The sequence below is a fragment of the Daucus carota genome, chromosome 7, assembly GCF_001625215.2.
Source record: "Daucus carota subsp. sativus chromosome 7, DH1 v3.0, whole genome shotgun sequence".
NCBI lineage: Eukaryota > Viridiplantae > Streptophyta > Magnoliopsida > Apiales > Apiaceae > Daucus > Daucus carota.
This window is the reverse complement of record NC_030387.2, coordinates 24,812,223-24,881,624: the sequence shown is the minus strand read 5'-3', so window position 1 is coordinate 24,881,624 and position 69,402 is coordinate 24,812,223. Positions and strand designations below refer to the sequence as shown.

Below are 69,402 nucleotides of genomic sequence, written 5' to 3'. Positions count from 1 at the left end.
CGCGCGGATTCTCAACTAGTTAAGTATAAAAAGGCAAAACGACTCTTATTATAAAACATAAAGATAAAGAGTAGTAAGTATAAAATAAAGTGATTCTCGGTTATTAATGGTAGGGAGTCGAGACACTGTTTCTCAATTATCGAAACTAGGATTAAAAACTATATTCTTTTTTATTTATCAAAAAAAAAACTATATTCTTTTTTATTTCAAAAAAACCTATATTCTTCAATAACCTTTTCTATGCGAATTAAAAAGTAAAATTTTAAACACAATTGATAACTTTACCGTCGAATGGTGGTAAAATACGGAGTAGTTAATCGTGCAAGCACTATTGACCGTCAAAAAATATGGACCATGAACATATAAATAAAAGGGGATGGGATGAATATTTAGGGTTGACTTCGAAGTGCATAAAAATATTGGAATATTAATGTATAGAATTGAATAAAATATAATTTATTTATTTAAATTTAACTTTTTTTTTGTTTTATGATATTTATCAACATTCGACAAACTGCAAATTATGTTCTATTATACAAACATTGTAATTAAAGTGTCAAACAATTACTTATAAATCAGAAGACACTATTATCTGCAATATAACTAATTTGTGGAATAACAATTTTAATACTTGTTAAAATTAAAAAATGTTATTGATGAAGTGATATTTACGCTTAAAGTTGAAAGATATTTTATTATGTATTATGGAGATAATTTCTTATCAATACAGATATTCCACATGTTGATCATAATTATCTAATCCGGTTATATACACACGTAAATATTTTACGAACTAAAAGTTCGGGATTAATTTCTCGACCAATTTGACAATTTCTGGTTATTGATTGTTGAATAACTAAATTGATTAAATTTATGATTATCTGATTAATTATTTAATTAATTGTTTTGTTGATTCTAAATTAATGTCTTTATCAATTATGTGTGGATTACATTTTTTACAACTTAGCTAAATCTTACATATAATGTAATAAAATAAATTTTAACTGGTTTTCTTGGTAAAGATAAATAATTAATTACTCATTCGTCTCATGGCGTAGTATATATACGGAGTGGGCATCCAAATTCAGAAAAAAAAATGTTATTAAATAGAAAAATAGGTAAAGTGATAGAAACAACTAATATGTGATGTTTGAAGTGAACATAACTAAAAATAATAATGAAATTTATATTATAAAATTTTACTATTTTTGTGATTGAATGAGTCGTTTCAAAAATAAATTATACTTAGAAATGAATATGACATAGACAATACAGTTTAATGCCATGCAAGCGTCATTTAATTAAATTATCCCGTTGAGGATGCATATTACACTCGAGCACTTATTTGCCAAAAGAAATGTAAGGTCGGGACTCTATCCAATCCAGATCAGTCAAGGAGTGGCGGTAGATTTTGATAGGAAAATAAAATTAAAATAACCGCCGTTTGAAGTAAAAAAGAGATAAGGACAAAGAAAAAGGATTAGTGGGTGTAGAGTAGTCTCTACAAAAGGACAGGGATGGCGAGTAAATCGTAAAAGCGTGCGGCGTTTGCAGTCACTTGTGATGCTGTCTGCTACAACAGAGATTCAGATTCTGTACACCATCTTCTCCTTACCTCTCTTTACTACCCGGTTGGTTAATTCATCACTTCCGCACAAAGTCACACCCCTGAATTATACTGCCATATTACCTCTTTCTGTCCCATTTATTTGTATATAATTTTTTTTACGTCACATCAGTTGTATACATATCAAAAATAGTAAATTTTTATAATATAAAATAACATTATACCAACTATTTTATTCCACTATCTCCATTCTATAATAATATCAACATTATTACACTCATTATTTTCCTCAACTATTTCAAATCTATTATTAAATATAATGGGTCCCATCACTATGCTCATTTTTCACCTAACTTTACTAATTTTTTACAATTTTCTTGATTTCTGTGTCACAGCCATTTGTATACAAATGACCGGGACGGAGGGAGTATATGTTGAAAGGCGACGTGACGCGTTTAAAGGTATAATTTTACAATTTACTCATAAGATTTTTTTGAAAAATATATTTAATATCAAAAAAATTGATTTATATATTTTATAATAATATTAATTGTGTCCCAAATAGTGAGGAAAAATTATGTGAAAACTTAAGTCGACAAAAGATATCAACTTCATCGCATGTAGATAAAAAAACAAACCAAATGAGACAAATGATTCCTCAACGAGGGAGTTTATTGAAAAAAAATAAAAAGATAAAATAAACAAAAGAGTTTAGGGCTCCCTACAGGTGAAAATCGATAAAAACCCCTCAATCAAGAAGATAGCTACTTCAAAAATAGAGAGAGAGGAAGAAGGGTAACACGAATATTAAAATGTTAGTTGAATACGTTGAATTAAGTGAAACAACTTAAGCATAATGTTAAAAGGGTTAATTATCAAACTCATTACTCATGTCGACAAATGATATCAAATTCATCACTGATTTTCACGGGATCTCACTTGGCTCACCGAACTAATTTGATAGTGTCAAAAACATCATTGTCGTTAACTTAACTAACAATATCATATACGGAGTGACAGCAGAATAGATGCCAAAAAATGATTGCCAGAGCGACGGAATAGATGGCAAATAGCCAATTATTTGTTATTTTTTATGGGATGTTTGTAAGTACTAAACAAGGACATGGACAAATATTTGTATCTTTTCCCCAAAACCAGTATATTTATCTTAATTATATATTAGGAAATAAATGAAAGGAGCGCAACAAAATTTTTCAATACCTAAACAAGAGACTAAAATTATTTTGGATAAATTATTTTCTGGATAATTTGCTTAGCTTAACTATGTAGTTAAAATATTCCTCTTGTTCAATATTTATCCAAAATAAATCATCCAAAACAAATTTTGGTGGATAATTACTTAACTACTCCTGGATAATTTATTTTGTGGATAATTTACATGGCTTAACTATATAGTTAAGATAATTTATTTCTCGTATTAATTATGTTTGAACTTTATCGGATGTGAAATTTTAATCTCTTGTTCAAGTATTGAAATATTTTGTTGTATCTTTCTCATTAATTTTCAAATACATATTAAGATAAATATATTTGTTTTGGGAAAAAAATACAAATATTTTTCCATGTTCGCTCCGTTAGTCATTTTTTGTCATTTATACTGCTCAGCCGAGACTCCGTCTATGATTTCGTTAGTTAACGGCAACGATGTTTTTATACCGTCAAATCAATTTAGTGAATCAAGTGATCCCGCGAAGGTCGGTGATAAAATTAATGCTCTCTCCGTTCCATTTTAGTTGTCACATTGGGTTTGTGCCGGTCAAATTGACTAAAATTTGATTGAAATATAATAATATTTTATCAATTGACAAAATAAAAAAAATATGTTATCGAAAATAACTTTTAATCTACTTTAAGATGTAATTATCAGTTTTTTTAAAATAATGAGCAAGTGACTTATAATCTTTGATCAAAATATAGTCAATTTGACCAACAAAAATGGAAAAATGACAACTAATATGAGAGGAAAGAGTATTTTTTGTCAATTTTGATTGAATTTGACAATTAACCCGACGATAAAAATCAAATCAAGGCAGTTGAACATTATCCACTCTTGTGAGAAATTTTCTTCCTCTGCTCCGTGGGACCCGCAAAACGCAGTATGGGGAGGACTTTATTAAACCATCATCACCCAGTAGCAAACAGACAGTCACTCCATCTTCTTCTCCTCCCATTACACACTCTCTCTCCAATTTTTCAAATCTCCCCCTTCTCCCTGTCTTGTTTTTCAAACAAAAGCTATAAAAAAATGGAGAAAAATAGTTATCACCAAGCAGGATATCCGCTACTACCTTCGGAGTTGCTCACCGACCACAACCACAACCAGAGTCTGCAAGCTTCAGACAATCACCAGCTCCCAACTGAGTTTCCCTACGACTTTGCCTCCTTTACTTGCCCTCCACACGACAACCAGGAGGACGATTTCTTCACCGGCTTAACTCGCCAGTTCGCCCTCTCCACTCTCCTTGACTCTAACAAACTCCAGTATCCCGCTGTTACTGCTTCTCAGGTATCTCTCTCTCTCTCTCCCCCTCCCTCTCTCTCTCTCCCATTTAGTTCTTATTTTGACGGGGTGTTGGATATGTTTCAGGCCGGGAAGAAGTGGAGGTTGTCTAGCTCACCACAGTCAGTACTAGGTCCGGTTTTTAGCAATGGCAGCCCAACTGGGCCTCTCCACGGCCCCTCTTCCCCAACTGGTCCGTTCTCTTCAACTGATTACTCCTGGGATCTTATCCATGAAGCCGCAGGCCAAGTCAACACACATAGCCAGTTAAAGAACCAACAGGCCCTCAGAACACAAAGCGCCCTTCTCCGCACCGCGAATAGCTTCCCTCCCCATCGCTCTTCAAGTTCCCACCAATGTTACTTCGTTGACAACCATGTAAGCATATCAAGTGCACATACGAATATCTCTATGTTTAGTCCCATCTATGCTATTCACGGCCTTGCTTTTCTGTTGTTTTACAGCTTAAGAGCCACTGTGATTCCATTTGGGAATGGACAGAAGCCTGTCAAAAGGGCGGTGATGGGAATGTTGGTTGTCGTAGGCCAAATGCTAGGTCTGTGAACCCACATGGCCTGTTTAACGTAAATGGCGTTGGGGTTGACAGCAGTTTGTTTTTTCCCGGTCGCCGGAAAAACAGTCTCGGCAACGAGTGCGGCGCTTTTAAGAGGAAATGTGCTGGGACCGGCGTGTTTCTTCCTCGCAGAGGTCCTGACCCGGTTCAATCTCGGCCTAAATTTGGTAAGTCTTTTACCAGTAGTTTTAATTTAAAATTCAAATTAAAATCACAAAAGTATTTTCTTTGAAGCAAAAAAGCTTAATAAGTGGGACCCTGGTAATCTCTGTTTCTCGGGGGATGTTTGGAGTTCACAGTTGTCATCCATTATCTTGGTTACCCCAACAGGGTTCTTAAGTGCTTTATTGACTGTTGTGCCCCCCCCTACATACTTGTCTCTCTTTTACACTTTGCTCTGTTTTCTAAGCCTGTCTAGATTTTCTTGACTATTGGGAACTGTGTAATTTCGAATATCCAGCTATTTTTCTTATTTTGTTATTTCCTGTAAATTTATTTAGGGAGTTCGGCAGCTGAAGCGATGAATATTAAATACGGCGCACGCTTCGCAGAGGATGTTTTGGCTGCAGATGTCATCGCAATGCGGAGAAATGCGGTATTGGCGCAGCAGTGGCGTAACGAGGTTAAAATGATGATGGCGGCTGCAAGCTGCAAGGGAAAATGGGACACACTTCCCGAATGAGTGGTCTTACTGATGTAATGAATCATGTAGATGTAGTTGCACAAGGCAAATATATATGTAAAATAATTAATGATAATAATAATTGTAGCGTGTATGGATGGGATAAATTGAATCGGTGAAGCGTAATAAGGGGGGATCCGAGTGGTGGAATGGAATGTTTTTTTGTGGGATTGGAGTTTTGGTGTGTTTGAGCAGGCAGGGGAAATGAATGAAGGGGGGGATGGAGTGAAGTAAAAGATATGGTGATGATGATAGGTTAGGAGGTTGCTTTAGGGGGTGGAATAGTAAAAGAGAATGATGGAATGAAAGCAAATCAGGAGTAGTAATGTAGTATCTTTGGACTAGGCATAATCAGATGGTCTAGAAGCCTAGTAGCAGCAGTAGGCTGTGTTTTTTTCTAGGTGATGGCGAAGATGTAAGCTATAAAGCCATATTATAATACTACTATACTCTTTCTATCTTAGAAACAACTCTCTCTTTTTCCTGAGGTTTCTTCGTAAAATATGATTTTATTTATTTATAATGTGCACTATAGTTTCTTCAACATTGAGCTAAATAAATTGTATCCTGGAGAAGCCGTGAAACGAATTTATTTAATTTTATGTGAAGATAAATGTTATTAGAAAAAACTATATCTGAAATTTTTAAATAAAGTTTAAAGAAAGATTAGTTACATTAATTATTTTTTTAAAAGTAATTCAATAATTAAAATTAAACGGATTACGGAATTAAGCATGTAATTAGATTTTAACAATATGGAATTATGCCAATGCTCTGGGCTGGGCTGTTGGCCTTCATAATTTCATTGCTTGGTTGCAAAGTCAAAGTTATTCTTTTTCATGCTTCCAATTCTCCCGCCCACTCTGTTTCATTTCACAAAGATTTCATTCTTTTTGACAGCTGAGACCCTGAAATTGGGTGGGTGCCCGCTGTATGAGCGGTTCAATTTTCATCCAAATCCACAAGCCAGACGTCATTTTCTTAGAAAAAATGTTTGGGACTCAAATTGGTCCTCAATTTTTATTTTTTGTCATGGTTTAATTAAGGCAACTTGACCAAAAAAAAGGGAAAAAGAGAGACAAATTTCATATTTCAATGTGATATAATACTCATAATAAGAGTCGTTTCGATTTTTTACACGTAATTTGATGTGTAAAAAATACACTATCATTACATATTCTTTTTTAATTTTTTTTCTTGAATAAAAGTTTAACATCTATATTTTTATTCAGAAAAAGAAAATTTAAAAATAATATGCGTGTGATTATTATACGCCTCAAATTTTGTGTAAAGAGTCAAAACGACTCTTATTATGGAACATAAGGATTACTCTGGTAACAAGTGAGACAAACCTTTAATTAACTTACTTCTTAAATGTAAGTATCAGACAAAACAAGTATTTGTAATTTTGTTCTGATTGCTATTATCAACATCTGATCATGTGACACTATAGACAACTCAAAACTTTGTTCTGATTGCTATTATCAACATCTGATCATGTGACACTATAGACAACTCAACCATTTTATATGCACTTCCTAATACCAAGAATTCAAATGTGTTCAACCTGAATGCTTATGAATTCAATCAACTGAAATCTGAAAAAGAAAATATCAGGAGCAACAAAACTAATAAGCTGAATAGAAAGAGCAATGGAAGCACAAACACAAAGTAAAAGGATTCTATTCTTTCCATTGCCTTTACAAGGCCACATTAATCCCATGCTACAACTTGCTAATATACTTCACTCCAGGGGCTTCAATGTCACCATCATTCACACCACCTTTAACTCTCCTGATCCTTCTCATTTTCCTCATTTCAATTTTGAGTCCATTTCTGATGGTCTGTCTGCAGCTGAAGCGTCCACAAAAGATGTCATTGCTCTTTTGTCACTCCTCAATGTCAAATGTGCTGCACCGTTTCAAGAATGTTTAGCGCGATTGTTGTCTGGTGAGGAGCCTGTTGCTTGCTTGATTTCAGATGCTGTTCTGCACTTCACTTCTGAAGTTGCTAGAAGTTTTGAGCTTCCGAGGCTCGTGTTAAGGACTGGTGGAGTCTCTTCTTTCCTGGCTTTTGCTGCTTTCCCGGTTTTGCAGCAAAAGGGTTATCTACTCAATCAAGGTTATTAATTTGCTTGAAATCTTTGTATGATAAGCTGATACCTTATTGATGCTTAATTAATCTTGTCTTCATTTATTTAGATTTGCGGTTAGAAGAACTTGTTCCAGAGCTGCCACCACTACGCGTTAAAGATCTTCCTGTGATTAAGACGAGCAACCCTCAGACACTCTATCAACTAGTAGAAGGAATGGTAAAAGAAACAAAGGCTTCATCAGGGCTCATCTGGAACTCTTTTGAAGAACTTGAAAAGCCTGCATTGGCCACGCTTATGCAGGACTTTCCAATTCCAATCTTTCCAGTAGGTCCATTTCATAAATACTTCCCAGCTTCTTCAAGTAGTTTGATCCCACATGATCAGACCTGCATTTCTTGGTTAGACAAGCAAGAATCCAACTCTGTGATCTACGTCAGCTTTGGAAGCATTGCAGCAATTAGTGACATTGAGTTTCTGGAAATAGCTTGGGGTCTAGCTGATAGCAAGCACCCTTTTCTGTGGGTGATTAGGCCTGGATTGATTCGTGGATCTGATTGGATAGAATCATTGCCAGATGGTTACCTAGAGATGTTGGATGGCCGGGGTCATATTGTAAAATGGGCTCCCCAACAGGAAGTACTAGCTCATCCTGCTGTTGGAGCATTTTGGACACACAATGGATGGAACTCGACACTAGAGAGTATCTGTGAAGGGGTTCCCATGATCTGTATGCCTTGTTTTACTGATCAAATGGTGAATGCTAGGTATGTAACACATGTCTGGAAAATTGGGTTGCAGTTGGAAAATGGACTGGAAAGAACGCGTATAAAAATTGACATCAAAAGAGTTATGGTGGAGAAAGAAGGGAAAGAGATGAAAGAGAGAGCTGAACATCTGAAAGAAAAGGTCAATAAGTGTTTGCAGCAAGGTGGATCGTCGAACAAGTCTCTTGAGAGCTTGGTATGTTACATCTTATCATGTTAGATCCCAGATCTTTCACTCCTAGCTTTTAATATCTTAGGGTATTGGTTAAGACTTTTCAGTCTGCATTTCTTTCAAATATGTTTTTCTTTTTAAATCAATATCCTGATCAAAGGCGCTACCCTTAAGTTGCTTGCTGGCGTCCGACCAGAGGAGGTTTAGGCGCCTGATCTTGATTTTTACTGCACTTGTTCAATGTATGCCCTCAACTAAGTTAAGATATAGCAGATTCAGTTTTCTCAGGGTTTAGCTGCCAGGTAAATTTGAAACTTAACAATTAACATTTAGTTGTAGCTCACTTGAATCTCCACAGCCATCTTTTATTATGAAAAAAAAGTGCATAAAAATCACATAACTCTGAGGAATAAACACGAAGATAGTGATTTTACCAGTAAAATTAATAAGGCTAGACAGCAAGCTCCGGTGTCTGCAATACTTAACTTGTGCCAAAGAACCAAACATAAATATATCTGAATTTAGGCATGATGTGCATTTACATTCATCATCTTGATGTCCTTTATCAACTTGTTCAAATTATGGTGGCAGTCTCCACCTTCATTCACAGCTTTCCTGGCCAATGTAGCCATTTCCTTGGCAGATTTTGCAAACTCTTCCTTCCTCGCCCCCATAAGATTTCTAACAGCTTTTTCTATGGTAAATTTATCACAAGTATCTTTTATGTCCAATCCGAGCTTCCAAACCTCCCCAACAAATCTGCTATTGATCTGTTGATCAGTAGCATATGGCCAACAAATCATTGGTACACCTTCATATATACTTTCCAAAGTCGAGTTCCATCCACTGTGAGTCAAGAATCCACCTACTGCAGGGTGAGCTAGAACCTCTTCTTGTGGAGCCCAATTCACCGTATAACCTCTTGCCTTCATCCCCTCCTCCAGCTCTGCAGGAAACTCTTGTTCACCATCATTATCAGCCACGGAGTCTAGCCTAATCACCCACAAGAATCTGTGCCCACTATTGACCAGACCAAACCAAAATTCCATGAGCTGCTCTGTGGTTACTGTGGCAAGACTTCCAAAACTTACATATATGACCGACTTCAATGGCTGCTCATCAAGCCACTTGATGCAGTGTAACATCTGGGATTATCCGTGTAATTATTTGAATGATTAATGAATATTATATGAATATTATATAAATTTCTGTGAATTAATTGGTTCCTGTTCTATTTATTTAGTTATACATTTCTGATTAAATTTGAGGAATATCAATTTTTATATGTTCAGTACGAAATATAGTTTATTTAGATATTTTCATATCGATTTATGCATTGTCGTATGATTTTATATTTGATTTATGGATTTAATTACGTATATTACATTTAATTATTAATTATTTTGATTTTACGAAAACCGTCAACTTGTAACGGTACCGAGATTTTATTTCCCGAAAATTTCAACAAAACTCACCTTTAGCTTAATTTGAATATTCCGGACACTTTTCATGTTTTGACTTTTTCGATCCGGAGTACGGTTTGTTCCGGAGCCGGTCCGGCGGAATTTTTCGGTATTTGATAATTATCTGTTTGTCTCGATAAACGTGAAACTAGATATTTATGTTCATCCTTATCTTGTAATAATGACAGTGGGACCCGCATATTAATGACGGATTAAAAAGCCCCGTTTTGATAATTATCTCGAAAATCGGTACCGATTGGACTCGCTTTATTAATATAAAGCTATTAAACATTGTATTTTCATGTCATATATGATCCAAAGGGGTACTAATTATTTATAATTATAAATAGTCTTAACCGTATTTTATTTCATTACGAAAATCATAAAACCAGTTAAAACCGAGAAATTCCCGAGAGTGTTCTTCGTGTTCTTGAGATTCAAACGAAGATTTAGAAGCGTTATCGGACTCGGATTTTGGCGTTCAAGTACTCAAATCGAAGGTTTTGACGAGTAGAATCCAAATCTAGCATCAGTTTTAGTGCAGAAACATCAGGTAGGTTCGGATTTGAGGATTTAAATTCGAATTAAATAAGCTCAAATTAGGGCTTTTTGATTTTGAAGTGGTTTATGTGTTTTGATGATTGTATGTTGTAGATAATGTTCTCCTGATCATTTTGGTATATCATATGTGTGATTTGGAGTTCAATAACATAGTTGATTTTAAGTTTAATTATCGAGTGTTGAAATTAGGGTTTATATGAATGTTTGAATGTTCTTAATTAAATTTTGGGACTTTCTTATCTGTTGATTCTGGGGAAGATTGGTTGATACCATTGTGAAGAGCGTGTCAAGAGGAGTATGTACGTGTGTTTAAAATGACTGAATGAGCTGTGTACAGCTTGCCGGAGTCTGGAAATGGAACTCGCCGCCGGCGAGCTTCGCTTCCATTTTCCGGCCTTTTTAGGCAACGAATGGTGATTTGGTTGAAGCCTTTAAGTTCCTGGTTGCAAGATTAATAAATCTGGAGAGTTTGGTAGTTGTCTGAGGTCGGGGAGGCCGTTTCCGGCGGGTGGTCGCGGTGGCCGGCGGCAAACTATCGACCGGTCACCCATCTTTTGAAGATGGGTCACTGAAGTTTTCAATTTTGCAGTTTAGTCACCCCCTGAAGTTTCCCAACTTTACAGTTTAAACCTTGAGGTTGTGAAATCTTTTAAAAGTTTTATTTATTTAATTTTTATTTCGAAAATCAATTATCTTAATTTCAAAAATAGTTTTTAATTATTTATAAATTCAAAAATAAATCTGATTTAATTTATTAATTAATTTTAATTAGTAATTAATTATTATAATTAGTCAATTAATTTAATTATTAATTGATTAATTGTTTTAATTAATTATTAATTGATTTTAATTGATTTATTAATTAGATTTAATTATTTTAAATAATTTTAAATGATTTTAAAATTCCGAAAAATAGTTCGAGCTTTAAAATATTATTCTAAAATCTGTTTGAAGCTCGTTAATTGATTTCAAATGATTTCAGACTTGATTTCGAGTATCCAAGAATGGATTATTTATTTATAAAATGATTCTTTGACCCGTTTTAATTCCGAAAAATGTTTAAAAATTCTTAATAAATACCAGAAAAGTCCGTTTGACTTCAAACCTCTTTTGAAAAATATATGTTATTAAATATTTTATGTGATATGTGCTATGTGCTATCTGATTGATATGTTATGTGTTTACGTGATTGATATAAAATTGTTTTTGACATATCTTTTGATCCGTAAATCGGATTTGGGTGAAACGAAGGGTAGATAGAAGCTCGTTTCGAATGTAAGATGATGAGAATAGTATGAGATCATATATTGATAGATGATTGTTGTGATTAGCAGAAAAGCGAGACGTAGAAAGGAAAAGCAAGTGGTGATAGAGTAGTATAGCGAGCAAGCGCAATTGAAACTTGAGATCAGCTATATAAGGCAAGTTCCCTCAGACTTTCCTTCAATTATATGTTGTATCTGTTGTGATTATTTAATGAACTCTCTGATGAAGTCCTGTGACCAATTGAATTATTGCATGGATTATTTATCCTATTGATCCTTGAACCTTCAACCAGACTTCTTGAATTATATTATGGATTACTTACTTTATCGATTCTTGAACCTATGACCAGATTCTTTGATACCCGCTACGGAACCTATTTCAATTGTAAACCTTCACATTTTAAAACTTCTAAATGATTACCATACGAACCTAATTTCATTTCAAGAACATACCCTCGATACCTTAACCAGTTATCAATTACACCTCCTTCAGACCTTAACCACTTGATCAACACCAAATAACGTTTGTTATGATATATATCTTACAGTTGCTTGATTCTTTCCATAAACTCCAGTTTCTTGACCTTAAAAGTATTCAATTATATTTGGATCCTGTTTGTGAACCTAGAACCCTCCTTCATATAAACACTAAACTTTGATATACTTTGTCATCCAATCATGCGCTATCTGATTCTTTGATAAACCCTGAAGTTGTCCTCATTTCTCTTTTGAAATACATCTGAGACACTTTGAATAGTAGTATGCTTCTGCTTCAAAATTTATTTATGATATCGATGTTTCTATTTTATTGATTAATATTGTTGATCATCTTGATTGTGATAGAATTGGATAGTTTTCTAAACTTGGACCAAATGAATGGTCAGACCAGATGAGTGGTCGCTTTAGGCCAATGTGTGCCTTGGATCCAGTAAACGAGCATGGTGGGACCTGCTCGGGGTTAGTGTCTGACTGATCAGCAGCCTAACCTTTGATTTTTAAAAATAAATTTAATATCCAATTCTAATCAATGCTCTAAAAACAAATTTTGGTATTGAGATTGATTCCTTGAGACACTGGTTTCCTTCAGCTTATGATTAATGTTTAAAATTGATATTGTTATACTTGCTGAGCTGGTTAGCTCACTCTTGCGGTATTTCATGTTCTTTCCAGTGAAGGCAGAGAAAGTTGGTAACGATGACCCTCAGGTTAGTGGTAAGGCCAGGATTCCAGGCTAGGAGAGGAAGAAAGCTATCAGCAGCAACTGGCTTTTATATATATGTACTAGCTTGAATAACAAGACACAAATGATGTGTAAGCTTGTAAGAATTAAGTTTATATTTTGGGATTGGGTTTGTAATAATTAAAGTTATGCTGTGGCTTGTTTTATACTTTAACCTGTTGCGATCCATGGACAGCTAAGGGTCACTGCATATTTTATATTAATTACAGGTTTATGTTATGTTGTGGACCCCAAACTTCTGACCCGGGTTTGGAGGGCGCCACAGGTTGGTATCAGAGCGACAGGTTTAAGTCAATGAAACAAGCCTAGATCGTTAGGTTGGGTAGAAGATTAGGACTAGAAATGAGTGATAGGTAGATAGAACGTTGAGAGGTTGAGGATAATTCGTAATAGATTTAGGGTTGATTTTGGTAGGGGATACAGATTCTTATGCGTGTTTGTTATGTTGATTCACAGACTATCGGGCATGTCAGGCCCCAGTACTCCGGTTCATTCTGATCATTCAGAGTCGACAGTTGAGGGACTTCCATTCCGTCCTGGAGTTGTACCGGTATCTCCACCCAGGGCACTTACACCCCCACCTGTAGCTGGACCTTCACGTCCACCTGGATACCCTCATAGTGGACAGACCCCTATTGCACCTATACCACTTAGGGCTATACCCCCGCCCGCTCCTGTGATGTCCCCACCTGCTCCCCTTATACGACCTCCTATCCGTGGACCTCCACCAGAACATGAGTCTTCTGGATTCTCAGGTGTCGGACCCTCTTATCCGTGTTCCCCTCTTTCGGTACCCTATCACTACTATCAGGCACTCTTGATGGAGAGGGAGGAGTTGTTGGGCCAGATTGGAGAGTTGACACAGGCGATGCAGAATTTAGATCCTAACAGGGGAGAGCGACAGTTGAGAGAGAATATCTTTGTCTTCCGGAGGATTGCAGCAGCGAGACTACATGGAGCCACTTCGGAGTTTGGTACCCCTGGGGATATTATAGATTGGGCTCGTTGGGTCTTGGAGCAGCTGGAGGTTATCGGAGGGCCAGACTTTCCATAGGTCTGGAGTATATCATGTGTTGGAGATGGTCAGTATGGTAGTGAGTAGTGTGTATGATGCAGTGTGTAGTGAGTAGTATGTATTAGGTCAGCAGATTTTGTCATGTATATATAGACTAGCGGAGCTGACTAGATGATATGTATGTTGTTGTGGTTGTCAGCAGATTTTGACATGTATATATAGACTAGCCGAGCTGACTAGATGATAGCCTTGTTGTTGCTGTTGTTGTATATTACTTTTGACGAAGCGCTTGACGCTTGTATCTCCAGCACTGACTTATATATATCAGCATCTTTACTTTTCAGTCTTGTCCTTTACTTTATCGCACTTGCTTTACTTTACTTTACTTTCAGTACCGATCATAAACTCTTGTGATAATACTGCACCCTTTCTTTTATTGTTTTACATTCTGTAAAGAAGCATGCAATTTATTTAGTTAAACAATCTCAAAAATGTTTTCAAAAATGTATAATTCTGTTTTCTTAAAAACCTTTTATAAAAAGGAGAATTGATTTAAAACGACTAAGTGAATTGTGTCTTCTTTACAGAATGCCTCCAACAAGACATACTCGTGCCAACAGTGATCCTGAAGGCACCAACAGCATCAATGATAACAATGATAACCAGAATGTCAACATAGGCCCAGTAGATCCTGCTGTGGCCCAATTAATTCAAATTTTGGCACAACAAACTGCTCATCTTACCCGACAACAGCAACATCAAGAGAATCCTAGGGTAACTTTTAAAACTTTTCAGGCAGTTAATCCTCCAGAATTTAAGGGCTCAGCAGATCCTGTTGCAGCCCAAACATGGTTAAAAGAAATGGAGAAGTGTTTTGAGTTAGTTCTAGTAGGTGATGAACAGAAAGCGAAGTTTGCTAGTCATTACTTGAAGAATGAAGCAACGTATTGGTGGGAATCAGTTAAGAATATGGAAGGTACAGTTGAAATTACTTGGGAAAGGTTTAGAGAATTGTTTTTGGAGAAATATTTTCCTAGGTTTCTTCAGGATCAAATGGAGTTAAACTTTTTAGAGTTGAAACAAGGTAATATGTCTGTGGTTGAATATGAAAATAAGTTTGCAGAATTGGCCAGGTTTGTGCCAACCTATGTAGAGACAGATAGGCAGAAGGCAAAGAGATTTCAACAAGGCCTGAAGCCTTGGATTAGGAGCAAGTTAGCTATTTTGCAGTTGGATACATATGCAGCAGTGGTGGAAAAAGCAATGATTGCGGAGACTGAGAATGAGTTGTTTCAGAAGTCCAAAGAGGACAAGAAGAGAAAGCCAGAAAATAGAGGAGGATCATCTCATCAAGGGAGGTTCCAGAAGAAAGGGAAGTTTCAAGTAGGAGGAAATCCCAATTTTAAGAGAATAGGCAGTGGTGGACAAGGAGGACGTTTTCTTACGGGAAGTCAGGCCAATCAGCAAAGGCCTTCAATGCCAGAATGTCAAACGTGTGGCAAGAGACATGGAGGAGTATGTAACAAACTGAATGTGGTATGTTTTAAATGCAACCAGAAAGGACACTACTCTAGAGAATGTCAGAACCAGCCGGCGATAAAGGATCAGACCAATAGAGGCTCAACAAGTAAGACTCCAGCCATAGGATATACATGTTTTAAATGTGGAAAGCCAGGACACATGGCTAAAGACTGCAAGACACCAGCCTCTGTTAGCAATGCACTTAGAATCATGGGAACTGTTCCAGAAGTGAATGAGCCTCCTAGGGCAAGAGTTTTTGATATGTCAGTGAAGGATGCTATTCAGGATGCCGACGTGGTGACAGGTACGCTTAATGTAAACTCTATAAATGCCAAGGTGTTAATTGATTCCGGAGCCACTAGATCATTTATTTCTCAGGCTTTTGTTGATAAGTTGAATTGTCCGGTTGAATTGTTGAATGAGGTTATGAACGTAGAACTAGCCAATCAGGATCGTATCTCCGTTAATCAAGTTTGTCCTAATTGTGAAGTTGAGATTTTAGGAAGTAAATTTTGCGCCGACTTGATACCTTTCAAGTTGGGGGAGTTTGACGTAATCCTAGGGATGGATTGGTTGTCTAAACATAGTGCGCAGATAGATTGTAAAAATAAGAAAGTAATATTAATGACACCAGACGACAAGGTAATAACGTTTAGAGGACAAAAGCAAGCAAAGAAGTTCTTAACCATGATGCACGCAAAAAGGATGTTACGTCAAGGATGCGAAGCTTATATTGCCTATGTAATTAATAAAAGTCAAGAAGCAGTAAAACTTGAAAATATTCCTGTAGTGAATGAATTTCCAGACGTGTTTCCGGATGAGTTACCAGGACTTCCTCCAGATAGAGAGATAGAATTTGCAATTGACTTAGCACCTGGAACGGAGCCGATATCCAAAGCCCCGTATAGGATGGCACCCGTAGAGATGAAAGAATTGGCAAAACAATTACAAGAGTTATTGGAAAAAAGAGTGATTAGACCGAGTGTATCCCCATGGGGAGCACCAGTGTTGTTTGTAAAGAAGAAAGATGGAAGTATGAGGTTATGCATAGATTACAGAGAGCTTAATAAGCTTACTATCAAAAATAGATATCCTTTACCCCGTATTGATGACTTGTTTGACCAGTTGAAAGGAGCAGAATATTTTTCTAAGATTGACCTTAGGTCGGGATACCACCAGCTCAAAATCAAATCTGAGGATATACCTAAGACCGCTTTTAGAACAAGATACGGTCATTATGAATTTTTAGTGATGGCTTTTGGATTAACAAATGCACCAGCAGCTTTTATGGATTTAATGAATAGAGTCTTTAAGAAGTATTTGGACAAGTTTGTGATTGTGTTTATAGATGATATTTTGATATATTCTAAGACAGCTGAGGAGCATGCAGAACATTTGAGAACAGCCTTAGAAATACTAAGAAAGGAGAAGTTGTATGCAAAGTTTTCTAAATGTGAATTTTGGCTACAAGAAGTTCAATTTCTAGGATACATAGTGAGTCGGGAAGGAATCAAGGTAGATCCAGCAAAGATTGAAGCTATAATGAATTGGGAAAGACCAAAGACCCCCACAGAGATCAGGAGTTTCTTGGGGTTAGCAGGTTATTATAGAAGGTTTGTACAGGATTTCTCAAGAATTGCAACCCCATTGACTAAGTTAACTAGAAAGTATGAAAAGTTCATATGGAATGAGAAGTGTGAGGAAAGTTTTCAGGAGTTGAAGAAGAGATTAGTGTCAGCACCAGTATTGTCCCTTCCAGATGATCAAGGGAATTTTGTGATTTATAGTGATGCCTCTTATAAGGGATTAGGATGCGTATTGATGCAACATGATAAAGTTATTGCGTATGCGTCTAGACAACTGAAACCTCATGAACAGAAATACCCTACTCATGACTTGGAGTTAGCAGCTATTGTATTTGCATTGAAAATATGGAGACACTATCTGTACGGAGAAAAATGTGAGATTTATACAGATCATAAAAGTTTGAAGTACATCTTTACCCAGAAGGAGCTTAACATGAGACAAAGGAGATGGCTAGAGTTGATTAAGGATTATGATTGTACGATTAAGTATCATCCAGGAAAAGCCAACGTTGTAGCGGATGCTTTAAGTAGAAAGGAGAGGTTAAACGTATTGACTGTGCCAGAGGAATTGTATAAAGAGTTCCAAAAGTTGGAAATCGAGGTAAGAATTCATGAACCATCAAAGATAGCAGTATATACCATGACCTTCCAACCAGAGCTATTAGAAAAGATTAAGAAGTGCCAGGAAGAGGTAATGGATCAGGATGTAAACAAGTTAGTGGGAGAAGAGTTATGTACACAGAAAGATGATCAAGGGATTCTTAGATTTTCTTCCAGGATATGGATTCCACCGGTGACAGAGTTAAAGAATGACATAGTGCAGGAAGCACACCACTCCAAATATTCAATTCATCCAGGCAGCACTAAGATGTATAGAGATTTAAAGGAGAACTATTGGTGGCCAGACATGAAAAGAGAAATTGCAGAATGGGTGAGTAAATGTTATACGTGTCAAAGAGTGAAAGCAGAACACCAAAGACCAAGTGGATTATTGCAACCTTTAGAGATTCCAGAATGGAAGTGGGAACATATTGCTATGGATTTTATTGTAGGATTACCAAGGACTAAAGCAAACCATGATGCCATTTGGGTTATAGTGGACAGATTAACCAAGTCAGCTCGTTTTCTTCCAATCAACGAGAGATTCTCTTTGGATAAATTAGTCCATATGTACTTGAAAGAAATTGTAGTTCGTCATGGAGTCCCCGTATCCATTGTATCAGATAGAGATCCACGATTTAATTCGAGATTTTGGAAAAGTTTTCAAGAATGCTTGGGCACTAAATTAAATATGAGTACGGCATATCATCCACAAACAGACGGCCAAAGTGAGAGAACTATTCAGACGATTGAGGACATGTTACGTGTTTGTGCAATCGATTTCAAAGGCAATTGGGACGAACATCTACCCTTAGTGGAATTTGCATACAATAATAGTTATCACGCAAGTATTGGGATGCCTCCTTATGAAGCTCTTTACGGACGCAAATGTCGATCGCCAGTATATTGGGATGAAGTCGGAGAACGCAAGATACTTGGACCGGAATTAGTACAACAAACAAAGGAAGTCGTTGAAATTATTCAGAAACGACTAATTGCAGCACAGAGTCGTCAACGAAATTATGCAGATCAATTCCGGAAGAACGTAGAATTTGAAGACGGAGAAGCAGTGTTACTGAAGGTGTCACCATGGAAAGGACTGTCTAGATTCGGAAAGAAAGGTAAGCTAAGTCCCCGATACGTGGGGCCATTTGAAATCTTGAGGCGTGTAGGCAAAGTAGCATACGAATTGGCGTTACCCCCGCAAATGGAGCACATTCATAACGTCTTTCATGTATCGATGCTTAAGAAGTATAGTCCAGATTCGAAACATGTGATAGAGTATGAGCCGGTAGAACTTGAGGCAGATTTATCGTATGTAGAAAGGCCAGTGGAAATCCTAGATAGAAAAGAGAAGGTGTTAAGAAACAAGGTAGTTAATTTAGTAAGAGTATTGTGGAGAAACCCAAAGGTTGAAGAGTCAACTTGGGAATCAGAAAGTGATATGCGTGAAAAATACCCTCATTTGTTCACCTAAGCGATTCTGAGGACAAAATCCTTTTAAGGGGGGGAGGATGTAACATCTGGGATTATCCGTGTAATTATTTGAATGATTAATGAATATTATATGAATATTATATAAATTTCTGTGAATTAATTGGTTCCTGTTCTATTTATTTAGTTATACATTTCTGATTAAATTTGAGGAATATCAATTTTTATATGTTCAGTACGAAATATAGTTTATTTAGATATTTTCATATCGATTTATGCATTGTCGTATGATTTTATATTTGATTTATGGATTTAATTACGTATATTACATTTAATTATTAATTATTTTGATTTTACGAAAACCGTCAACTTGTAACGGTACCGAGATTTTATTTCCCGAAAATTTCAACAAAACTCACCTTTAGCTTAATTTGAATATTCCGGACACTTTTCATGTTTTGACTTTTTCGATCCGGAGTACGGTTTGTTCCGGAGCCGGTCCGGCGGAATTTTTCGGTATTTGATAATTATCTGTTTGTCTCGATAAACGTGAAACTAGATATTTATGTTCATCCTTATCTTGTAATAATGACAGTGGGACCCGCATATTAATGACGGATTAAAAAGCCCCGTTTTGATAATTATCTCGAAAATCGGTACCGATTGGACTCGCTTTATTAATATAAAGCTATTAAACATTGTATTTTCATGTCATATATGATCCAAAGGGGTACTAATTATTCATAATTATAAATAGTCTTAACCGTATTTTATTTCATTACGAAAATCATAAAACCAGTTAAAACCGAGAAATTCCCGAGAGTGTTCTTCGTGTTCTTGAGATTCAAACGAAGATTTAGAAGCGTTATCGGACTCGGATTTTGGCGTTCAAGTACTCAAATCGAAGGTTTTGACGAGTAGAATCCAAATCTAGCATCAGTTTTAGTGCAGAAACATCAGGTAGGTTCGGATTTGAGGATTTAAATTCGAATTAAATAAGCTCAAATTAGGGCTTTTTGATTTTGAAGTGGTTTATGTGTTTTGATGATTGTATGTTGTAGATAATGTTCTCCTGATCATTTTGGTATATCATATGTGTGATTTGGAGTTCAATAACATAGTTGATTTTAAGTTTAATTATCGAGTGTTGAAATTAGGGTTTATATGAATGTTTGAATGTTCTTAATTAAATTTTGGGACTTTCTTATCTGTTGATTCTGGGGAAGATTGGTTGATACCATTGTGAAGAGCGTGTCAAGAGGAGTATGTACGTGTGTTTAAAATGACTGAATGAGCTGTGTACAGCTTGCCGGAGTCTGGAAATGGAACTCGCCGCCGGCGAGCTTCGCTTCCATTTTCCGGCCTTTTTAGGCAACGAATGGTGATTTGGTTGAAGCCTTTAAGTTCCTGGTTGCAAGATTAATAAATCTGGAGAGTTTGGTAGTTGTCTGAGGTCGGGGAGGCCGTTTCCGGCGGGTGGTCGCGGTGGCCGGCGGCAAACTATCGACCGGTCACCCATCTTTTGAAGATGGGTCACTGAAGTTTTCAATTTTGCAGTTTAGTCACCCCCTGAAGTTTCCCAACTTTACAGTTTAAACCTTGAGGTTGTGAAATCTTTTAAAAGTTTTATTTATTTAATTTTTATTTCGAAAATCAATTATCTTAATTTCAAAAATAGTTTTTAATTATTTATAAATTCAAAAATAAATCTGATTTAATTTATTAATTAATTTTAATTAGTAATTAATTATTATAATTAGTCAATTAATTTAATTATTAATTGATTAATTGTTTTAATTAATTATTAATTGATTTTAATTGATTTATTAATTAGATTTAATTATTTTAAATAATTTTAAATGATTTTAAAATTCCGAAAAATAGTTCGAGCTTTAAAATATTATTCTAAAATCTGTTTTGAAGCTCGTTAATTGATTTCAAATGATTTCAGACTTGATTTCGAGTATCCAAGAATGGATTATTTATTTATAAAATGATTCTTTGACCCGTTTTAATTCCGAAAAATGTTTAAAAATTCTTAATAAATACCAGAAAAGTCCGTTTGACTTCAAACCTCTTTTGAAAAATATATGTTATTAAATATTTTATGTGATATGTGCTATGTGCTATCTGATTGATATGTTATGTGTTTACGTGATTGATATAAAATTGTTTTTGACATATCTTTTGATCCGTAAATCGGATTTGGGTGAAACGAAGGGTAGATAGAAGCTCGTTTCGAATGTAAGATGATGAGAATAGTATGAGATCATATATTGATAGATGATTGTTGTGATTAGCAGAAAAGCGAGACGTAGAAAGGAAAAGCAAGTGGTGATAGAGTAGTATAGCGAGCAAGCGCAATTGAAACTTGAGATCAGCTATATAAGGCAAGTTCCCTCAGACTTTCCTTCAATTATATGTTGTATCTGTTGTGATTATTTAATGAACTCTCTGATGAAGTCCTGTGACCAATTGAATTATTGCATGGATTATTTATCCTATTGATCCTTGAACCTTCAACTAGACTTCTTGAATTATATTATGGATTACTTACTTTATCGATTCTTGAACCTATGACCAGATTCTTTGATACCCGCTACGGAACCTATTTCAATTGTAAACCTTCAAATTTTAAAACTTCTAAATGATTACCATACGAACCTAATTTCATTTCAAGAACATACCCTCGATACCTTAACCAGTTATCAATTACACCTCCTTCAGACCTTAACCACTTGATCAACACCAAATAACGTTTGTTATGATATATATCTTACAGTTGCTTGATTCTTTCCATAAACTCCAGTTTCTTGACCTTAAAAGTATTCAATTATATTTGGATCCTGTTTGTGAACCTAGAACCCTCCTTCATATAAACACTAAACTTTGATATACTTTGTCATCCAATCATGCGCTATCTGATTCTTTGATAAACCCTGAAGTTGTCCTCATTTCTCTTTTGAAATACATCTGAGACACTTTGAATAGTAGTATGCTTCTGCTTCAAAATTTATTTATGATATCGATGTTTCTATTTTATTGATTAATATTGTTGATCATCTTGATTGTGATAGAATTGGATAGTTTTCTAAACTTGGACCAAATGAATGGTCAGACCAGATGAGTGGTCGCTTTAGGCCAATGTGTGCCTTGGATCCAGTAAACGAGCATGGTGGGACCTGCTCGGGGTTAGTGTCTGACTGATCAGCAGCCTAACCTTTGATTTTTAAAAATAAATTTAATATCCAATTCTAATCAATGCTCTAAAAACAAATTTTGGTATTGAGATTGATTCCTTGAGACACTGGTTTCCTTCAGCTTATGATTAATGTTTAAAATTGATATTGTTATACTTGCTGAGCTGGTTAGCTCACTCTTGCGGTATTTTATGTTCTTTCCAGTGAAGGCAGAGAAAGTTGGTAACGATGACCCTCAGGTTAGTGGTAAGGCCAGGATTCCAGGCTAGGAGAGGAAGAAAGCTATCAGCAGCAACTGGCTTTTATATATATGTACTAGCTTGAATAACAAGACACAAATGATGTGTAAGCTTGTAAGAATTAAGTTTATATTTTGGGATTGGGTTTGTAATAATTAAAGTTATGCTGTGACTTGTTTTATACTTTAACCTGTTGCGATCCATGGACAGCTAAGGGTCACTGCATATTTTATATTAATTACAGGTTTATGTTATGTTGTGGACCCCAAACTTCTGACCCGGGTTTGGAGGGCGCCACATGCAGCTCCTGTTCACTTCCCATAAACTGCTTGAAGAGCCCGTCATTGAGGAAGTTGTTTCCACATCCATCCGGGCCTTGAGGTGCGCATGAAGTGGTCCAAACGTGTAGATATCTGGGATCTGAGTGCTTAGCTGAGAAATGATTGGTTTTTCAAGATCTTGAAATGTATTGAGTATAAGGGCTCGAGCACGCACAGTTTGCTGAGTTTCAACAGACATTATCTTGTAAAAACTACTTGTGTCGTTTATGTCAGGAACACGAAATGGACTTGGCAGATCACGTTGCCTGAGAAAACCTTCCATGCCTGGCACGCTCCTGACTGGAAAGTCCATGTCGTCTCCTACAAATAAAAAATAAAAAGAAAACGTATATTAAAATTCATACGCTAAACTCATAAGTTCTAATACATCTAGTTTTCTGATATCAGTTTGTTGCTAACCTTCAAAAGGGCATTCACCACCTTCAACAATTTTGTCAGAGCAAAAGTAAGCCCAAAAAGAAGCTGCACTAGCAGTACGAAAGTAAACAACAGGAACGCGAGTCTCCTCCCCAACATCAAGTGTAAATTTCATGAGTCCATCCGTGATCAGGCACGTCACAGGCCTTGCTTGCCCTCGGCCAACCAGCACATCTCTAAGAAATGGTTGTACTGTTTTCAAAGATTCATACAACTGGAGGAATATCTTTATGGGCTGCGCGTTTCCATGGGAGACGTTTTCAGGCAGCATCTGAAAACGAAACCCCGGATACTTAGCATACCTAGAAACAATGTCTGTGTTCTGCAGGAGACGAGAGTGGTTCTGGACAGTGATGAGGTATGTAACATGGATGCCTGCAAGACATAGGAGCTCACTTAGCTTAAACATGGGGTTCATGTGGCCTTGCAGCGGGAAGGGGAAGATGAGCACATGAGTTGGGATACAGGGTGCTTCTGCCATTTTCAATTTCTTTGTATACAGAATTAGATACTGCAATGCCAGAGAATTACTTGAGCTTGTGTTGTTTGACCAGAACAACTTACAAATGAATATCTCGGGACAAGTCAAAGTCGAATCGGGGTGTCCCGGGACCACAAAGATAAATCCACCACTTGGACTATCCAATCATGCTCAGCGCCCCACGGCCCTCCTCTTAAATGGATGGCGGCGAGGCTTAGAGTAATATAGTCACACAAGTATGCTAAATTTTACACCGCTTGATACAGTTTACAAAATTGGCAATAGAATCACATGGGAGACAATAGTATTTAATTTTAGCCCAAATGTGGTATTCATTCAATAATTGTACAGAACTACAGATCACTAAAAATAGTACTTTGATAATGACTCGTGAATAATTTTAGGACTCGTGAGAGTAATCAATCTCAATGCTAAATATCTATTTCCGTGGGAATTTGTGGACAGAAAATCAGCAACTATAAAAAGACAAACCAAGCTATATGGGTTTAAAATTTTAGATCAATCCCAGGCTCATAGACGTATTAGGAAACTTATGAACGAGATTAGGAAACTTGATATAGATAAATCAGTACTTCGCTGGTGGTAGCAAATTTCTTTCTTTAATTTGCTAGTGCTAGATATATAGAAAAATATTCAATTTTTTTTAGTAAAGTGCGCATATTTGCATAATTTTGTTCCACTAAAGAACTTTCTAACCTATTTAATAGAGTTTACAGTATTTAATGTGAGTGTTAACAACAGAAAAATTATGGTATATCAAAAGAGCAGTAACATTTGGGGATTGTCTGCTCTGATAAATAGGCTTGAGAGTCGTTAGATGAACAAAAAGATACAAATACACTCAAAATAGTTAACTAAGATAGACGGAATTGTACATTTTATAATGAATTTTAGAGTTTGATATTTCAATTGATTATTTTTTAACTCTAATATTTAAAGTGGTGTCACGACCAAACTATAGATGCACAAAACACACTTTATTCCATTTTTTTTAAACTTATCAGACGTAAATGCTACCCATTTATTAGCTAAAACAAAATGCTGGGCATTGAGAAGGAAGTACCAACATATTAGTTAACACACAACTTTATCTGGGGAGGAATATTTGTGATGAGGCAGCTAGACAACAATTCCACTATGACAATATTATGGTTTTCAGAAAACACTAGATGAGAGTGATTACTTGATCAACTTAATGTCCGACTTTAGGCATGTCGCGCAGCCACGTTCATCAACTGAATGTCCTCAATCAACTTGTTCAAATTACAACGCGAAGCTCCGCCGTCATTCACAGCCTTCCTAGCTAATGCAGCCATTTCCTTAGCTGATATGGCAAACTCTTCCTTCCTCCCCTCCATGAGATCTCTAACAGCTTTTTCAATAATGACTCTATTACAAGTATCTTTTATGTCCAGCCCAAGCTTCCAGATTTCCTCAACGAATCTGCTATTGATTTGTTGATCAGCAGACTGTGGCCAACAAATCATTGGCACCCCTTCGTGTATACTTTCCAAAGTTGAGTTCCATCCGCTATGAGTCAGGAATCCACCGATTGCAGGGTGAGCTAGAACCTCTTCTTGTGGAGCCCATTTCACCATATAACCTCTTGCCTTCGTTCCTTCCTCCAGCTCTACAGAAAACTCTCTTCCACCCTCCATATCAGTTACTGAGTCCGGCCTGATCACCCACAAGAATCTGTATCCACTATTGACCAGACCATGCCAAAACTCCATGAGCTGCTCTTTCGTTACAATGGCAAGACTTCCAAAACTGACATATACCACCGACTTCAATGGCTGGTCCTCTAGCCACTTGATGCAGCTCCTGTCCTCTTTCCATAAGCTGTTTGAAGAAGCCAATACGGAGGAAGTTGTTTCCAATTGGGCTTGGACCCTGAGGTGTGCATGTAGTGGTCCAATTGTGTAGATCGTTGGAATCTGAGTGCGTATCTGTGACAGAGTTGATCCCTCAAGATCCTCAAAGGTGTTCAGGATTAGGGCATGGGCTCGAACAGTTTGGTGAGTTTCAGTAACCACCATCTTGAAAGCGCTATAATTTAAGTCATGAGCACGAAACATACTTGGCAGATCACGTTGCCTGAGAAAACCTTCCATGCCTGGTATGCTTCTGATGGGAAGGTCCATATCATCTATAATGAATAAAAATTAGAAACCAAAAGCCCGGGTAACTCGAGGTAAATTAAAACTTGACATAATTTATTTTCAAGGAAGATCACAATGTAAGGGGTAGGGGTCCTCTACTCCTTAATAACAAAATTGCTTGGTGCTTGACTTTGAAAATAAATAAAGAGGGGAATAGTATTTGCTAACCTTTGAAAGGACATTCCCCGGCTTCAATAACCCTGTCTGCGCAAAAGTAAGCCCAAAATGAACAGGCACTAGCAGTTCGGAAGTAGATGACCGGAACACCAGTCTCCTCACCAACATCAAGTGTGAATTTCATGAGTCCATCCGTAATAAGACAAGTCACCGTCTTTGTTTTTCCTTCCCTAATCAACAGGTCTCTAAGAAATGTTTTTGCAGTTTTCAATGACTCGTAATAGTTCAATATCATATCAATGGACAGCGCATTTCCAGCAGAAACGCTCTCAGGCAGCATTTGGAAACAGAACCCCGGATACTTTGTATACTTGGAAACAACGTCTGTGTTCTGCAGGAGACGAGTATGGTTTTGGACGGTGACGAGGTAAGTGACATGGATACCAGAAAGGCATAAAAGCTCGGTTAGTTTGAACATGGAATTCATGTGGCCTTGAACCGGGAAAGGGAAGATGAGAACGTGAGCTGGGCTACTTGTTAGATCTGCCATTTTTTTCCTCCTTGTTTACAAACTCAGATACTGAAAACACTGAAGAACTAGCTCAACCATGTTGTTCTTAAAGGCAACATCAGCCTGATTAAACATGGGCCCTCCAATTTAAAGTGAATTGCAGCTATGACACTTACACCGCACCAGGACCGCAAATTCTTAACGACCTGGATGTTAATCACATGCCAACAAATATGATATCCAGAATTGTACAAGCATGTAGCATCATCACAATTTGTACAGATTCATACCAGACATACAAAACATGTGTATTATTGTCAGTGTACTTGGTAGTTGGTCCTGAAGTGATTCGTGTGATGATCTCAGCGCAACATGTTTAAATTTCTGGATACAAACAAATTAGCATGAAAACCTGTAAAAATTTATATACAAATCACCAGTCACAGTGCTGTAAATCACCATTATCAGTAAAACTGTGCAAGTCAGAATACAATTCACAATACAAATTACTAGTCCATTAGAATTTCCACAATAAAGGATTGTGATCTGTGAAATTCAATATTCATCTGAATGCAAGATCATATATCAAAAATTAATTAGTAAACATTTGTGAATATATTTAAGTTAAATAAGCAACAAAGACCACAGCTATTTCAAATGTTGCATTCGAATACATTCATCCTCATCAAATCTTGAATCAGACAACATACCTTCTAAATTACAATAAGAAGACACACCTTCACTCAAACACTTTTTTGCCAGCGTAGCCATCCGATCAGCTGGCTCCAAATATGCTAAGATATCAGTTTTTATAACCATACGTGGGAAAAAAAAAGCAACCAAAACCAAAGCTAATCGACAACAAGCAGCATTCAGATTAATCTCCTCGTCCTTGTCACATCGATTTGATATCATGAATTAGACGTTCCAGATTACAATAAGAAGAGCCTCCTTCACCCAAACATTTTTTCCCCAGCATAGCCATCTGATCAGCTGACTTTGAGAACTCATCTTTCCTATCCACCATCAAATCTTTAACCATCTTCTCAACAATAACTCTATCACACGTATCCTTCATATCAAGCCCAAGCTTCCATGCCTCACTCACAAACCTACTGTTCACTTGTTGATCCATAAAATAAGGCCAGCATATCATGGGCACTCCTTCAATGACACTTTCTAAAGTCGAGTTCCACCCACTATGTGTCAAGAACCCGCCTACTGATTTGTGAGCCAGTACCTCCTCCTGTGGTGCCCATTCCACAATGTACCCTCTTTCTTTCGTTCCTTCTTTTAAATCTGCTGGAACTTCGTTTTCTCCTGCAACTGCGTCTGGCCTAATGACCCACAAGAATCTACATTTACTATTCACTAATCCATACCAAAACTCCAATAACTGATCTTTTGTCATCAAAGCAAGACTCCCGAAACTAACATAAATCACGGATTTCTCAGGTTGTGAATCAAGCCATGCAATGCAACTCATATCCTCTTTCCATAAACTGTTTGATGATATTGCTGGCGCCGAAGACGCCATATCTCCCGCGAGTTTCATTTTCAGATGGGTATGGAGCGGTCCAATTGTGTACAAATTAGGACAAAATTTACGCAACTGAGCTAGAATTGGCCCTTCAAGATCATCAAATGTGTTGAGAATCAAACCATACGCCCGCGGATTCTCCTCACATTCAGATTTATACAGCTGAATATTTGGGTGTGACAAATCCCCAGACCGACAAAAACTCGGCAAATCTCTCCGCCTAAGAAAATCCTCCGTTCCAGCCACACTCTTAATCGGTGTATCCAAATCATCTCCTACAATTTCACAACATAACATAATCAAATATCAAAAACAACAAATTGCAATACACCAAGATCAAAAGATTGTTAATTAGCACATAAACATACCATCAAAAGGAAGCTCTCCGGATTGAATAAGCTTAGGAAGACAAAAGAAGAGCCAAAGACAACAAGCACTAATAGTCCTGACATAAATAAAAGGCACACCAATCTCAAGAGCAACATCACCTGTAAACCCCATGATTCCATCAGCTATTACACAACTAATCTTCCGACCATCAGACATCAACAACTTCTTAAACAAAGGCTTTGTGTTGACCTTCAAAGAATCGAAAAGCTCCATGAACTTGTCGCCGCGTGGATGATCCTCCGGCAACCCATCGGAGATGGTCTCGAGACGGAAGCCGGGGTAGCGTTTGAACCTGGATTCGACGTCGGTGAAGCGTACGAGGCGAGAGTGGATGTGTTGAGTGACGAGGAAAGTGACGTGGATGTTGGAGAGACAGAGGAGTTCGGCGAGTTTGAACATGGAGTTCACTGGGCCCTGGAGGGGTAAGGGGAAGATGAGGACATGGGGTTGGGCTGGGGCTGTCTCCATTGGTTTTGGATTGTGATTTTTCCGGCCGCGTAGTTTGGAAAATCCGATAATAATTGACTATGGTTGCTAAACGATAGTGCTGAATGTGAATATTTTATCTTTGTTGTTCTTTACTTTTGGTGTCATGGATCAGTTGGGGCTTGGTGCTGTTTTTTTATCTTTTTCGAATCATTTTTTTATAGTGTGTTTATGGACATATAATAGTCTAAAATTTGATAAATTTTTCTGATTTTGATTCGATTGCACTCGGATTCCTTCATTTGTAAGGAACAAAAATATTCAAATTCATAAATTTTACTACCTTCTCTGATTTTTTTTTCCTTTTTCTTTTTAAATCGGTGTCCAGACTTGCGCCCCTCGGTGGATATGTACTAGCTGTTGAGGTCTTCACTGCTAAAAGAATGAATGGACCAGTTTGGGAGAACTGTGGAGCTGACATGTTAAAATGGATGAAAATGGAAGTAAAGAACAGTGAAAACACAAAAATTGCAGCGACACATTTTGCATTTCCAAGACTGTTTAACATGACTGAAACCTCATTCTTTCTTGTTTCCAAGGTGAAAATTCAAGATATTAACAATAAAAGGAATATTAGTCTTCTTCTTGAGGAGTAGTACTACTCCCTCCGTCCCAGTCATTTGTATACAAATGATTGAGACACGGAGACCAATAAATTGGGTAAGAAATGAGTAAAGTTGGATGAAAAGTGAGTAGAGTGATGGGACCCATTAATATTTAATAATAGATTTGAGATAGTGGAGGAAAGTAGTGGGTGTAATAGTGTTTATATTATTATAAAATAGAGATAGTGGATGATAGTAGTTAGTGTAATGATATTTTATATTATAAAAATTTATACAAGACAGTCCAAAAAAAACTAGAAAACTGTATACAATTCACTGGAACGGAGGAAGCATAAGGTAAAGAATATTCCTCTGTCATAGAGACATGACTGTGTCACCAGCTTATGAAATGAGATGAATAATTACTTGATTCTTCAGTTTTATCAGATCTGACTGTAGTTATCGTTAACAAAGTAGATTCGATCATCGGAAACTTGTCAATAGTACAAATTACCCAACGCTACTTGAAAACACTATTTATTTCATGACAACATGTCACACATATTACACAGGACTCCAGAGACAACACAAAACAACCACAACAGAAAACCAAGCACACAAATTACAGACACTTGATAAAACAAAAAACCGGTTCTAGCCGGAAATGTCAATCGCCTTGACTTCCAGCTTCTTCTCCTCCACTTTCGGCACCGTCACCGTAAGCACCCCATTCTCCATACAAGCCTTCACCTCCTCCATCTTCACATTCTCCGGAAGCCTAAACCTCCTCAAAAACTTCCCCGAGCTCCTCTCCACCCGATGATACTTATCGTTCTTCTCCTCCTGCTCTCTGCTCCTCTCTCCACTAATCTGCAGCACCCTTCCCTCCTCCACTTCCACCTTCACCTCCTCCTTCTTCAGCCCCGGCATGTCCGCCTTGAACACGTGCGCCTCCGGCGTCTCCTTCCAGTCGATCCGCATGTTGGCGATCGCCGTGGCTTCGTTCTGTCCGCCGCCGGCAGCGGTGGAGAGGACGTTGGGGAAGTCGTGGAAGGGGTCGAAGATGTCGAGGGAGAAGGGGTCGAAGACGTTGCTGCGGCGGCCGCCGAAGATGCTTGGGATCAGAGCCATTTCTTAAGAGATTTTGATTGAGAGTTTGAGACGATGACTGATGTGTGATTTTGTTTTTGCTTTGTGGATAGAGAGATGGACGTGGGGGAATTTATAGAGCGAGATTAAAGAAGAAGATTGTTCGGGAACACTTGAGAGTCCACGTAAGGTGGACACGTGGACTGTTGAGGCTTAGCTTCATGCTTCTGAAACTCTCCCGAAACTATCAGACACTACTTCTTCAGATCTTCTCGCATTATCTAGTTTTCTCTAGAACATTTGGGCCAAATAATTTATTCTTTTCATTTTAAAACTACATCCGTACCAATTTTATCAACGAAAGCTGTGAGATATCGATAAATATTGGGTTGTTTGTTTTCGTTTAAAAATATTGTTTAATATCTATAAATAAAATTATTCATAAAAATATAAATTTTATTTTATGTATTTAAATGTTGTTTGATAGTTACGAAGTATCACATATATAAATTATTAATATAATAACAAACATATCTTAAGATAATATCTTATTTTTATAAAGCTAAATTTAAAAAATAAAATTAAATCGCTAAAAAGAGTTAAGAGTTTTCATTTCTGAATTCAAAAAAAAAAAAAAAATTCATTTCTGGTAAACTTGTCTCAGGATTACAGCAACCTTCACTAATATCCCCTGTTTGTTCTTTTATTTCGGCACTATTTAAAAATAAGAAACTGGGACGTAGGTTATACACAAGTAATTGACACTCTCCTCCAAGAATTTACTAGACAAATAGATCGATATCAATATATCAATTTCCTGTTAATCTAAGTTCCTACAAGTACTTAACATGTTAATTGTATTGTCTACTAAAAGAATAATGAAACATGCTTTACTACTTTTTCTGGTCCTGCAACCCTTTGCAGACCTTGCTTGTGAATAAATGCCTAAATGGTAATGTAGAGTTCTCTGTGACCATGATGCTAGGATTCTCAGCACTGCACATCTATTCCTCCTTCAAGTCACCAGGAGCCAAGAAACAGTCCATTGATAAGCCCTTGATATTAAAGTCCACTTCTTCGATCCTCCAAACCTCCTCCATTCGTGTCTTTGAATGGCTTTCTGAGCTTTCCCCGAACCTAAACAAAGACACAGATGTCTGTCCCGAGTGCGCGATATTAACTCCATCAATGGTTCTGTAATCTTGGACTAATGACTCCATGGTAGTCTCCCAAAGTACATTGCCACTTTCTTGGACTTTGGCCTTGATTTTAAGGAGGTGAGAGTCATCTAACTTTATAAGGAGTCCTGTTCTCTGGCTGAAATATCCCCAAACAGTATGCTGGATTATCTCTACATTGTTGCTACTTCTTGCTCTTAGTGTTGTGGGCTCTGCTTGGACCTTTAACACAAAGCAATCTTCATTGTTGATGGTCTTCTCCCCAACACAAATCGAGTCAGAGAACAAGTTCGCAGTTGATCTTGGATCAAGTCCCTGTTTAGCACTAGTAATGATGAGGCCTTGGTATGTATGTTTACAATGCTGGATATTTTATATTAAACTGACAGTTTATTGCTAGTTGCATTTTAGTAAATACAAGTACACCGCAGCATAGAATCATGAATCGAGTCGTAATCACAAAGATGTAGCTTTTACCTGAAAGGAACGACGAAGGGGCCTAGGGGGGCCACGAGAGGCATGGGAATGGTTCCATGGAGTTTGTCTCCAGGACACCTTACCATCACTACCAGCACTAATTTTGTAACCTGAAACCACCAGCTCCAAGCACCACAGCTCAGCTCTCTTCTGCTGCCACAGCACGAATCCTCCCATCTCTCCTCCATTTTTTCCCCTCGTCATCTTATTATTATCATCTCGACTCAATCCTAAAGTATCACCACTGATAAAATCTGATGTTTCCATCTTCACCTTCCCTATAACACACATGCTATCGATTGAGTTGATGGCCTTTTGTCCTCCTGTGGCTGCTATATACTGCTGCACTATGTACTTAGACATTGCAGCTTCCTGCATGTCAAAATTTATACATCAAGGCCTATTAGAACGTGCGACAATAATAACATAGAAAACAAAATTTGTAGTACTATGCAGGCTTACAATAGGGTGATCTTTGATATTGCGGCTGCTGACAGTATGATCCGAATGGACAGGAAGAGGGATGAGAGGAGCTCCCACAACTCCGAGCAAGAGCTGAATATTAGTACTGTTCCGACTGGCACCAGAGGAACGCGGTGATGATCTCTCTGCTTGCGGCTTCATCCATGACTTAATGTTGTGCCATGCAGTGGTCGTCGAAATAGTACTATTTTTGTTGTCTGGAAACATAGTGAAGGTTTCTTCTGGAATAGGAACTTCCAGAACTGTTTGAAGACCATCTTCTCTGTTTAAGTTGGGGCACAAGGTCCTCATATGAGTAGTATAGGAGGGTTGAATGTAGAGTGTAAATGAGCTTGGGGTAGAGTTTTTGTGGAGTGCATAGTAGTAATGCGAAGAATGTTTGTTTGATCGAGTCTGGTGAAGAATATAATAACAACATTGGCCGCCTTTGTCGTGCCACTCTTCTCTTATATCGTGGCTGCACGCTCTTGAGAGATTCACCTAACAAACAAATCTTTGTTGTTTAATTTATAAAGATCTGGTTATTTTATGTTGAGGTATTATGCACACAGTACACGTAACTTTCGAATCCTCCTATTCGAATGTTATGTCAAAAAAGCGTGCAAGATAGAACAAACCATTGGACCCGGTTATGCCCCAAAATTGAACAATATTCCGGAAAGATCACAATTAGTTAAACGAATTCTTAATCATGTTAAATTATAAATCATAACTAGCGTAAAAGCCCGTGCAAGACACGGGCTCTACTATATAGGCTCTGTATTATAGCTAATATAATTCAAATTACAAGCAAATTTAAAAAGTACAAGCAAAATACAATTTTAACCGAGAATGACTATTGACTAATTTGTCTGTATTTCCAAACCCAGCAAGCCAGCCACATCTCCGAGAAAAACTGCATTAAATACCAGCCAAAACACCTACTTCTCTTCTCCTGCAACACCAGACTTGTTCATCTGCTGAACAAAAAGGCCACATCTGCCAATAAACATCAATACTGTGTTAACATTAATCTCCCACGCCCACCCAATACCATAAACCGCTGAAGAAAAATCTCATCTCATATTTGATATTTAAACCAGCAAAAAACAACAAAAGAATGCAACTTCCGGAAGCACATGTAAACACCTTTGGATTGGAGGCAACTCTTAGGATATATTCCATTCTTAGAAATGGAAATCCTCTAATGTTATTTCTTATACTATAATATTCAACGCCATGATTTTTAAACAAGTAGCTTCTTCATTGAAAGAAATCATCTGGCTAGGTATTCTTTTTTGAGTCTAAAACAATTTCAAATTCCGGTCTTGCTAGATAAAATAGTCCATGCTATCCAAAGCCAACTTACTAATCACATGCACTGACAATTTTAATTTCCCGACTGCAGAATTGCATTATGGGAAAGAAAGTATGTGCTTTGGCCTTTATTCAGTTGTAAAATTGCTGCTCAAGCTTTAATTTCTTAATCCAATTACATATAAGGGTAAGTCTGCAACATAGTAATGCGTTGATATGAAACTTTATGGACTTTCCGGGACCTTTTAAGTTTATTTGGATTTGGTGTTATTCATACTAATGATATTTTAGTTAAATTAATCTTTATCGTGTTACATTTGCAGATTGATAGCTTTGAGGTGTTCCCCCCGCCCCCTAACGTCTTGAGATTTTAGGATAACTGACGACTTGTGAACATATTAGGACTTCCTAACAACAAGAGCATTGACCCTTATAAAAACAGTACTTGTGCTTATCAGATTAGATTCAAAGCTAAGCTATATACTTACAAAGGCAGCTCCATCTTTGAATGATCTTAGTTCTTCAGGCTTCGCAATAACTATTCCCGGAGCTGCTGCATTATTCACCTGTAAAAGATTTTTCCATATAATAGAAAATTTCAAAACCAATCCTATAATCTATCATATAAAGTTTTCGACTAAGCTCCAGTCTACAGAAATTAAAAGTTACCAGAATGTCAAGTTTTCACAAAATTGGTTTGGACAAACTTTGCAACTGCTGAAATACTTGCTTCATCTGATATATCTAGTTGATGAAAAACCACATCAGAAAGACCAGAAAGTTTAAGTTTTTCGACACATAAAATGTAAAAGTTGTACAACTTGAAATTTTTTCAACTCGTGTTCATTGTTGTACGGGAGTCAACATGAAAGAAGCATACAGAATGACCCAAAATTTGATTCTGAAAATTTTCATACCTCTACTGCATGCAACATTTTATAGGTAAAAACAACTAAAAATTAGATACGGGTTGCTCGAATCTCGATACATACCAATCCTTGTAATTCCATTCTTGTAATTATTTCGTTGCTAAAAATATGAAGACACTTCAAAAATGCCTCGTAATCATCAGGATTCTGTAACCTCTCTTTCACTTTATGACAAAATGCAACCTCTTGTTTGTTGATGCCTGGCATAAGAGCAAATCAGATATTGCAGTAAGACATGTGTTTTTTTCATGAAATAAAAGCAATATGATAAACATGGTTGAGATTTTAAGTTTAAGCTCGCATAAATCTATATTGAACATGTGTTATCTTTAATAATAATTTTATGCTGGCTTGTAATATTATTAAGCAAAGCATGTAACTTAGTTAATTTTTTGATGTAAGTAGTGATGAATAACTTCTGCAAAATTTCAAAACGTATATTATCAACTGACAATCAAGGTGCTGGGAAGATGTCCAAGTTTGACTTTAAAAACGAAACCTTATAGAGTTATTATGGAGCAATTATCACAATATTTATATATATATATGAGCCAACAATCTTATATAGGCATATAAATATAAATATAAATATAAATATATATATATATGTGTGTATATGTATATATATAATTATTAAATATTTTGTGTTAGGAAGGACTCTTTAGATTCCTTCCCACTCTACTGGGACCTTCGTTTTGTGTCCCTGTAATGTCAGCATAGCAGAGGTCCGCTCCTCATACAGATGCATGCATATGCTGCCTGTCAAGTGTAGCCTTGTGTTCTGATGCCACTGCTGAAGCATCGGGCAAAAATCTTATGAACCCATCAAGCAAGTCAGGATGATCACAGAAAAGTGTAGCAACCTGCAGGAATGTATATGTACAACTATAACCAGACATTGTCTCATAGGGAGGGCATGGTTAAAATAAAGAGGGAAACATATATCAACACGCAATATACACATATAAAGAGGGAAACTTCATTTTAGAATTTTTAACTGTTCAAAATATGTGTCATAAGATTGAGTATGTAATTGGTTCGGTTTAAAACCGGAGCAAATCAAAAACCGGAATGAAATATATCGGTTCAGTAATGTCCAAATGAACTGGTTTTTATTTTGCGGTTTACATTCTTTGCTGCTGAGTAATATTTTCTGACTTGCACGACCATTCAGAGACATGAAAAGTTTAGTGTTTTTTTTTTAAGTAATGACGTGAAAGTTGAATATGAGACAAAAGGTTTGTTGCCTTAAATACACAATCACCTTATTCGTGGTCAAATTTTTTAAAGAAAAATAAAGAAGAAGAAACATTCTTATTCATAGACCATAGTCAACAAAACAAATGGTAAACCTTAATATAAAGAGTCCACTACGTTAAGTACTTCTCCTTCTCTGTAAGGCTGCGTGCTATGTGCCTGTTCGGTGCATCAGTATACATGACTTAAATGGGCCAAGTCCATTTTCAGTTTTCATACACCCTGTGTGTAGTAAAATGTGTGGGCTTATTTCATCCGTTTTAAGTCCGTAATAAGAAGGAGGGGTTTCAGCTAGGGGTGAGCAAAACCGAACCAAAACCGTAATACTGCCCTGTACAATTTCGGTTCGGTTTTATTTTTTATATTATTTTGATTAATTCGATTTTTCGGTTTAAACCGTAATTAATTTCGGTTTGATTCGATTTTTTATATGATATCTCGGTTTAAATCGAAAAATCAAAATTTTTGTTATATATAAAATAAATTATAGTTATGGGTTTTTTGTGTTCGATTCACAAGGGTGGTGGAAGAGCTCATATACAATAGTCTCGATGCTGGTGCTACAAAGGTATTTGTTGCTTTGGTTGTTGGCACAGGCTACATCAAAGTGAAAAGACACTGATACGATCTTCAGTTGAGTTATATAGTATCAAGTAAGTTTTTCTCTCTTCAAGATTGAAAAATCACTTCGAAATCAAGACGATCTTTGTCATGTTCTTTCTGAAATTCATATCCTTATTATTAAAACCTCTTTTTAATCATGAATTTAGTCTTGATTTACCGTCAAATCTTATATTTTTTTATATCTTTGTTCATTATTTAGTATGTATTATTTGTCTTATAAACCATCCTTTTGAGACTTTTTGTGAATCTTTTTATTACTAAATTAGGTTTGGATCGTTTCTTTTGATTTATATCTTCTTGATTTAGTGTGTATGAAGGTGCATTTTTATAAGTTTCTTGAAAGTGAGATATATGATTATTTGTTCGTGTTGCCTCTATAATCTTTGTACGAATAATTTACATTAAATTCTTATCTTTGGTTATTGCTTTAGATCATCAAAAGATATATCCATAAAATATATTAGTTTGCATGTATTTTCATGACTTTATATTATACAAATTTTGTATATCGGTCTTTTTCACTTTTAAGTTATTAAGGATCTTCTTTTACGATCTTCATATCGTGATGTTTTTTGGAAAAACTAATAAATTAGCATTACTTTCATAGTGTAACTTTAGGCAAGAAATTATTGTGATTTATATGTTTTAAATGTGTTTTTAATGCTCTTTCAAAATGTGTTGAAAGTTGGTCAATTATTCGTGAGTGATATATGTTATAATCAATTAGTTTTCTATTTTGAAAATTGATTCCTTTTATAAAGTTCTTAAGATTCAAATTTTGAATATTTTCAAATAAATGTTGTTAATTAGACGGTTTTATATTGTGCAAATGTGTTATACATATCATTTAATTTTCTTTATTGTTCATAAATGATTTTGATTAAGCAGTCAAGTCTTATGGCTTGTTTGGTGACTTTTATAGTCAAAGTACCATTTTGGGGGGCCATGATTGATGGCATAATTGTGCCTTTAAGAGGTATTTTAGGTCATATTGATGACTAGATTCATTGTATTAAATTTAGAATATATTATTTCTTTTATAACCCTCTCGTTGACTAATTGGATAATTAAATAATAAATTTACGTTGATTGGGATATAAATATGTTTTAATTTTGATTTCTTTATTTTCCTAACAAAAATCTTAAGTTTTTTAATGTATTTTTGTTCTCATAAGAAAGATTAGTATGTATTATGATTTATTTAGTATTGCGTGTCTAACCAAAGTTCTTACTTTGGTTAGACATGATCACTTTTCATAATTGTATCTTATTTTTGTTAGTTCTAAAATTCTTATTTTTGAATAAGATGTTATATTATTATAATTATTTTTATCAGGATTTATATGTCATAGTTGGGTTTATTTTCCTCCAACATTTTTTTTTTTTTTTTTTTTTTTTTCTTTTTTTTTCTTTAATTTATCATTCTTATGCTTGTTTTTGCTTGCTTTGTTTTTCAGGATCTTGGAGAGAGACCTTACGGGTTTTCTTATCAGACTTTAAAGTCTTATTATCTAAACGTCCGGAGATATCTTTGCGTATCTTTCGGTTAGATGATAAACTTTATTGGATGAAAGTAATCCCTGATGCGGCTATTGTATCTATGATACAACTCATCTACGAGTATGTAGATCCTGACAAAAAAAAAAAAAAAAAAATAAATAAATAAATTAAAGAGTAGGGGTGCATTTACAGTACCGAGTAAATTCAATCCAGAGGCAAAGACTGAAGAGTAAATCAGATCTCCTTCATATTAATTTAACGCATGCATTTAACTACTCTTGACCTGGTATCAGCCTCTTGAACAGTACTGATAATGCTGAATATTTACAAGTGCATGTCTCTTTCCAGAAGACAACACTGTATAATTCCTGGGTTTGATTTCTTAAGACAGTAACTTCACATACTTTTTTTTTGAAATTGAGAATAAATCTCACAGATATAAACTGGCAATTCACCGTGATAATTCTTTCATTCAAGAAAGCTTATTATCTAACCGTCGGACATGCAAGATGACCGGGGAAATTTAGACAATAAGACTTTAATGTCCGAAAATAAAATCCGTCTTCTTCCAAGAGTCCTGAAAATAAAACAGAGGAAACAAGAAGAATATAAGTCGATATATATAACAGATTATATATATTATAAAAATAAAAAATAAAAAATATATCCAATAAATAATTATTAACAAAATCACGTGTATATGCATGTGGTGATAAAAAATTCACACAATTATGATAAATCATAATTGAGACAATTAAACTCTTAATTAAGGCACAATTAATTAATAAAATATTAACGCCCTTAATTAAGACATAAATAACGCCCTCAAATAAGGCACAATTAACATCCCCAATTAGAGGCACAATTTACACCCAATAAGGCACAATTTACGCCCGCAAGGCACAATTAACGTCATCAATTAACGCCTTCCTTTCTGAACTCGGATCCCGTACTGATCGGAATGCCGTCGCCGCAACCCTCAGCCATCACCGCTAAGCTATCTCTCCCGCACACCACCGCAAAGAGGACAATGACCATCCGAAGTATATCCATCCACAAACACAATCAAGCCCTCTAGTTTCGCTCCTGCAACACAGCACAATACTCCTTGCTTTTTCTGTTTGATCCATCTCCGCAATGTCCTCATTCCGATGACAAATTATCCGACCACCGGCATTACATAGATTAGTTAATCAGTGATATAATAAAACCAAACAGAAATTGACTTCACTCTAACTATACGAATAATCAAACTTTAACAGCCTAATCCCACTGTTTAAGAAAGCAGTTGGAATAATGTATTATGGTCTCGGACATAATTACATCATTCATTACTTGTGCAAAGCTCATTTAAAAGACGACGTAGCTGGATTTCGAGCCCCGAGTAACAAAATTAATCTCAATACAGTCTACTTGCCTCTAAATTAGAATATACGAAGCTCACGGACTCATTGTAGGTACAAATGAAATATAACTTCACATACTTAACCGAGAAACGGAGTAGTTTTTACTTCTGAAAAGTTTTGTCCGCTGCGGCGCTGATTCTTATTCAGTTTATAAAATAACATGTTTTTAAAATTTTTAAATTGATACCGGACCGAACTGAAATAATTCAGTTTATTCGGTTCGTTTTGAATAATAATTCGGTCAGGTTCGGTTTAAAAAATATGCACTATTCAATTTTCGGTTTGGTGTGGTTTTGAACCGAACCAACTGAAAGTTCAACCCTAGGTTTCTCTTTCTGCAAATTATTTCACTCCAAGCCTCCAAATCCAGCTAATTAAGCTCAAGCTCTAGCTCCGCTCTCAAATCTCGTCATTAAGCTAATGATCAATGTAATAAATTTAAACATACATATAATTTTGATACTGGTGTTCGAATTTTTCAATATACGTGATTATCATAATAATAAACAAGTATTTTGAAATGGGCAAAATATTTTTTGACTAAACTTGCTAATATAGTTTGATTAATGGATGCAAAGAAAAGGTTATGTTAGTTCTTTAACAATATCTCTAAATAAAATCATATTATGTTTAATTGAAAACTATAAAAATAGTACTCGTTTTGTTTTCTATATAACGTTTAAATTTTTGACACCTAATTTTAGATACTTTGAATATATAATAAATTTATAAATAATCTTATATGTAAACTAAAATTTTGATTATATATAAAAATATAATAAAAAATATATTAAATAATAGTTTTAATGATGACCAAGCGGCTATGCGGTCGGAGAAAATCAATATTTAATCGCAGTTGCAGTCTTGAAATCTTACATGTAGTAAATAAGACCGGCGCCGAATTGATATAATCCTGGCAAGTTGCTGACGATATTGCGACATCGATGATTTAAACTTTGTTAGCTCCACATTTCTTGGTTTCACATGTAATCAAGTAGCCATGACACATATAATACTATTGTGTAGGCGTGTATAAATGATGGTGATAGAGATATGTTGATAAGTTTGACCTTGAGCTGTTCCCACATGCGCTCAGAGCAAATGATGGGGCCGGTCATTTTTCTCAGAATAGTCGGTATCAGATTTTGATTGGCTAAAATTGTATAGACCGAAGAAAATCTCCAGATTTTAGTTACTTGAAATATTATCACACCCTTTAAATATGTTAAAATGAATACTTTGTATTAGTTTATTACGTATTGCGATTTTTCTTCTATGTTGCTCCTACTTTTCAGTTTCCTACCTTTGTTGTTATATTCCACGGTCCATGCACACCCGTTGACGGCTTGCAAATTGCAAAGTGTGCGTCTATATATATTTATGTAGTCTGCATCTGCATTCAGTTGTTGTTGTAGTGATCTGAGTGTTGGTGGTGTGCAATGGGAGAAGCTAATGATGGCCCAGCCGAAGTTCACCCGGAAGAGCATTTTTCCATTGAAATCCCTGACACTGCTCATCAGATTAGCCAAGGTCCACTTTTCTTACTCTCATGTTTGCTTTCATACATGAATCTTAGTTGCAGCCGTGAGCCTGAAATCTGATATCATGTTAATTGACCAATTTTTGCAAAATCTCGAGACGTCGGAAGAAGGGCTTATCATGATCACATTATATTATATGAAATGATGTATATAATCTTTAGCTATTATATGTTGTTAATTTCATCCTAAAGCCTGTTTTTGAGTCGAGGGAGGAACACGTATTTCAGAGAATACTTTTGCCGTGTCAATATTTAATTATGAGAATATCGGGAGTTGCACAGAGTCGGAACTCGAATGTTCTATGAGTCTGAATTCTGATATCATGTTAAGTGACCAATTTTTTCAAAATCTTCAGATGTTGTGAGGAGGGATTGTTAGGATCATGTTATATTCTATGAAATGATGTATATAAGCTTTAGTTATTGAGAAAATTTTGTCTTGTTTGAAATTGTGTAGATTCATGGTTACAAGTGGGATTCGTTCTGACCACCGGCATCAATAGTGCATATGTACTAGGATACTCCGCTGCAGTGATGGTTCCTCTTGGTTGGGCAGGAGGTGTGGTTGGTCTGATTTTAGCCACGGCTATATCATTGTATGCAAATGCTCTAATTGCCAGGCTCCATCTATTTGGGGGGAAGAGGCACATCAGATATAGAGACCTTGCAGGATTTATATATGGTATGCTTTTATATTTGTTACTCCAAACCATATCTTTTTTTACTTGCTAGGTTTCTTCTCTTTAAGGTGAATGACAGTATCGTTCGTGCAGGAAAAAGAGCTTATGCTCTTACATGGGCGTTGCAGTATGTTAATCTTTTTATGATTAATGTTGGATATGTCATTTTGGCTGGTCAGGCTCTAAAAGTAAGTACAAGGTAGAAATACTAGTAACAAGAATTTTAATATGTTATTTTTTTAATTTCTTTTTTAGATTTAAACTTTTACTACAAAGTCCAATTTTCTTCTCTATTGGTGTTTATTTATGTTATTGCATTAGATAACTTAACTCCAGAAATTCTTACGAAAATCAATTGATATATGCAGGCTATTTATGTTCTATATACAGATGAACATACCATGAAACTCCCCTACTTCATTGTTATTGCTGGATTCACATGTGGTTTGTTTGCAATTGCAACCCCTCATCTGTCAGCTTTGAGGGTCTGGCTTGGAATTTCAACAGTCTTTAGCCTTATCTACATTGTTGTCGCCATTGTCCTGTCAGCTCGAGATGGTATGTACTCCTATTTGCAGCAATGTCATGTTATTATCCGGTCAATCTCTCTTTATTATATTGAAGGGACCAAACAAATTAGATGCTTAAGCACGACCAAACATGATTGCACCTGTTTTGTTTTTTTAATGTGCTTTTAGTTTATCTCCCCTGTTGCCCTTTCTAAAGAAACTTGGCATTAGTCGGTTGGTTGGGCTAGTCAGATTAATCATTTTCTGAACGTCACATACAGCATTCAGCAGTAAACATGACTAAAGTCCCTAGAAATTAGTAGGTGTAAATGTTAGCTGCCTTAATTATCTATTTCATCTATTTATGATAGATGATTAACATGTAGAAGCTTTAAGGATCATATGTTGTTGTAAGCTCGTCATAGAGTCCATTAGGGGTTGGGGTTTTTAAGCTGTATGCATTTAGTTAAAACCTTTTTTACACATATAAAATTACTTCACCATGGCAAATTGATGCTTTTGCCGAAATTTTACTTCATAATAACTTGAATCTGGATTTGACGTGGAAACAAATTGATTATCATTGGCTCATAAATATTTTAGGTGCTAAAGATCTGTAGTTTCCTTTTGAAAAGAGATATATTCTGCTAAAGATTATATATATAGCAAAATCACTGATGCAATGTTGTATCACCTTGCTGTCAATGTAGTTTTAGCAATTCAATAGTTTGTCAACTCTTTCAGGAAGTAGAAGTCCACCTAGGGATTACGACATTCCTGGAACAAAGATAAGCAAGGTTTTTACTACTATTGGTGGAATGTCGAGCCTTGTTTTTGCTTTCAATACAGGAATGCTTCCAGAAATTCAGGTAGGGAAACAAATTGATCCATGACATGGGAGCATTGCATACTATTTTGATCTAATGATCTATTACAGTGAGATGCATAACAATGATCTTATTTTTATCCAAAATCACGCAACTCCATATGGCAGAATATCCTCAAATGGCATCATTGGTATCCAGGAAACCATGATCCTAATATGTCAGTTTTTTTCCTAGTCCCTAAACAAGTTTAGTATGTTTGGCTGTTATAATAAATCCCAGAGGCACAGTTCAAATCGAAATCCATTTTGTATGGGATATGTTCCCCTAAGATTTATTTAGAAGTTGTTGTGCATTTTGACATGAAAATGAAACAGAGAGATGTTATTGAGTGTTTATAACTTTTACAACTACTACCTCTCAGAATTTTGCCATTTGATATACAAGTTGCAGTTGAATTATCTTCTATTTCGCTTTTTATAGCTTACTTCCTTTTAAAAGAATTGCAATGCCTATGCTATATATATGCTCACGAGTTAGTTATAATTCTTTTTGAAACAGGCCACTGTGAGAGAGCCTGTGGTCAAGAACATGATGAAAGGCCTTTACTTTCAATTCATAATAGGTGTTTTGCCTCTATATGCTGTTGCTTTTGTTGGATATTGGGCCTATGGATCCGATGCATCTGCCTATTTACTCAACAGTGTTAGCGGCCCAGATTGGGTGAAGACCGTCGCCAATGTTGCTGCCTTCCTGCAAACTGCTATTGCTTTGCATGTAAGTCTCTTGCACAAGCAAATTTCCCTGCAATTGTGAAAACCTGTAGCTCCTTCATGAATATTTCTTTAAATCCGCTGTCTCAATCTCCACCTGCCTTAAGGGAGTTTTCTACTATCTTTATTCGTTAAAAATACTTATAGCTTCCTGATCTGTTTGCAGATATTTGCAAGTCCAATGTATGAGTATGTGGACACCAAGTATGGCATTAAAGGAAGTGCATTGGCATTTCGCAACTTGTCTTTCAGAATTATGGTGAGAGGAGCGTATCTAGCTCTAACAACATTCGTGGCAGCTATACTGCCTTTTATTGGAGACTTCATTAGTCTCACAGGGGCAATCAGCACATTCCCCCTCACATTCATTCTTGCAAACCACATGTACGTGGTTGCTAAGAAGCACGAATTAAGTTCTCTATCAAAGATCTGGCACTGGCTCAATGTCGTTTTCTTCAGCTGCTTGTCTGTTGCGGCTGCAGTCGCTTCAGTGAGGCTTATTGTTGTAGACTCCAAAACCTACGATATCTTTGCTGATTTATAGTTTTGGCGATTCAGTTTGAAGATGTCTTGTTACTGTATATTTTCATATCATAGTTTGAAGCTATCTAAAAGCTTGTAGATAGAACATTCCATATATTTTCTGATTTATACAAATACATATTATACTTGCGAACATATTTAAGAGCCAACTGATTTAACAAACTAGTGAACGATGCTCCGTTATTTTTATTATTGCCACTCGAAATGCTACCACGCTTTCATGTAGGCTCGTTAGCTGCAAACACATGAGCATGCTTGTCTGGTACTATGAAAAATTTCTGGATGAAACTAAGTTCAACTGGAGTATTAAAGTGTGTGTCACGTCTCCGTCCCCTAATATATATAAGGGATGGAGGGAGTATCAAACATCAGATAGTTGTTAGCAGATTGAATTAGATGTTTTGACTAGCTGAATGAAGCAGATTTTTTGACTAGCGGATTGAATTAGTAGTTCTCGTCAAACTATAACAATCACTGATAGTCTCCCAGCTGAGTAGTTCATCTGCTACCAAAAAAAAGTTAAAATGTTCGACAGTACTAACATGATCACAACAGGTGGGCTCAAAATTAATGCGGCCCATAGAAGAAAAAAGTAAAGGGAATAGATAAAGGAGCCAGGTTATTCGTTTTAGTTCTAGGCTAGGCTTTATATATTGGCATCTTGTCCGTCTTTTAGTTTCTTCATTTTCTTTCAAAATCTTGTTTGTTTTCTGCTTAGTACTCACCTACTACTAGCAGTTGTAGTAATCTTTGCAAGGATCATTGGTTTATGCTTCCTGATGCTTTACCTTTTGTGGTGCAAATTACTTTCTTCATTATTTATTCATCTCTCATGTCATTTTCCTCTTTTTTGGTGGAGAAGCCCTTCTGTTCCTTCCAATTTTTAAAAACAAGTTAGGATTCTTAAAATCGTTGCTATGAGCAGTCAAGAAGACACTCTTAGTCGGTAATTAATTCTTGTTCCGTGCATTTATCAGTGGAGCTCGATTCGTATTTTTTTTATAATACTGACTAAATTAGAATTTATTCATTGATTACTGTGTATCCAGAGAGCATATAAATATTATGAAAAATTATAGAAAATGTGAAGAGGTGTGATTACAAGTTGCAAACGAAGATTAGGCTGTACGGTTTGTTCATGAAAGTAAAGCATAAAAATGGTGCGCCTTGAGTGTGCACGGCTCTGGTGCATATAAAAAGCGAATAAATGTGCTAACTAATACTGCACTAATACAAAAAGTGTTGACCACAACACTAATAAACACACCGCTTTAGTTTCATCTAGTATAAAAAAGACATTCAATTATGTGTGACTAAAGATAACATGCAAACGTATGGACTATGTAGTGCTCGAACATCAATCATTTTGTGAGCATCCGGGGAATCATGTTTCTTGACTTTTATAATGGAGGTAAGGTACACTTGGTGGAAAATAATACGTAATAATAAATAATACGTAATTGGATAATTGTATTTCATACATTAATTAAAAAGAAAATTACTCGTCTATGAAGTACAGATCATTTATGATTTAGGTTTCTAAATTAAAAATTCCAACTTTTAGATAAGAAAAGCAAATTTAAGTCCTCTGTCGAAATTTGACTTACGGCTATTATTCCGTCAGGTGGAAATTAAAAAAGTAAAAGAAAAAATAATGAAAAAGTGAAAAAATAAAATTTCAGGTATTAAAAAAAATTGCTTTTTAATTTACGAGTGTTTTCAAGAACACAGGTGGTAAAAATTTCCGATTTCAAGTCAATAATGTATAAAAATCTGTATTAATAAGTTTTTCTCTTCATGTTCTTGAGATTAAAGTGCAACTTTCTATACCATAGTGAACTTGAAATCCAAACTTCACCACCCACATTTTTGAAATCACTCATAAATTAACATATCAAAATTTCACTTTCAATCTATGAAGTTTTGATTTTTTGTATTTTTGATTATTTTTTTAGTTTCCATGTTAACATTGATTAAAAGTGTAAAAGTCGTTAATCAATGTAGAAGTCTTTTCACAACGGTATAATAATAATTACTAAGTCCTAAACAATATAACAGTCTTTTCATAATAGTATATTGATTATTAAAACAAATAATTTTGTTAGCAATTTAGCTCTGTTAGTAGTATAATTGTTATATTAAAAAATCATAATCAATATAGAAGTATTTTCATAATAATAGTATAATAATAATTATAAAATCTTTAATAATATTGAAGTACTTAATTATAAAATCAATGTGAAAGTATTTTCATAATGATATAATAATAATTATCATTAAACAAAAATTATATTAGTAGCAATTGACCATCACATAAACAGCCGCATCTGTAGCCCAATGTTTATAATTATCAGTTACATAAACTAATATTGGATGAACAAATTACCCCAAAACATGAACAATTTTATGTTGTGAAAGGTGATCTCTTGCGATATTCACCAGCGCGTCATATTTGATCCAAGCCTTACAGACCACCCAAAATACTATGGACGTCCTTCTTAGAAACGTTACCGAAATCAATAACAAAATACACAAAAACATTAAAACACACAAACACCCTAAAAAGATGGCCACAATATTGATGACAAGATACTCAACAAAAACTCACTCATCAGTAAAGAAGTAAAGAAGATAAAGGTCGAAGAGAAGAGAAATGACGGTTGGAATCCTAATTTTGAAGATCGACTCTCAAAACAACAAACCGCCAGTTGCTTGTGTATTAATGTGGAATGATCTTCTTTTTAAGCTAAGCACTCCATGTCAATACCTATCTGTATAATTCATAATGATAATATGTTTTATTTCATGCTACCACAGACCATCTTTCGGAATAGTTTCAGGAGAGCATAAGAGCATCTCCAATAACCTTTTTATAGTGGCTCTTAAATTGAAATTTGAAGAGCATTGTGATTTTGCTTGCTCCAATAGACTCCTAATCACTCTTAAATTTCCTAAATTTCTCTTCTCTCTCCTCAATTGTAAGAGCTACTAGTCACTCTTAACTAATATTTTATACTAATAAATTTGTAAGCACTCATTCTCTCTCTTCATCCACTTTCTTTTGTACTTTTATGCACATGACTTGCTTTTAATAATATAAAAACAAATAAGGAGTGAATATAAGAGGTGTTGTTGGAGTTGAACCTACATTAAATCACTAAGAGTCAATATTTTATATTATATTTAAGAGTGATTTAAGAGACTATTGGAGATGCTCTAAGAAAATAACCAGATAATTTGATGATAGAACAAACTAGATAATCCAGATCTTTCGTAACGTTAGATTTTGAATATGTTCTCGCTTATTCTACTATATATTAGTACTAAAATTTGGCAAAAAGAATAAAATATATTAGTACTAAAATGGGTACTAATTTATAATATATAATATTGATGACCGAAAACCTTATAGTAACACAATATTCATGTTTATCAGAAGGAACTTTTACGACCCACAGAAGATGCTAACAGAATTGCTATGGAAATTGTAGTTGCATTGATAAGCATGAACCCTCCTTTCTAAGAGCTGAAAGCATCAAAAAGAATTATCAGTGAAAATGATTACGAAGAAAGAGTACAAGAGTTTAAGGTAAAGAATATTTTGCAGAATATTTTTTGAATAGAATACATTATTCTATTTAAGATGAAATAATTGAAATTTACTTATTCTTTTCTCATACATATATATATTATTGAGGCTCACCAAAGAATTTTCCAAATCATTTCTCCCTCTCGCTTTGGAAAAAAAAAAGCTCAATCAAATTATTTGGTTAGCCTTGCTCGTAGAGTGCACTTTCTTTTTTTTCCTTTTTATGATACCAATAATAATAGGAAAAGTAGATAAAATACCTAAAATAGGCACCACAAATTTGCACGCATGGAGGTTAAAAAGTCAAAATATAGATGATGGTTTCATTATATTTATAGTAGAAAAACAATAATACACGTAACTATATCCTCTGTTTGGCTAATAGTAATATTAAAATATTATGGTTAATTCCAAGTCCAAACACACGCCAGACGTCTGCTTATATATAGTGCAGTGTAGAGCTAGAAATGAATAGAGTGGTCTGTATCAGCATTCATTGAGTGATTCTGTTGTTGATAAAATCCGAGTCTGAGGGTGTTTTCTGATGGAAGTTTCCAACGATGACATCGCCGACACTTACCGGAAATTGCACGCCAACGAGCATTTCTCCATTGAAATCCCCGACACTGCTCATCAGATTAGTCAAGGTCCCACACTCTCTCTCCCTCCCTCCCTCCCTCCCTCCCTCCCTCTCTCTCTCTCTCTCTCTCTCTCTCTCTCCCTCCCTCCCCCCCTCTCTCCCTCTCTCAATCTCTCTCAAATCTCTCTGCTTATTGATTTGATACACACACTCTCTCTCTCTCTCTCTCTCTTTCTCTAATCTATCTCAAATCTATCTGCTTATTGATATCCCATTTGGGTTTTTGCGTAGATAAGCCATTTGATATTATTTGTTTGTTTGATGAGAATAGATTTATATCTATAAGTGTATGTCAAGTTTTAATATCTGTTATTCTTGAAAATGAGCTTATCTAATTATGAAAATATACCTAATGCAGTTTTTTGTTTCTCTTTGAACTCATACTGCTTATTACATTAATCTCCATTTCTATATTTTTATCCTGTGTTAAAGAGGTTTTTGTTGAATTTTTAATGTCAGCATGGATGTTTTTTTAAAGGTTGATTAGTGGATGTCCTATTCATGCATTATGGTCTGTCTCTGCAGCTAATGGGACTCAAGGTTCCAATAACGTTGAGTGATATCGTTTTTCGAGATTATTTACCTCTGTTTTATATTTTGTAGATTCATGGTTACAAGCGGGATTTGTTCTCACCACCGGCATCAATAGTGCATATGTACTAGGATACTCTGGTGCAGTTATGGTTCCTCTTGGTTGGGTAGGAGGTGTCATTGCTTTACTTGTAGCCACGGCCGCGTCTTTGTATGCAAATATTTTGATTGCAAGGATCCATGAAGTTGGAGGAAAGAGGCACATTAGATACAGAGATCTTGCAGGATTTATATATGGTATGCTTTTACATTTTTCCTGGTCTGTTGCCCAAAAACATATTATTTGTTGGCTATAATTTCTTTGTGGTGAAGGAGTGTATTATTATTTCAGGTAAAAAAGCTTATGCTCTTACCTGGGCATTGCAATATGTTAATCTTTTTATGATTAATGTTGGATACCTCATTTTGGCTGGTCAGGCTCTAAAAGTAAGCTCAAGTTAGAAATTCTGGTTACAACAATTTACATTGTTAGCTTTTGATATGTTTCTCTTACGTTCTAAATATGCTTTATATTATTTTTAATAATTTTTTTCCCCCCTGCCTTTTCTGTTTACTACATTTTAATGTTACCTTCAGAAGGTCCCAACTTCTTTTCTTCACTAATTATGTGCAGGCTGTTTATGTCCTGTACACGGATGAACATACAATGAAGCTCCCGTACTTCATTATGATTGCTGGGTTTACATGTGGTCTTTTTGCAATTGCAACTCCGCATCTGTCAGCTTTGGGAGTCTGGCTGGGATTTTCAACACTCTTTAGCTTTATCTACATTGTTGTTGCGATTGTACTGTCAGCTAGAGATGGTACATATTCCTGTTCTTTATCAGTTATTTTTTGTCATTTTTTCGCCTGCCTATATTACTTGAGAGATCATCTTATCATCTGCTCCAGCCGTGTTACTTAGAATTCTTGCACTCTGTTTATATTTAACAGAACAGGCAAGTCACATACCAAGTGTGCAAGCAGACGTATACATGATAGTTGTTCTTTTAAAAAAATTCTCAACTAATTCTTGACCTTGAACCATACATAATCCGGATGTAGTTATACATGCTTACAAGTTACATCAATGCACTTTAGATTTTTCTTTTAGTGTCGAACAATTTGACAACTATGATCAACCTATACCATTGTTTCAAAAAGTGTGAGTTGAGTTGGACTACTTGTGGAGCTATGGCAGCGTTAGAATTGCTCGAACTTCTCAGAAGTCATGCTTTTAGAATATCTCACTAAACTCTATTAACTTCTAAAGCAGTCATTGTAAACTTTTCATTTATGTTTTATGTGCCAGAGTTTATAAGACTTAGTAGATATAAGTTTAATTGCTCTCGTTGACCCTGTGATGTTGTGTTGAAACCCATCACCTGGTACCTTGGGCGCAACGTTATGCCGTTATAACTTCAGGCAATTTTTTGGACATAATATAACAATACTTCACAAGGATTATAGCTTATTAAAAGTTGATGCTTCTACTGATATCATGAGGGAAAACAACTTCAATCTCGATTTCACGTGGTAAACACATTATGGCTTATCCATGTTCCTTGTTCTAAGATCTGCAATTGTCTTTATTACCAATATCTTGGACATGTTATCTTATATATGAAAATATCACAATGCAATGAAATACCACGTTTCTCTTAATGTACTATCAGAAATTCAGGTAATATGTAAACTCTTACAGGAAATAGAAGTCCTTCTAGGGATTATGACATTCCTGGATCAAAAGTGAGCAAGATATTTACAACTGTTGGCGCAATGGCAAGCTCTGTTTTTGCTTTCAATACAGGAATGCTTCCTGAAATACAGGTTGGAACCTATCCCTGACCAATTATAATGTAGTATGTACTACTTTGATCCATCATCCATTACAGTAAGATGCTTAACATGTACATTATTTTAATCAAACTTTACCAAAGAATATCCTTACTTGACATTGATGAGGTCCATGCAACTTGAGCCTTCTATATAAATTATACATTCTACTTTACTTTATATGTTCATGGGTCAGTTTTCTGGTTTTTTTTGAAACAGGCTACTGTGAGAGAACCTGTGGTCAAGAACATGTTGAAAGGTCTTTACTTTCAATTCACAGTAGGTGTTTTGCCTTTATATGCTGTTGCTTTTATTGGATATTGGGCCTATGGATCCAGTTCATCTTCCTATTTACTCAACAATGTTAGTGGCCCAGATTGGGTGAAGACGGCCGCCAATATTGCTGCCTTCCTGCAAACCGTCATTGCTTTGCATGCAAGTCTTTTCTACTTGTCTCTTCTATTGTAGTAAACTTGCACTATATTGTCTTTTGATTTATAGCCTCACTTTCCGGCTGCCAAATCCAAGATACATTCTTGACCCTAGTGTAAATATTTCTGCCATGTCTTATTGTTTTCAACACAGCATAAAGCTTCCTCCTCTGTTTGCAGATTTTCGCAAGTCCAATGTATGAGTATTTGGACACAAGATACGGCATTAAAGGAAGTGCACTGGCTGTCCGTAACTTGACTTTCAGAATTGGGGTGAGAGGTTCTTATCTAGCTCTAACGACATTTGTGGCCGCTATAGTGCCTTTTATTGGAGATTTTATGAATCTCACGGGGGCTATAAGCACATTTCCGCTCACATTTATCCTTGCCAACCACATGTACGTAGTGGCAAAGAAGCAAGAATTAAATCGAATATCAAAGATCTGGCACTGGCTTAATATCATCTTTTTTAGCTGCTTGGCTGTTGCAGCAGCAGTCGCCGGAGTGAGGGTGATTGTTGTAGACTCTAAACATTACAGTATCTTTGCTGATCTATGATTTTTGTGGTGAAGTTCAGTTTGAGATGTCTTAGTGTTGTTTCTTCTTCCTATTAAAGTTTGATGCTATCTAAAAGCATATAGATAGCATTGCAATTGGCAGCTTCAAACTGTCCAATAAGAACAAGAAGAAGATGATGATGATAATTATAGCTTCTGTTCATGCTTGAATGCTTTTTAGTCTATATTTATACAAGTGTCCCATGTTTAAATTGCTTCATGTCTGTCTACCTTTGAATACTAAGCTGGTACAGACCTTTAGAATTCTGCAGAAAACACAAACTATTACATCAAAAAAGATAATATCGCTGTTCTTCAAGGAATTTTCTTATGCAGAATGATTTTAATTTCCGAAATTTGTGCTAATATATATGGTTTGACACTGACACTGAACGACTTTGGGATTTGATGATCACATGAAACCCAAAAATGAGCTGCATTGCAGAGCTGCAGTACTAACCTACTTGAGAGGAACTTTTCCAAGGTTAGTTCCAACATAGGAGTAGCATTCTTTCTCTGAATAAACATATCGACTCTTCCTTCAGTTCTGAAGTGATACCGAGTTAAATCTTGAAACATCTTGTTACATCCGTTTTACAACTAGAAAGGCCTGAGAATATTTCTTCTCTTAACAAACATCGAAGTACACTGAGAAGTACATGAACCACACGAATGTAATATGTTTAAATATATTTTTATATAAAAATTTTATTTACGTATATCCCTATACTCTACAAATTTGAATATAATTACATGTAAATAAAAATATTTGATATACATTTCACAGATTATTACATAAATATAATCTTTTTAATTAAATTTTATGCATACATTTATGTTTTTTTTGCTATACATTTATGTTAAATGTACATAGAAGTGGTACGAAAAATTCAAAATATGTATTGAATCGAATAGAATTTGATGTAAAAACTGTCACATGTTCGGATTCATTCTGAAATATACATACACAAAAAATAAGTGGACACAGCAGGTCCACTTATTTTTTAGGATGAAAAACATAAACACAGACATAAAACCCGTCTAAAAGGAATAATACAAAAAAAAATTATATTTTACTCGAGACGGTGTAAGAATAATGAAGTCTATATCTCTAACAAAAATTGAAATTATGCAATAATTTTGACATTTATAAATCTTGTTCAAGAGTATGCAAGAATAAAACGATTTATAATCCCCTCTAAAAAATGGAAGAATACCAAAATGATAAACCCACTGAAACTGGAAATATCATATATAGAATTAGAAATAACAAAAAAATTGACCAATCGCACATTACCAAACAAAAAAATTGAAAATAAATTTTCAATTACTTAGAGTATCTCCAACCATCTAAAGTCCTTGGCTAAAAAATGAGTTGGTATACCTAAAATAAAAAAATTTAGCCAACAGCTTCAAAAACTCAACTCCAACCATGTTGGCTAAACCTCCTATGGATGACTATATTTGTCGAACCTCTACAGGTCTGTAAGAAAATCTGTAGGAAGATTGTACATCATTTATTACCATATTGAACTGATATATTCTATTTTAACAATTTAAAATATTAATAACATATTATTTTTAAATTATAGCCAACCAATATAGTCAGTACCATTGAAGCAAAATGTTTTACAGGTTCAACAAATTTTACATAATGTCTTACAGGTCCAATTTAGCCAACGATTATAGCCAACGCCGTTGGAGATGCTCTTAGCATTTTACTTTAAACTTTGTTATCGAACCTATGATTGTTGGGTCCGAATTTACCAGCTCTGCGACATAAACCGTCTTTCATGATTAACATGACCCGGGTAATATTGAACAATCCAAATTACGAGGACAGCCCAATAAAAACACGCACGGGCCGAAGCAACCCCAAACAACACAGCCCAACAGGGTTTTATCTCATATATAATCCATACTTCATCACATTTGCTTAGGGTTTTATCTTCTTCCTCTCGGCCACCATCAGCAGCCTCCTCAAGCAAAAATGGTGAAGGGCAGACAAGGCGAGCGCGTGAGGTATACTTACATCTCAATCTATACTTACATTTACTCAACCCCATGAATCAAATCTTCATTAAATCTGTTTATTCACCACTCTTTGCTGTTGATTATACAGGCTCTATGTACGAGGAACGATCTTGGGTTACAAGAGGTCCAAATCCAACCAGTACCCAAACACATCTCTAGTTCAGATCGAAGGAGTTAATACTAAGGAAGAGGTCTCATGGTACCAAGGAAAGCGCGTGGCCTACATTTACAAGGCTAAGGTTAAGGTTAGTGGGTCCCATTATCGGTGCATTTGGGGCAAGGTGATTAGGCCTCATGGTAACACTGGGATTGTTCGTGCTAAGTTCACTTCTAATCTCCCTCCCAAATCCATGGTAATCTTGCTCATTTTATAATTTTTTGTGATTAAAGATGTGTTTGTTTGTGTAAATGAAATGTGATTATGGTTTGTTGATATTTGATTGTTGTTGGTTTGTAGGGATCAAGGGTCAGGGTTATGATGTTCCCCAGCAATATATAAGGTAAGCTACTATTTCGTACTTTATGGTTTCGTGTTACTTTTGATTGTTTTATTTAAGAATGGATGTTGGTTCATAAGATTTTTCTTGTTTAATTTTATACCTTTGGACTATAGGCTGCCTGCTTTTAGGAATTTTGATGTGAATAGTAATTGAAAATGTTGAATTTTAGTGCACAATTGAATTTGATCTCGTATGTGGAAGAAATTTTAATGCTCTTATTTATGTTGTTTTTATAAGTCTAATGGCTGGAATTGTTCAACTTGTGATGCAAAAATTTGTGTTTTTTGTTATATGATGCATTCAAGGGTGGATATTAATTCATATACATATGATAGACTAGATTACTCGATGATAATTAATAAAGCATTCATACTAGTGAATTTGTATTCTATAATAGATTGTCAGTGGTAGTATTGTACCCTAAATTAAGTTATAAATACTTTTAGGTGGTAAGGTTATAAGTTGTATGTAATAAATATTAGCTTGTTCAATTATTATTTTACTATATGAAATTATTCCTCCCCTCAAAATTTGTTTCTGCATCTACTTGGTCTTCATGTGCAATTTTTTTATGTTGCAGTTTGACTGAAGATAGATGATCATCCCGTAATTGTATTGACATATGTGTACTGTTATGGACAATAAGCATCATTACCAAACTGAATTCAAACAAAATTCTGTACTGCTAAATTGTTCATCATATAGCCTTGATATAACACATTAGAATGCATTTATGGTAGGGCATTAATAATATAGCTTTTTTACTGTTACACAATGAACCAGACTTGTTTTTCATTTATACAAAGTATATGTTTTCATTTCGACTTTAAGATACTACTAATGGTTCTCTATTCTAAGTTCATTGGATATTTCCGTTATTGCAGTATATCTGGACTGGAGGTAACCATTTGTTGAGTTGGAAGGTCCTTGCATGCTCGATTGAAGATAGCAGTTTATTTTGATAAGACCCTTTTTTAGTGCAAAATTAGAATCTTAGACTCGGTTTGATGTAATCTCTGCTCTCTGGGTGTTAAGAAGCCTTATATTTTTGTTCATTTTAACTGCAGTCTTTGAAATATTGAATGAGACCAGATTATTTACAAGTATTTGGAATTTTGGATCCATGTTCTATTCTGTTTGTTTTAAATTTTTAATCCGAATAGTGAAGTACTAAATTGTGAGATCAAAAATAGAAATTTGTTTCTGGCAGTTGTGAGCTTCTACTACCGAGTGTCTTTCGAAGAAAATGTTGTGTTGTAGTTTCTTGTATTCTTGGCCAAATTGCTATGGATGTAAAAGTAAAAGGTATCACTTCCATCTGTATCTTTGTTAGCAGAATAATCTAATGCCAGTACTCTATACACCTCAAAAATTCTGCATGATAAAAAATTGAAATGATTGTCCATTGATGTGCTCCATAGCAATAGCTACTGTGTTGTACAAATATGCTGAAAATACAAAATCAATATATGGCAGGCGTTTGCATCTACTGATTGCATTTTTTTTTTGCTAAGCTACTGATTGCATTTTAATGAAAGGTGATAGTTTGACGGATAAAATTTAGCTCAGAAACCACATCCGTGATGCTCATTCGAGCTTGTGGCGACTCCACAGAGCATGCAGTACCTACTTTTAATAAGCATTCCTGTACTACATTTTCACCACTTATCTTGGTTGTTTCTATTGTCTCTTCAAAGTCCTCATGAAATGTTGGGCTGATAATATGTTGCAAATGATCTGGCAGTGCCGTACTCACAAACTTGTGAAGATCAAGGCCTTCATTAAACATGGCATCAGTAGGTCTCTTTCCTGTTATCATCTCAAGCAACAAAATCCCAAAACTGTAGACATCCCCACTCTTTGATACCTCACTTCCAAGACCATACTCTAACAAAACATCAAAAGAAAATTTCTAAAAGACACTCATAATAAGTAATATTTTTATGTAAATGAATGTATCAAGTGATGATTAAATTGCATACCTGGAGCTGCATATCCGATTGTTCCTCTTAGTCCAACTGAACTGCTTTGTGTCACTTCTGCGATTCCAGGGTGAAGAATTTTTGCTAATCCGAAATCTCCAACATGAGCAACCATGTCATTGTCAAGCAGAATGTTGCTAGGCTTTAGATCACAATGTAATATGGGCTTCTCACATTGATTGTGAAGATAATCGACTGCATGGGAGACATCGATGGCTATGTTTAATTTTTGAGCTAGAGTGAGTCTTGGCTGTCTTTGTGATTGCAGACTCGGGTACAGCCATTGTTCCAAGCTACCATTGGGCATGAACTCATACACCAAGGCTCTGAACTCATTACCCTGGAAATCAACACTAGAGCAGGTGGTTATGATCTTAACAAGATTCCGGTGTCTAGTATTTCTCAAGGCTTCACACTCGTTCATAAAACTTTTGTAGGATTCTCGGGAATGAAGGTTTAGGACTTTCACTGCAACAGTCATTCTATTTGCATCAAGAACCCCTTTATAAACGCAACCAAAGCTACCACTGCCGACTACATTCTCCAAAGAAAATCCAGCTGTTGCTTTGTGGAGATCCGCATAAGATAGCCGTAAGTGTGAGCTATCTACCATTGGCCCCCCTGACTCCAAATTTCCTAACCTTTTATGCCTGAACATGAACCACATCAATATAGTTGCACAGATAAGTATTCCTATAACAGAGAATAGAACTATAAGAACACGGATATATCTTTCTTGTTTTCTTGATCCTCCATTGGCACATTTTTGTAAGTGAAGCTCAGACATACCCCCACAAATGTTACTGTTTCCAAGAACTGATACTCCGCTTAGATTTGAAAAAATTCCTCTGGTAGGTACCTCGCCCTCTAGATTGTTAAAAGATAAATTCAGATACTTTACTGATAATTGCTCAAAGAACTTTGGAATTTCCCCAGACAAATTATTCAGAGAAAGATCGATGTTCATGACCCCTTTCAGTGAACTCAAAGATGAAGGTATTGAACCCTGAAACATATTGTTCTGAAGGAATAGATATTCAAGGCTGGAGCAGCTACCAAGACTAGCTGGAATTTTCCCGGACAATCTATTGTTGGATAAATCCAAGGATCCTAAGTGTACAAGGTTTCCAACATCGGATGGAAGCTGTCCATAAATATAATTGTGTGAAAGATTCAAGGTAATAGATAGAGTTGAAAGACTAAATAGTTGTTTGGGGATCAAGCCAGTGAAGTTATTCTGAGAAAGTTCTAAAGTCAACAATCTAGAGCAATTCGCAAGGTTTATTGGAATGTTCCCCTCCAATCTATTCATGTTCATGTAGAGTTTCGTCAACAATGTAAGGTTACCAATAGACTGAGGAATCACACCAGAAAACTTATTCTGCGAAAATGCAACTACCTGAAGCTTTTCAAGATTTCCTATGCTTATGGGAATTGTCCCGCTAAACTGGTTATCATCAAGACCAAATGTATCTAGATTGATAAGATTACCTATAGATGAAGGGAGTCTTCCATATAATTGATTTCCTGCTAAATTTAGATAATTGATCTTGGTTGAAAGGTTTCCCACAGAATCTGGCAATACCGCCTTTAGTTTGTTGTCAGAGACACCAAGCCCTTGCAGATTGCTGCAGTTGCTTAAAGAGCCTATGAAATTCATTTCATCAGTTTCTCCAGTTCCAAAATTGTTTTCATCTAGTACGATATTCATCAGACTATTCTGGCCTCCAAAATTAATTGCAATTTTTTTTTCAAAAAAATTTGTGTTCATCTGAAATATTTCTAGTTTGGAACAATTAGAGAGTGATAATGGAAGCAGTCCTGTAAATTGATTATCACTTAATTGAATAACTTGCAGGAGAGGAAGCATCGAACCTATGCTCGGATGAAGAGTACCCTGGAGTTCATTCTCATCCAAAGATAATTGTGTCAGAGAGGAGATATTATAGAGTGAAAGCGGGATCATACCAGACAAATTGTTAGCAGCCAATCCAAGAATGCTAAGTTTTCTCATATTGCCAATTGTATCTGGAATACCTCCAGAAAAATGGTTTCTCCTAGCGTAAAATATTTCCAACGAAGTGAAGTTCCCCAAAAATGGTGGAATTCTTCCGGTGAAGCTATTTTCTTCAATAACAAGTGACTGGAGCTTGGACAATGCACCTAGTTCTTCTGGTAATTTACCAACTAAATTATTTCTACCAACACGAAGATGTTGAAGGTTAGAGCAACGAGAGATGTTGGCTGGAATTGTGCCTTCCAGATTGTTCAAGAAAAGGTTCAGAGCTTTGAGCCTGAACAGGTTACCAAGTTGAGGGGGAATCTCACCATACAGACTGTTGTTGTTTATCTGTAGAATCTGAAGGAAGGTCAGATTGGCTAAATAAGGAGACAGTGAGCCTGATAAAGCCCTGGAAGTAATATCAATTCTTGTGACTCTTTGGTGGCGTCGACCACAGGTCACACCTTCCCACTGGCAGAAATGCAAAGAATCATTCCACGAGCCAAGAGCGTTTTGAGGATCTTGCACAATGGACTTTTTGAAGGCCAGCAGCGATTGTCTATCTGTTGCATTACCATCAAGTGCCTGGAACTTGCAGTTACTAAGCAAAAGGCTAATCAGAATAACACATACCACTTCAGAAATAACGTAAGGCATCATTATCCGTTTTTTAGAGATTACAAGTTCTGAAATGAAGTTTAAGTTGATCCAGTTCTGATATCGTGTTGCTCTGGTATAAATGGTCATGTGGATTGCAATCTGTCAGTGATCATGGTAGGTGACATGTATTGAAAATTCTGCATTGAATTGCTTAAAGTTTATTAGGTGAAAGACTTGGACAAGGAACTGCTCGTTGAAAAGAAACCATGAACTTTAAGGTGATAGAAAACTTATCTATGGCTTGGAAGAATTTATGAAATACAAGTTTCATTAAAAGGATAGTTCTGGACCCAACGCCAGTTTCAGCCACAATATCAAGTGTTCCCACCTGGAATAATTCATTTATTTTCCAGTTCCACTGCAACTACCACAAGTCAAGAACTGTTATCGCCATCTTATCTTTGGTGAAAATGCGTATTACAGGACACCCTAGCCTGCCTACTATTATCACCATCTTTATAATCTGCATTCTGAACTTCTTTTTTTCGCTAAGTTGCATTCTGAACTTCTACTGATGCATATCAGTATATGTACAATTCAACACCGTTTGTCATAAAATTCTCAGATTTTTATTTACATGCATTATTGTAAATTTCCAACCAAGTAAAATTGAAAATTCCCTTAATTAAATCTGATTTTATACAGAATCTTGTAGTTTTTTCCTTTATTAAGTTCTTTTTTGTGAGTTTGTGTGCACGGCTAAAACTAACAAAGTGCAAGCTGAGCATGTTTAAGCGTAAAATATTTAAATTTCTGAAATCGAAATCGAATAATGCAGCGACACGGACGTGATCTGTCCAAGTGCAGCTGCACCAAATCTCCCCAACAGCTCCTCAAGTAGACAGAAACATAATTTCCTCAACTTGTAGTATGACTGGATAAGATGTATCTGTTGGAGGATACTTTTGAGTTTTGACAACTCACAATCCGTCCTGTTACTTTGGTTTCTTATTCTTGGACACATTATACAAAGATTCACAGCCGGAGAAGGTGGCTGCTAACATCCAGCCACGTCTCACATCAAGCACTCCTATTTTCATATGAAATTAAATTTGAAAACTCGACTTAACTGCTAAAATATATACTCCCTCCGTCATGCTCAATTATTTAGCAGGCATTCTAAAACTTTCATAATATATAGGTTGATGAATTATTTTGAACCATTTTATTTAAAATAAAATTTTAATGTTTAAATTTTTATACAAAAAAAATTATTTTTTTTGAAACATAAAAATAAATAAATTATAAAATTATGTATTATATGCGTCTTAAAATGCGTGTGCGCAATGAAATGCGTGTCGAGTAGTTAAAAAAAATTGTAAAAAAATGAGAGCAACAGAGAGAGTATCTGTCAATTAGGTTTTGTGAAATCGAGTTCGAAAATGAAGATTTCGTGATTAATAGCAGACTTTATCTACAATCACATCATCAAACACTCCTACTTTTATATGAAATTAAATTCTAATATCCATTAAATTAAGTAATTTTTACGTTCCATACATTTCTATACCATTTTTATATATGATTTGACACATATTTTAAAATAATATTATCGAACTTATTTTGTTTCTAAATTTTTATTTCTAAACAAAAGTAATAAATATTGAATATTAAATTTTTATTAGAAAAAGTTATACTAATTCTTATAATTATATTTTATAAAAATTTTAAAATACGTGTCTAGTCCTTCATCTCAGACTCCCGAATATATAATTAAACGAGAGGGAGGAAGTATGATAGAATCCAGCTTCAAAATTATTTCATGATTACAGGGATCGTTTGGTTGAGTTTAAAATAAGTAACTCTTGCTTAAAATAAAAAAGTGGAGTACAAGTTAGAAGCAAATTAAGATTGATTAAAGTGTTTTGAAAATAAGCAGAAGCCCTAGAATAAAAGCTGGCTTTACTAACTTTTTATAAGTGCTTCCAGGCCGTGCCTGAGGGTGTGCGGCGTGTTCAACGGAACAGGGCTCTCAAATACTAGGGGCACATTTTTTTATGTAGGTGTGTGTATATATATATGAGTAAGGTTCGAGGGAGAACCTTACTATCAAGAGAACCGAGAGATCTCTTTAGAGCCGTTGATATTTTGGATATTATTTATTCATTGCCTTATATTTTTTCAATCACAAAATCTAGAATAAACATATGATTAAGGGCATTTTTGACCACAGTGGAATCTTTATTATATGCAAATCTTTTTAAATATGGTATCCACCTTACAGGCCGACTAATCCATAAATATAGCTTATATGTTTTTATTTCGACGTGTAACACCATTGTTCTGCAGACCTAAAAATATATCAAGAAACCATAGCAACTAAGCCCGATGAATCTCTAAGCTACCTAATAGCGGACTCCTACAAGCCCGATGAATCATCATTTTATATCGGTGTTATAAATTTTCAGTGTCCGAGAATGAAATTCACTAAGGTTCTCTTAACGGTTCTACTCCTAGTTATTAGTTACCTTGTCTCCCTCCAATAACAAGTGAACCCTATAACCCATGTGACCTTCCAAATCTCTGCGAATGGAATACCTTGTGACATGGAAACAACTGTTGTTTGTCCTGAGGTATACAACCTCAACTGCAACATTTAATAGGAGAACGATGATAACACATGTTTAGCTACTATGAGTAGCTCACTTGTGTGGGCTTTTCGCTTTAATGATCGTTATAAGAGCATGCAATTTGGTATTTGAAATGAATTTCCAGATTGAGTTCCCTGCAAGATATTCTAAACTGTTCTATTCAAAGTTATAGGGTGTTTTGGTAAGGTGTAATATATAGAGTGATGTTCGAGAGAAAACCCCATCACTTCGAAGAAATAATACATAGATTGTACAATCTTCCTAGATATTCACATAGGGAATCGTGGAAAGAATCTCCCTATGATATATTCACATATCTTTTATTTATGGTATTTTCAAAATTCAATCCCCAGGCAATTAATGTGAGTTAATACATATATATTCCTAATATTAGGATCTTCTGAAAGTCTAGAAAGATTTCAAAATTTGAAGATTATATGATAAGAATATTCTAATGATTTTATTGATTATTTAAGATATTCTATTATTGTTTTTTTTACTAAATAGATATTCTATTATTGTTATTAATGAATACTTATGTCCAAGATTCTTTTGAAATTATCTAATTTTTATTGTATAAATTATTCACCATATAATATTCTTTTAACTCGTCTAATAGTTTTAATATATAAAATCTTCTGTTCAGCTCTTACAAAAAGTTAAATACTTTACAAAATAATAGAGTTTTTTAAACAATCCTTTTATATCAATAATTTAATATTTAAACTACACTTTTGAGTTATGATCTGAGAAAATTCTCAAGGGAATATTTTTAAGAATCACAGATTCGATTTTGTATTTTATAAAATGCTAATAGGTTTTCTATTAGTAATTCCTTTCTTATTTCTGATGCGAATGTTTACTTGGTTGAATAATTAAAAAATTAATAAATATTAAAATACATAATAAAATTTTTAGCAGAATCTTAGCTTATTTATTAAATAAGTTTAAAAATAAAACTAATAATAAATTTAAATTTAATCATAAAACTGATAAAATTAACTAAAATTTATAGTAAGTTATAGGTGAATCACTTAATAATATCTTAATATTATTTATATATAAAGAAGATTCTCTAAAATATTTTATTATTACTAGTAATAAATATTTTGTATCGAGCAAGATTCTTTTAGAATATTTTAATTTTTCTTGTATAAATTATTCACCCTGTAATATTCTTTTGACTCTTCAATTATTTTTAAAATAATCTTATTTTGAATAATTTCAAACTAATTAATATTAAAGAATTCTAATTTACAAATTATAATAATATTCAAAAGAACAAGAATACTTCTAATGTTAAAAGTTATAGGTGATACACATAATAGAATCTTAATATCGTTAATATATATAGCAGTTATTTTAAAAAAATTTATTATTTCTAGTAATAAATATTTGTATTTTGCAAGATTCTTTTAGAATATTTAATTTTCCTGTATAAATTATACACCCTATAATATTCTTTTGACTCTGCAAATATTTTTAAATTAATATTTTGTTGAATAATTAATATTAATGAATTCTAATTTAAAAATTATAGAATATTTAAAAGAACACTTAAAGAAGCATTCAAATGGTAAAAGTTATAGATGAAACACTTAATAGAATATTAATATTATTAATATATATAGGAGTTTCTCTAAAATATTTCATTAGTATATATAGAAGATTCTCTGGAATATATTACAAGATTCTCTAAGATATTTTTTTTATAAATATTATATGTTGAATGTCAACTGTGAAATATGAAAAAGTAGTTTTTAAATCTTTTCAAGGTGAATCTTTAAAATTTGAAATTTAAAAATTCAAATTGAATAGACTTTAAATGATTGATTAAAATATGGTGAATCTATTTATGTGATTCATTTGGTTATCTTTATGTTACAAATTTACTATATATATGCTACGTTTGATTGACATAATTGAAGATTTGAAAACAGTATATTATTTAAATTTAAAATATATAGGAAAGAAGTTGAGAATACAGTACAATGATTTTGTTAAACAAAAAATATTAATTTGCACATAAAAAAAATGACCCCTATATAAGTTAAAATTCTCAAGGGAATATATTTAAGAATCGCCGATTCTGTATTTTATAAAATCCTAATAGGTTTTCTATGAGTAATTCCTTACTTATTTTGTGCGAATGTCTACTTGAAATAATTAAAAAATTAATAAATATTAAATATACACAATAATTTTTTTAGCAGAATTTTAGTTTATTTATTAAATAAGTTTAATAATAAAACTAATAATAAAAATAAATTTAATCATAAAACTGATAAAATTAACTTAAATTTATATTAAGTTATAGGTGAATCACTTAATAATATCTTAATATTATTTATATATATAGAAGATTCTCTAAAATATTATATTATTACTAGTAATAAATATTTTGTATCGAGCAAGATTCTTTTAGAATATTTTAATTTTATAAATTATTCACTCTGTAATATTCTTTTGACTATTCAACTATTTTTAAATTAATATTAATTTGAAGAATTTTAAACTAATTAATATTATAGAATCCTAATTCAAAAAATATTATATTATTTAAAAGAACACTTCAATAAAAATTCAAATGTTAAAAGTTATAGGTGAAACACTTAATACAATCTTAATATTATTAATATATATTGAAGATTCTCTAAAATATTTTATTATTTCTAGTAATATATATTTGTATTGTGCAAGATTTTTTTTGAATATTTAATTTCTATGTATAAATTATTCACCCTATAATATTCTTTTGACTCTTCAATTATTTTTAAAATAATCTTATTTTGAAGAATTTGAAACTAATTAATATTAAAGAATTCTAATTTAAAAATTATAATAATATTCAGAAGAACACTTTAAGAATACTTCTAATGTTAAAAGTTATAACTTATAAGTGATACGCTTAATAGAATCTTAATATGGTTAATATATATAGGAGTTATTCTAAAAAAATTTATTATTTCTAGTAATAAATACTTGTATTTTGCAAGATTCTTTTAGAATATTTAATTTTCATGTATAAATTACACACCTTATAATATTCTTTTGACTCTTCAAATATTTTTAAATTAATATTTTGTTGAATAATTAATATTAATGAATTCTAATTTATAAATTATAGAATATTTAAAAGAACACTAAAAGAAGCATTCAAATGTTAAAAGTTATAGGTGAAACACTTATTAAAATCTTAATATTATTAATAAAAATTATAGAATATTTAAAAGAACACTTAAAGAAGCATTCAAATGTTAAAATTATTAGTGAAATTAATAAAAACAAATTTGAGAATCTCTTACATATATTATTAATGTTAAGATTCTATTAAGTGTTTGTTCTTGGACATAGATAAAAGGGAATGGAACTAGACCCGGCAAATTTACACACGACACGAATACACGACACGAAAACGACACGAAAATTTAGTGTTTGTGTTTGCATTTTGAGTACACGACACGAAAAGGTACACGACACGAAGTACACGACTGAGATGTCGTGTCGGTTTTGTGTTTACCCTTCGGGTACACGACACGACACGAGGTACACGAAATAAATATAATTTAATAGTTAAATATTAATATTTAATTATAAATATGTATATTTATAATAAATATATGTATATTTTCTTTTAAAATAATACATAGTTTATAATATTGTAAGTGTAAATGATTTAAATATATATATTTCATACTATTTTGTAAATTTTTTGCCTAGAAATCTAATATTTACATTAATTTATATGTTTATTTATATTTATATTTAAATTCGATTTTACACGAAATACGACACGAGAACGACACGAAAACGGAGGTACACGACACGAAAATACACGAACGCTAAACGGGTCGGTTTTGTGTTTGGCCTTTGAGTACACGACACGAAAAGGTACACGATACGAAAGTACACGATCTGCACGAATTGCCAGGTCTAAATGGAACCATGAGGCCAATTTTTTGGCTGCTTAAATGTAACAGAATCATTTTTGTGACTTTTCCTAGTCATTAATCCGTTGGTTTTATGGCTCCCTCACTGTTTTGTGAATAGATCAGGTATTATTTGAATTGAGTTAAGTGTGACACAGGGTAATTATTTGGTTGTCTCTGCAACCAATCCCGCTACCCGAGACTTCTGTCTGACAGTAGCCGCCTTCGTTTCTCCCAATTGCATAGTCCCAATGTCGACTTGGTGTATGAGGACAAGCTGCTCGATGAAGATGATGCGGTGGTGGTTTTAGAGTAATAGCAGAATCCTGGGAGTGGGCTGGAATTTGAAGATGTACGGTGTCTATATTTTTTAGTTATGTTTAAGTAGTACGTTCAGGTATTTTGATTGATGAGCTGTACACAGCTTCATCCTTGTCTTCCCGTACTGTATGAAATAAATCCAAAACGAAAAGATAAAAATGGTAGTTCAGAATACAGATGCTCTTGTAGTGAAGGATACACAAAAAACATACAAAAAATTTACAGAACTTACGTTCCACGTGATCATCCAAAGGGTTTTCCACAGCTTTGTTTTGCATAGTCTGTTATGTTTTGATGTGAAAAAAGAAAATGAAAGAGTGTTTATTAGTTTGATTGCTTTGCTTGCTTTAAAAGAGAACTGTAGAATTTTAAGCCACTTAAAAACAGCAAGAAAATCATTAAAAAGGGTAATAAATGCTATTGATTCTATGTATTTTTTTTACATAAATACCCCTAACATCATTAGATTTGATTGATTTTATAAAGATATTATTTGAAAATACAAATATATTAAGATTCTTAATCAACGGCAGATTTAGGAGTTCTCTCGGTTCTCTTGATAATATGAGTTCTCCCAGGATCTTACTCCTATATATATATATATATATATATATATATATATATGTATGTATAGTCAAAATGAAAAAAAATAGCAAAAAAACTAAATTTTATTTTTAAGATTAAAAAATTGAAAATGAAAAAAATTGAAAAATATTATACACTTTAATAATTTTTAAATGTTATTTTGAATAAGTTATATAAATTTTAAAAAAAACTAATATCATAACCATGTTAATTGAAATAAATGCTTGCATTGAAAATTGTCACAGTCACCCTGCTCTCGAGGTAAAATTCTAATTTGACTGCTAACTTCAATGACTTCATTAAAGTTAATTAATTTAACTACTTATACTATTTTTTTTCTTTCTTGATGACCATATGCAATATTATATCATTAAAATAATAATTCAATCTTTAGTAACTAATTTATGTTAAATTATATTCATTTTTAATTTATACATGTACATGCGCGCGCGCGCGCGCGCGCACACATATATATCAAATATGAAAATAGTTTATTAGAAAATGTACACTATAAAAATATTATTTGTGGGTTTGCTTCAAAAAATGCTAGAAGAACAATTTTCAGATAATTTTATGTTATCTATGTACTTGTTTTATTTCTTTACAATTTTCAGTTAATTTTTATAATATGAAAAAAATATATATGCACTCTAATTGTAATATGATTTTTACAATTTTGTATCAATTTTTATTATTTCATGTAGTATATTTTCAAACTATTAGGGCACATTTTTTGCATATTGCACCGGGCACTTTAAATCTCAGGCACGGCCCTGAGTGCTTTTTGACTTTTTACACAAACAGTATAAATAAGTATTTTTAACTTATAAACTCAGAAATTGGGCTTTTAAATGATAAACAAACGCCACCACAATCGCAATTAATCTACTCTACTTGCACTAAACCTTAACCAGAAAACGCATGGATATTTGTCAAATCTCTGATCAGAACAGAGTACAAATATAAATCCTCTATAGTTTTTTTTTTTAGTAAATCCTCTGTAGTTAATTAGCTAAGAGCAAGCCCAATGCAATTCCCTATTTTCAACCCCTAAAATATTATATATTAATGGTTACCTAAAATATTTGGGATCAAAAAGCTATTTTGCTCCAACGATGTTCCCTATTTGATTCCATATATTTTAAATCTATATATACAACTCAAGTAGAGAGAAAAATTGCACTAATAAATAACAGAAAAATAAGAGAAGATATGAGCTGGTGATGACATGGAGCATATAGGGGCTGCTTTTTCATCCCTCAAAGGGGTTGAACTTTCTCTCACCTAAAATTAACAGGGGATAGGGAGTTGCGTTGGAAGTAGAGATGTTCAAAAAATCTGAAATCCGAAATTCGATCCGATCCGATCTGGAAAAAAATCTGAAAAACCCAATCCGAAAAAAAACCCGGTCTGGCCTGGCCCGGTCCGAGGGCCTAAAACAGGCCTAGTATTTTCAAAAAAATCCGGATAAAATCCGGATTTTTGAAAAATCCGGGCTTTTTATAACTAAACCAGGCCTAGTATTTTTGGAAAAGCCCGGCCTGGTCCGGCCCGATTTTTAAAAAAACCCGGCCCGATCTGGTTATAAAAAAATCCGGATTTTTTTTGGCCCGGTCTGGATCTGGCCCGAACAGATCTTTTGTGCATCTCTAGTTGGAAGAACTCTTTTTGTTCTCAACCCTCAAATCTTGTCCATATAGATCAAATATAGGTAAGGAATGGGTGCATTGGAGTTGCTCTAAAAAGATTACAGTTTAAAGTGGTGGGGGTATTATACATTCTCCCTCCGCACTGTCAACATTTATGCTATATTAGAGCATCTCCAACGGCGTTGGCTATAATCGTCGGCTAAATTGGACATGTAAGACATTATGTAAAATTTGCTGAACCTGTAGGACATTTTGCTTCAATGGTACTGGCTATATTGGTTGGCTATAATTTAAAAATAGTATGTTATTAATATTTTAAATTGTTAAAATAGAATATATCAGTTCGATATGGTAATAAATGATGTACAATCTTCCTACAGATTTTCTTACAGACCTGTAGAGGTTCGACAAATTTAGCCATCCATGGGAGGTTAGCTAAATTTATAGACAACAGCTGATCATGGTTGGAGTTCAGTTTTTGGAGTTGTTGGCTATATTTTTTTATTTTTAGTATGCCAACTCACCTTTTAGCGATGAGATTTAGATAGTTGGAGATGCTCTTTTAATAATGTATAATGCTCATTTATAAAATTCTTTTCATTCTGCAAGTATAAAAGTTTATTCTTTCTTGATATATCTAATCGTCTATTCTCGTTTATTAAAGGCCCTGTTCTTGGGGTTTATATTTCTCTGCATTTGAGCTTCATCAACAAATTTTCAGCTCCCATCTTCAATCTGTGTCATCAAGGTACTTTCAATGTACTCTTCTTACATATGGGCTTGAGCTAAATCACTCACTTTCAGCTGAGATCTAACATGTAATTGAATTTGTGGTCGTACATTGTACATTTAAATTGATTTATAGTTTTATAGTCACCATTAGTATATGTTTTTGATTTTATGTTTCT

General features: G+C 34.6%; 12 protein-coding genes across 15 annotated transcripts in view; 6 read left to right on the top strand and 6 right to left on the bottom strand.

The window, feature by feature from the left end:
* The first annotated feature begins 3,711 nt into the window (after positions 1–3,711).
* Positions 3,712–5,941, top strand: LOC108193930 (uncharacterized). 2 transcript variants are annotated; one of them, XM_017360785.2, is made up of 4 exons: positions 3,712–4,094; positions 4,176–4,466; positions 4,553–4,829; positions 5,163–5,941. In XM_017360785.2, the coding sequence occupies exons 1-4, from the start codon at positions 3,834–3,836 to the stop codon at positions 5,342–5,344; spliced, it is 1,011 nt and encodes a 336-aa protein (XP_017216274.1). In that variant the 5' UTR covers positions 3,712–3,833; the 3' UTR covers positions 5,345–5,941. The 2 variants fall into 2 exon arrangements, with proteins under 2 accessions (XP_017216274.1, XP_063936790.1); XM_064080720.1 differs by having other exon boundaries at positions 4,553–4,833; positions 5,167–5,941.
* Positions 5,942–6,926: 985 nt separating this feature from the next.
* On the bottom strand, positions 6,927–9,539 carry LOC108195878 (7-deoxyloganetic acid glucosyltransferase). Its single transcript, XM_064080718.1, has one exon. The coding sequence runs from the start codon at positions 9,518–9,520 to the stop codon at positions 8,897–8,899; it is 624 nt and encodes a 207-aa protein (XP_063936788.1). The 5' UTR covers positions 9,521–9,539; the 3' UTR covers positions 6,927–8,896.
* LOC108195876 (UDP-glycosyltransferase 76B1) lies at positions 6,997–8,662 on the top strand. The gene is made up of 2 exons (XM_017362881.2): positions 6,997–7,465; positions 7,546–8,662. Exons 1-2 carry the CDS (start codon positions 6,997–6,999, stop codon positions 8,421–8,423), a joined length of 1,347 nt encoding a protein of 448 aa, XP_017218370.1. The 3' UTR covers positions 8,424–8,662.
* A 13,097-nt stretch (positions 9,540–22,636) lies between the features above and the next one.
* LOC108195874 (uncharacterized) lies at positions 22,637–29,096 on the bottom strand. Its single transcript, XM_017362880.2, has 6 exons — positions 28,458–29,096; positions 27,474–28,364; positions 26,090–26,581; positions 24,943–25,908; positions 23,240–23,632; positions 22,637–23,140 (listed from the first exon to the last, which is right to left on the bottom strand). Exons 1-4 carry the CDS (start codon positions 28,945–28,947, stop codon positions 24,965–24,967), a joined length of 2,817 nt encoding a protein of 938 aa, XP_017218369.2. The 5' UTR covers positions 28,948–29,096; the 3' UTR covers positions 22,637–23,140; positions 23,240–23,632; positions 24,943–24,964.
* LOC108194775 (7-deoxyloganetic acid glucosyl transferase-like) lies at positions 22,746–23,738 on the bottom strand. Its single transcript, XM_064082002.1, has 2 exons — positions 23,240–23,738; positions 22,746–23,140 (listed from the first exon to the last, which is right to left on the bottom strand). The coding sequence occupies exons 1-2, from the start codon at positions 23,736–23,738 to the stop codon at positions 22,746–22,748; spliced, it is 894 nt and encodes a 297-aa protein (XP_063938072.1).
* A 935-nt stretch (positions 29,097–30,031) lies between the features above and the next one.
* On the bottom strand, positions 30,032–30,722 carry LOC108193601 (17.8 kDa class I heat shock protein). The gene has a single exon (XM_017360321.2). The coding sequence runs from the start codon at positions 30,639–30,641 to the stop codon at positions 30,165–30,167; it is 477 nt and encodes a 158-aa protein (XP_017215810.1). The 5' UTR covers positions 30,642–30,722; the 3' UTR covers positions 30,032–30,164.
* Positions 30,723–31,305: 583 nt separating this feature from the next.
* Positions 31,306–33,095, bottom strand: LOC108194774 (uncharacterized). The gene is made up of 3 exons (XM_017361713.2): positions 32,717–33,095; positions 32,255–32,626; positions 31,306–32,092 (listed from the first exon to the last, which is right to left on the bottom strand). The coding sequence occupies exons 1-3, from the start codon at positions 33,026–33,028 to the stop codon at positions 31,604–31,606; spliced, it is 1,173 nt and encodes a 390-aa protein (XP_017217202.1). The 5' UTR covers positions 33,029–33,095; the 3' UTR covers positions 31,306–31,603.
* Positions 33,096–41,029: 7,934 nt separating this feature from the next.
* LOC108193728 (proline transporter 1) lies at positions 41,030–44,753 on the top strand. Its single transcript, XM_017360530.2, has 7 exons — positions 41,030–41,279; positions 41,747–41,971; positions 42,063–42,157; positions 42,338–42,527; positions 43,223–43,347; positions 43,864–44,079; positions 44,242–44,753. The coding sequence occupies exons 1-7, from the start codon at positions 41,189–41,191 to the stop codon at positions 44,617–44,619; spliced, it is 1,320 nt and encodes a 439-aa protein (XP_017216019.1). The 5' UTR covers positions 41,030–41,188; the 3' UTR covers positions 44,620–44,753.
* Positions 44,754–48,566: 3,813 nt separating this feature from the next.
* On the top strand, positions 48,567–52,461 carry LOC108193557 (proline transporter 2). Its single transcript, XM_017360265.2, has 7 exons — positions 48,567–48,854; positions 49,451–49,675; positions 49,770–49,864; positions 50,052–50,241; positions 51,123–51,247; positions 51,473–51,688; positions 51,865–52,461. The coding sequence occupies exons 1-7, from the start codon at positions 48,752–48,754 to the stop codon at positions 52,240–52,242; spliced, it is 1,332 nt and encodes a 443-aa protein (XP_017215754.1). The 5' UTR covers positions 48,567–48,751; the 3' UTR covers positions 52,243–52,461.
* Positions 52,462–54,104: 1,643 nt separating this feature from the next.
* Positions 54,105–55,897, top strand: LOC108196770 (large ribosomal subunit protein eL33w). The gene is made up of 4 exons (XM_017364204.2): positions 54,105–54,263; positions 54,364–54,628; positions 54,733–54,775; positions 55,660–55,897. The coding sequence occupies exons 1-3, from the start codon at positions 54,232–54,234 to the stop codon at positions 54,772–54,774; spliced, it is 339 nt and encodes a 112-aa protein (XP_017219693.1). The 5' UTR covers positions 54,105–54,231; the 3' UTR covers position 54,775; positions 55,660–55,897.
* A 250-nt stretch (positions 55,898–56,147) lies between these two features.
* LOC108196768 (probable LRR receptor-like serine/threonine-protein kinase At3g47570) lies at positions 56,148–59,691 on the bottom strand. The gene is made up of 2 exons (XM_017364202.2): positions 56,758–59,691; positions 56,148–56,662 (listed from the first exon to the last, which is right to left on the bottom strand). The coding sequence occupies exons 1-2, from the start codon at positions 59,504–59,506 to the stop codon at positions 56,304–56,306; spliced, it is 3,108 nt and encodes a 1,035-aa protein (XP_017219691.1). The 5' UTR covers positions 59,507–59,691; the 3' UTR covers positions 56,148–56,303.
* A 9,377-nt stretch (positions 59,692–69,068) lies between these two features.
* Positions 69,069–69,402, top strand: part of LOC108196482 (LIM domain-containing protein WLIM2b-like) — a 3,223-nt gene continuing 2,889 nt past the window's right edge. The window contains exon 1 of one of the 3 annotated variants that reach the window (XM_017363781.2): positions 69,069–69,242. The gene's annotated coding sequence lies outside the window, so the exon portion shown is untranslated. The remainder of the gene's footprint in view (positions 69,243–69,402) is intronic. The other 2 variants (XM_017363782.2, XM_017363783.2) reach the window with 2 other exon arrangements.

Excerpts from the sequence above, each read along its gene's own strand:
- LOC108193930 (XM_017360785.2), top strand. The coding sequence starts at position 3,834 with ATGGAGAAAAATAGTTATCACCAAGCAGGATATCCGCTACTACCTTCG. Across the intron at positions 4,095-4,175 it reads CCGCTGTTACTGCTTCTCAG|GCCGGGAAGAAGTGGAGGTT; the intron begins GTATCTCTCTCT and ends GATATGTTTCAG. Across the intron at positions 4,467-4,552 it reads GTTACTTCGTTGACAACCAT|CTTAAGAGCCACTGTGATTC; the intron begins GTAAGCATATCA and ends GTTGTTTTACAG.
- LOC108195874 (XM_017362880.2), bottom strand. The coding sequence starts at position 28,947 with ATGGAGACAGCCCCAGCCCAACCCCATGTCCTCATCTTCCCCTTACCC. Across the intron at positions 26,582-27,473 it reads TTCTTATTGTAATCTGGAAC|ATCTAACAAGTAGCCCAGCT; the intron begins GTCTAATTCATG and ends AAAAAATGGCAG. Across the intron at positions 25,909-26,089 it reads CGGGGAATGTCCTTTCAAAG|ATGATATGGACCTTCCCATC; the intron begins GTTAGCAAATAC and ends TATTCATTATAG.
- LOC108194774 (XM_017361713.2), bottom strand. The coding sequence starts at position 33,028 with ATGAGGACCTTGTGCCCCAACTTAAACAGAGAAGATGGTCTTCAAACA. Across the intron at positions 32,627-32,716 it reads ATATCAAAGATCACCCTATT|GAAGCTGCAATGTCTAAGTA; the intron begins GTAAGCCTGCAT and ends TTTGACATGCAG. Across the intron at positions 32,093-32,254 it reads CCCTTCGTCGTTCCTTTCAG|GGACTTGATCCAAGATCAAC; the intron begins GTAAAAGCTACA and ends AGTGCTAAACAG.
- LOC108196770 (XM_017364204.2), top strand. The coding sequence starts at position 54,232 with ATGGTGAAGGGCAGACAAGGCGAGCGCGTGAG. Across the intron at positions 54,264-54,363 it reads AGACAAGGCGAGCGCGTGAG|GCTCTATGTACGAGGAACGA; the intron begins GTATACTTACAT and ends TTGATTATACAG. Across the intron at positions 54,629-54,732 it reads ATCTCCCTCCCAAATCCATG|GGATCAAGGGTCAGGGTTAT; the intron begins GTAATCTTGCTC and ends GTTGGTTTGTAG.
- LOC108193728 (XM_017360530.2), top strand. The coding sequence starts at position 41,189 with ATGGGAGAAGCTAATGATGGCCCAGCCGAAGTTCACCCGGAAGAGCAT. Across the intron at positions 41,280-41,746 it reads TGCTCATCAGATTAGCCAAG|ATTCATGGTTACAAGTGGGA; the intron begins GTCCACTTTTCT and ends GAAATTGTGTAG. Across the intron at positions 41,972-42,062 it reads CCTTGCAGGATTTATATATG|GAAAAAGAGCTTATGCTCTT; the intron begins GTATGCTTTTAT and ends TCGTTCGTGCAG.
- LOC108194775 (XM_064082002.1), bottom strand. The coding sequence starts at position 23,738 with ATGGCAGAAGCACCCTGTATCCCAACTCATGTGCTCATCTTCCCCTTC. Across the intron at positions 23,141-23,239 it reads TGGTGAATGCCCTTTTGAAG|GAGACGACATGGACTTTCCA; the intron begins GTTAGCAACAAA and ends TTTTATTTGTAG.
- LOC108195878 (XM_064080718.1), bottom strand. The coding sequence starts at position 9,520 with ATGTTACACTGCATCAAGTGGCTTGATGAGCAGCCATTGAAGTCGGTC.
- LOC108196768 (XM_017364202.2), bottom strand. The coding sequence starts at position 59,506 with ATGACCATTTATACCAGAGCAACACGATATCAGAACTGGATCAACTTA. Across the intron at positions 56,663-56,757 it reads AATCGGATATGCAGCTCCAG|AGTATGGTCTTGGAAGTGAG; the intron begins GTATGCAATTTA and ends ATGTTTTGTTAG.
- LOC108195876 (XM_017362881.2), top strand. The coding sequence starts at position 6,997 with ATGGAAGCACAAACACAAAGTAAAAGGATTCTATTCTTTCCATTGCCT. Across the intron at positions 7,466-7,545 it reads GGGTTATCTACTCAATCAAG|ATTTGCGGTTAGAAGAACTT; the intron begins GTTATTAATTTG and ends TCATTTATTTAG.
- LOC108193601 (XM_017360321.2), bottom strand. The coding sequence starts at position 30,641 with ATGGCTCTGATCCCAAGCATCTTCGGCGGCCGCCGCAGCAACGTCTTC.
- LOC108193557 (XM_017360265.2), top strand. The coding sequence starts at position 48,752 with ATGGAAGTTTCCAACGATGACATCGCCGACACTTACCGGAAATTGCAC. Across the intron at positions 49,676-49,769 it reads TCTTGCAGGATTTATATATG|GTAAAAAAGCTTATGCTCTT; the intron begins GTATGCTTTTAC and ends TTATTATTTCAG. Across the intron at positions 51,689-51,864 it reads AAACCGTCATTGCTTTGCAT|ATTTTCGCAAGTCCAATGTA; the intron begins GCAAGTCTTTTC and ends CTCTGTTTGCAG.